Genomic DNA, 72,089 nt, shown 5'->3' on the forward strand with positions numbered 1-72,089 from the left:
CGATCTGGTTTGTGCCTTTCATTTGGCTCATCCTGGTCGGCCTGGGGGCTCTGGTGAGGGTTTGGTGACCCCTCCTCAAGGGGGGGTACTGTTGTGAATTCTGTGGTCAAGCTCCCTCCTGTGGTCATGAGTGGTACTTCGGCTGGTTCTGTCTATGAGCTTCCTCTGGTGGATGTGAGTGGGGCTGCGGCTTCTGAGTTTCCTTCCTCAGGTGACGAGGTTAAGTCGTTAGGTGCTGCTCTATTTAACTCCACCTAGTTCTTTGTTCCTGGCCTCCAGTCAATGTTCCAGTATTGGTCTTGCTCTCTCCTGGATCGTTCTTGTGGCCTGTCTGCCCTGCATAAGCTAAGTTTTGCTTGTGTTACTTTTGTTTGCTATATTTTCTGTCCAGCTTGCTATATTGGTTTTTCTTGCTTGCTGGAAGCTCTGAGACGCAGAGGGAGCACCTCCGTACCGTTAGTCGGTGCGGAGGGTCTTTTTGCCCCCTCTGCGTGGTTGTTTGTAGGTTTTTGTGCTGACCGCAAAGATATCTTTCCTATCCTCGGTCTATTCAGTAAGTCGGGCCTCACTTTGCTAAAATCTATTTCATCTCTGTGTTTGTATTTTCATCTTAACTCACAGTCATTATATGTGGGGGGCTGTCTTTTCCTTTGGGGAATTTCTCTGAGGCAAGGTAGGCTTATTTTTCTATCTTCAGGGCTAGCTAGTTTCTCAGGCTGTGCCGAGTTGCATAGGGAGCGTTAGGCGCAATCCACGGCTACCTCTAGTGTGGTATGATAGGATTAGGGATTGCGGTCAGCAGAGTTCCCACGTCTCAGAGCTCGTCCTATGTTAGTAACTATCAGGTCACTTTGTGTGCTCTTAACCACTAGGTCCATTGTGGTTCTGAATCACCTGTTCATAACAGTAGAGGGGTTACAAGGACACTAAACTTCAGGAGGGCAAATTTCCAACAGATGAGAGATGATCTTGGTGCAATTTACTGGGATGATATCCTGAGACATAGAAATACACAAAGAAAATGGGAGACGTTTATTAGCATCATGGATAGGACCTGTGCACAGTATATACCGTATGGGAATAAACATACAGTACTAAAAATAGGAGGAAACCAATATGGCTAAATAGAGCTGTAAGGGGCGCAATAAGGGACAAAAAAAGCATTTAGAGAATTAAAGGAAGTAGGTAGTGAGGAGGCATTAAATAAATACAAAAAATTTAATAAATTCTGTAAAAAGCAAATCAAGGCAGCAAAGATTGAGACAGAAAGACTCATTGCCAGAGAGAGTAAAAATAATCCCAAAATATTATTTAACTACGAAAATAGTAAGAAACTAAAAAATGATAGTGTTGGCCCTCTTAAAAATAGTCTGGGTGAAATGGTGGATGACGATGAGGAAAAAGCCAATATGCTAAATGACTTTTTTTCATCAGTATTTACACAAGAAAATTCTATGGCAGACAATATGATCAGTGATAACAAAAATTCCCCATTAAATGTCACCTGCTTAACCCACCAGGAAGTACGGCGGCGGCTAAAAATCACTAAAATTGACAAATCTCCGGGCCCGGATGGAATACACCCCCGAGTACTGCAGGAATTAAGTACAGTCATTGATAGACCATTATTTTTAATCTTTAAAGACTCCATAATAACAGTGTCTGTAGCACAGGACTGGCGTATAGCAAATGTGGTGCCAATATTCAAAAAGGGGACAAAAGCTGAACTCGGAAATTATAGGCCAGTAAGCTTAACCTCTACTGTGGGTAAAATCCTGGAGGGCATTCTAAGAGATGCTATACTGGAGTATCTGAAGAGGAATAACCTCATGACCCAGTATCAGCACGGGTTTACTAGGGACTGTTCCTGTCAGACAAATCTGATCAATTTCTATGAAGAGGTAAGTTTTGGACTGGACCAAAGGAATGCAGTGGATGTAGTGTATATGGACTTTTCAAAAGCTTTTTATACGGTGCCACACAAATGGTTGATACATAAAATGAGAATAATGGGGATAGGGAAAAATATGTGTAAGTGGGTTAAGAGCTGGCTCAGGGATAGGAAACCAAGGGTGGTTATTAATGGAGCACACTCGGACTGTGTTGCGGTTAGCAGTGGGGTACCACAGGGGTCAGTATTGGGCCCTCTTCTTTTTATCATATTTATTAATGACCTTGTAGGGGGCATACAGAGCAGAATTTCAATATTTGCAGATGACACTAAACTCTGCAGGGTAATTAATCTTTAATCTAATAATCTTTATTTTTTTATATAGCGCTAACATATTCCGCAGCGCTTTACAGTTTGCACACATTATCATCGCTGTCCCCGACGGGCTCACAATCTAAATTCCCTATCCCCTTTGAGATGTGGGAGGAAACCGGAGTACCCAGAGGAAACCCACGCAAACACGGAGAGAACATACACAATTCTTTGCTGCCCAGTAATACAGAGGAGGACAATTTTATATTACAGGATGATTTATGTAAACTAGAAGCTTGGGCTGACAAATGGCAAATGAGCTTTAATAGGGATAAATGTAAGGTTGTGCACTTGGATAGAAGTAATAAGATGTATAATTATGTGCTTAATTCTAAAACTGTGGGCAAAACCGTCAATGAAAGACCTGGGTGTATGGGTGGATACAGCGTCGGACTGGAGCACCTTGGGCCCACCAGAGAAAATCATTCTTGGGGCCCACTATGTAGCTACATAGAAATAGATACAAGACCACCAATTGTGCGGTAAAAAGCGCTAATATCAGGGTATAATATAAGGTAGTTCACGTATTAATAATGTAGCAAGGGTTGGGGTAGCCCCCACACATAATATAATGTAGCCCCCTCATAAAATATAATGCAGTCCCCTCTCATAGAATATAATGCAGCACCCCACAAAATATAATGCAACCCTCTCAGGTATGACGCAGTCCCCACCATAGAATATAATGTAGCACCTCATAGGGTATAATGCAGCCCCCCCATATAGTATAATGCCACCCACCACAGAATATAATGTAGTCCCCTGAGAGAATGCAGTTCCACCACAGAATATAATGCAGCCCCCCATAGAGTATACTGTAGCCCCTTCATATAGTATGATGTAGCCCCCATAATATTATGTAGTCCCCTGAGAGAATAATGCAGCCCCACCACAGAATATAATGCAGCCCCCCATAGAGTATACTGTAACCCCTCATATAGTATGATGTAGCCCCCCATAATATAATGTAGTACCTTGAGTATAATGCAGTCCCCCCACAGAATATAATGTAGCCCCCCAGGGCTGTATTTAGAGTTTCTGCTGCCCTAGGCACTTTTAGCGCTGCCTCACCTTTTGGTGAGTATGACACTATCGGCAGTGACTTTGGCAAGAATCGCTGATGTGAAAGTCGCCTTTTGCAGCAGATCGGGCAGTTTTTCTGCATCTGCCGCGTAACGGATCACTTATGGCAACACTGTGTTCGGCCTCATTCATTCCCTATGGGATTTGCGGCACTTGCCGTGATCTGGCAAATGTGGTACCATACCTCTCAACTTTTGAAGAAGGGAAGGAGGTATTAAGTTTGCGGCGCGCGTAGTGCAAATTTTAGGCAACGCCTCTGACCAGACCCATTTCACAACTAGTCACACCCATATCAACATCCCAACCGCAGCCATTTAGCACTGCTGATCACACTGTTTTATATACAATAATTATAAGCAAACAAAAATATGGCCACACATGATGCTCAATACTGTATAACGGCCACCACACATGATGCTCCATACTGTATAATGGCCACACATGATGCTGCATACTGTATAATGGCCACACACAGTTCTTCATACTGTATAATGACCACACATGATGCTCCATAGTGTATAATGGCCACACATGATGCTCCATAGTGTATAATGGCCACACATTGCTCCATACTGTATAATGGCCCCACATGATGCTCCATACTGTATAATGGCCCCACATGATGCTCCATACTGTATAATGGCCACACATGATGCTCAATACTGTATAATGGCCACACAGTGCTCCATACTGTATAATGGCCAGACAGTGCTCCATACTGTATAATGACCACCCACACATAGTGCTCCATAGTGTATAACGGCCACACAGTTCTCCATACTGTATAATGATCCCACATAATGCTCAATACTGTATAATGACCACAAATGATGCTACATACTGTATAACGGCCACACATGATGCTCCATACTGTATAATGTCCATTGGCCACACATGATGCTCCATACTGTATAACGGCCACACATGATGCTCAATACTGTATAATAACCCCCCTCCTGTATGCATGGCTCATCTCCCTCCTATCCCATACACATAGCTCATATTACCCCCTCCTGTATGCATGACTCATATCTCCCCATGTATGCATGGCTCATATTCCCCCCCCCCTATGCATGGCTCATATCCCCCCCTGTATGAATGGCTTATATTCCGCTCCTGTATGCATGGCTTATATTCCCCCCTGTATGCAAGGCTCATATTCCGCCCCTGTATGCATGGCTCATAGTCTGCCCCTGTATGCATGGCTTATATTCCCCCCTGTATGCATGGCTCATAGTCCGCCCCTGCATGCATGGCTCATATTCCCCCCGGTATGCATGGCTTATATTCCCCCCGGTATGCATGGCTTATATTCCCCCCTGTATGCATGGCTCATATTCCCCCCTGTATGCATGGCTTACATTCCGCCCTGTATGCATGGCTTATATTCCCCCCTGTATGGCTTATATTCCCCCCTGTATGCATGGCTTATATTCCCCCCTGTATGCATGGGTGTTATTCCATCAGAGACTGTGGACACAGACGGACACTTCCAGTTTGGAATGCCTAGCCACTGCAGGCACCAGACATTATACTGACCTACAATCTCTCTGCCTGTTGGCACTTCTCTCCACAAAGACTCCCCTGATGATTCTCCATGACCGGAGTTGAAACGCGTAGGGAGGAAGAATTTATATTTCAAGAGGATTTGGGACTTTGCCTCCATACACATTGGGTGGATTGGTCCCTCTGAGTTAGGTCCACTTGGGGCCTGTCCTTGTTAGGACAGGAGTTACATAGGGGCTACAGGGTAGATATATTATTTTAGCCCTGCCTCTTTTCATCTACGTGGATCTCTATTGTATCATACGGAATTACACAGTGTCCGGCAGCTTGGGTGAGATCAAACCATTTTTTATATAGAGCACTGGTTCACCTGAGCACTTTTTATGTATATGTTTCTCGTTTGTGTCCTATTGGGTGTGCGTTTTTTAGTATTTATTATTAAAAGTTATGTTTTATTAGTGGATATCCTCCACAGCTGATCTTGTCTTGAGCCAGAGGGTTGATGTATGGTGTGATTTCTACACACCTTTGCTTCTCATGGCTTATATTCCCCCCGGTATGCATGGCTTATATTCCCCCCTGTATGCATGGCTCATATTCCCCCCTGTATGCATGGCTTACATTCCGCCCTGTATGCATGGCTTATATTCCCCCCTGTATGGCTTATATTCCCCCCTGTATGCATGGCTTATATTCCCCCCTGTATGCATGGCTTATATTCCCCCCTGCATGGCTTATATTCCCCCCTGTATGCAGGCTTATCTCTCCGCACCCGCACCCGCACCCGATCCTGCTCCTGCTCCTGCTCGGCGCGCTGGCTTATGTCCTCCTTCATCCCCCCGTCCCCCCGTCCCTCATACTCACCTGTCCCACTGCACGGCCGTGCCGACATCCCTCGCGCTCTGTCCCGACTTCAGGCGGCGGCGGCGCCGGCGCAGCACCTTCTTCCTGCTTGAGCGGTAATGTGACACCTTTCATTAAGATCATGAATATGCGCATATTCATGATCTTAATGAGCAGTGTCATGTGACAGCTCGTTCAGGACGAGCTGCAGTGCAGACGCCGAGACTATCGCTGGAGCAGGGTGAGTATTCAAGGTGGGCGGTGGGGGGGAGGGGGCCCTGGAGCGGGGGGAGGCCCTGCCAGCAGGTGTCAGTGCCAGGGCCCACCGGAGGATCCTCCGGTTCCCCGGTGGGCCAGTCCGAGCCTGGGTGGATGACAAACTCACATTTAGTGGCCTGTGTCAGGCAGCTGCTACAAAGGCAAATAAAATAATAGGATGCATTAAAAGAGGCATAGATGCTCATGAGGAGAACATAATTTTACCTCTATACAAGTCACTAGTTTGACCACACTTAAAATACTGTGTACAGTTCTGGTCTCTGGTATATAAGAAAGACATAGCTGAACTAGAGCGGGTGCAGAGAAGAGCGACCAAGGTTATTAGAGGACTGGGGAGTCTGCAATACCAAGATAGATTATTACACTTGGGGCTATTTAGTTTGGAAAATCGAAGGATAAGGGGTGATCTTATGTTATTGTATAAATATATGAGGGGACAGTACAAAGACCTTTCTGATGATCTTTTTAATCATAGACCTGAGACAGGGACAAGGGAGCATCCTCTATGTCAGGAGGAAAGAAGGTTTAAGCATAATAGCAGATTCTTTACTGTAAGAGCAGTGAGACTATGGAACTCTCTGCCGTACGATGTTGTAATGAGTAGTGTTGAGCGATACCGTCCGATACTTGAAAGTATCGGTATCAGATAGTATCGGCCGATACCCGAAAAGTATCGGATATCGCCGATACCGATATCCGATACCAATACAAGTCAATGGGACACCAAGTATCGGAAGGTATTCTGATGGTTCCCAGGGTCTGAAGTCGAGGAAACTCTCCTTCAGGCCTTGGGATCCATATTAATGTGTAAAATAAAGAATTAAAATAAAAAATATTGATATATTCACCTCTCCGGCGGCCCCTGGACATCACCGCGGGTAACCGGCAGGCTTCTTTGTTTAAAATGAGCGCGTTTAGGACCTGAGGAATGACGTCACGGCTTCTGATTGGTCGCGTGCCGCCCATGTGACCGCGACGCGACCAATCAGAAGCCGCGACGTCATTCCTCAGGTCCTAAATTCCTAGAATGAGGAGTTTAGTGCCTGAGTGTTATGCTGTCAGAGACGATAGCGAGAGTGGACCCTCTGGACCGTGGTAAGGTACTACCTCCGGGCGAGCAGACCAGGTGTTAACCAACCCCTATACAGGGACTGGCTGGGGCAGGCCCGAAGAAGACCCAACCACAGTAGCAGATACCAGAAGGGACGGCTCAGGAGAAATACAAGAGAGGAAAACAAAAAACGGAACACAGGAGCGGAACACACGGAGGCAGGGAAGATGGCGCACAATGGAAGACACGGAGACTGGAAGACGAGCTGTACTGAGGAGAAGCAGAAGACGGAGGCGAAACTGAAAAGAAAAAGAGAGAGATGACGGGATAAGTAAAGGCAAAATAGCGAGAGGCAAGCGAGAGATACCGGGCTAGCACAAGCACAAGACGAGAAAGGGCCAGAGGCAAAAGCAAAAAGCAAATGACACTCAGGCACCTCCTAGCAGGGGAGGTGGCCTGAAATACTGAAGGTCTTACCGGGATTGGTTGGAACTACCGGATCCCAGCTGCCGAGGCAGGAGAAGCTAGACTGGAGCGCAGGCGCCCATCGTAGAACCCTGCGCGCCGGCGCAGATGCCGAACCTCCCCAGCAGGATGTGGAGGAGGAGCCTGCAGAAGGCGAGCGCGCCGCCCCCCGGAAGCAAGACAGCGGGGACGAACAGCGGCGGAAGGAGTCGGCGCCGCTGGAGAAGCAGGAGAGACGACACGCCGGGACCCGAAAGAGGAGCGGCCGAAGCAAGCAGGGACGACGCGCCGGCGACCAGAAGCGGAGCGACGAGGGTAAGTAGCAGCCATAACAGTACCCCCCTCCTTAAAATCCCCTCTCCCAAAACTAGATAGAAATTTGTTTAGAAGACGAGGTGCATTAATATTCTCCAGCGGCTCCCAAGATCTCTCCTCAGGACCGAAACCCTTCCAATCCACCAAGAAAAAAAATTTCCCTCGAACCCTCTTCATAGCCAAAATATCCCTAACCTCAAAAACGTTATCAGCACGAACAGGCTGAGGAGAGGTACAGGGAGATGGATGGAAGCGGTTAAAAATAACAGGTTTGAGCAAAGACACATGAAAGGTATTGGGAATACGGAGCGAGGCGGGCAACTTCAGCTTGTAGGCGACATCGTTGACTCGACTCAGAATCTCAAAAGGACCGATGTAGCGAGGACCAAGTTTACAAGAAGGAATCTTAAGTCTAATGTAACGTGAGGAAAGCCAGACCTTGTCACCGGGTAAAAACGGAGAAGAATCTAAACGTCTCTTGTCAGCATGTCTTTTCATCCTAAGAGATGCCTTACTAAGTGCTTCTTTAACCTCTCCCCATATAGAAGAAAAGTCCAAAACTACAGAATTAGCTGCTGGTACTCCAGACGTTGAGGAGACTGGGAGAGGCATATTCGGATGTTGACCAAACACGATGAAGAAAGGAGACTTTGCAGAGGATTCATGGGAGTGATTATTATACGCAAACTCAGCCCAGGGCAGAAGACTGACCCAATCATCTTGGTGGACATTAGAAAAGTGACATAGGTAGGCAGCCACAATTTGATTCATTCGTTCTGCTTGCCCATTAGTTTGAGGATGGTAGGCCGAAGAAAAATCTAGAGTCACCTTCAAAAGCTTGCATAACGCCCTCCAAAAATGAGATGTAAATTGTACTCCTCTGTCGGACACGATGTTTAGAGGAAAGCCGTGAAGTTTGAAGATTTTCGAAATAAAGATCTTCGCCAACTCTGGAGCCGAAGGTAGACCGGGCAGAGGAACAAAATGAGCCATCTTGGAAAACCGATCCACCACCGTAAGGATAACTGTACAACCTGAGGAATTCGGTAAATCGGTGATGAAGCCCATGGCTATATGCTGCCACGGACTAGAAGGGACGGGAAGAGGAAGCAAGACAGTGGGGACGAACAGCGGCGGAAGGAGTCGGCGCCGCTGGAGAAGCAGGAGAGACGACACGCCGGGACCCAAAAGAGGAGCGGCCGAAGCAAGCAGGGACGACGCGCCGGCGACCAGAAGCGGAGCGACGAGGGTAAGTAGCAGCCGTAACACTGAGAATGATGTCGCGGCTTCTGATTGGTCGCGTCGCGGTCACATGGGCGGCACGCGACCAATCAGAAGCTGCGACGTCATTCCTCAGGTCCTAAACGCATTCATTCTAGGAATTTAGGACCTGAGGAATGACGTCGCGGCTTCTGATTGGTCGCGTCGCGGTCACATGGGCGGCACGCGACCAATCAGAAGCCGCGACGTCATTCCTCAGGTCCTAAACGCGCTCATTTTAAACAAAGAAGCCTGCCGGTTACCCGCGGTGATGTCCAGGGGCCGCCGGAGAGGTGAATATATCAATATTTTTTATTTTAATTCTTTATTTTACACCTCACTATGGATCCGATACCGATACCCGATACCACAAAAGTATCGGATCTCAGTATCGGAATTCCGATACCGCAAGTATCGGCCGATACCCGATATTTGCGGTATTGGAATGCTCAACACTAGTAATGAGTGATTCATTACTTAAATTTAAGAGGGCACTGGATGCCTTTCTTGAAAAGTATAATGTTGCAGGGTATATATACTAGATTCCTTGGTTGGGGCGTTGATACAGGTAACTAGTCTGATTGCCATATGTGGAGTCGGGAAGGAATTTTTTCCCCCAGTGTGGAGCTTACTCTTTGCCGCATGGGATTTTTTTGCCTTCCTCTGGAACAACATGTTAGGGCATGTTAGGTTAGGCTATGGGTTGAACTAGATGGACTTAAAGTCTTCCTTCAACCTTAATAACTATGTTACTATGTTACTATGTAAGATGTTTGCAATCACATGGAGTCACATTTAGTTCTGCTGTATGTGTGGGAAAGTGGAGTTACTCCACACTTGCTGTACTGAGATGAAAGCTGAAGGTGTAATCACACTCAGCTCCGCTGTACTGCCCTCACCTCACACTGTCATAGTTGGAGATCTGGAAGTGATTATAGTCACAATCAGCTCTGCTATACTCTACCCAGAGTATTACAAAGTGCTGTCTGTCATTACATGTCTTACAGGAGAAGGCATGTTCTTCTGACCTTTTAGGGACATGGTTTTTTCTCTGCATCACACCTCTTGCTTATGATTTGTCAAAGTCATAAAGGGGAAAAGGTACACACACCCAGGAAAAATTATCTGGCAATGTCCCCTTGGATTTATTATAAATTATAACCTAAACTTTACAAGCTGATATCTACACAAAGGAGGGGAGAAGTAAAAAACGGTGCTTTACTCAGCTCTGCACTATTTTACGATGTAGACATAACATGCTCCAACTTATGAAAGATCTTCTTTAATTACACGTCTATGGACAGGTTTAGCAATCTATCCCTACTGCAAAGGTGTCAGGTCCTGTTGCTGTTTGTCTTCTGTGGATGTCCTAATGGATTTCTACATATTGTGTTCAGTGCAGTCAGTAAAATTGGCTAATAATGTAGCTGGATCTTTTGCCCAGCTAGGCAAAATAATTACTCTTAACTACCGCTTGAAAAAACGGAAGCAACAACCTCCAATGGTGCTACACAATGGTGTCCAGAGTAGTTGTCCTCTTTCTGAAACAGTAGGACAGGTAACCTTCATCCCGCACCATCTGTAATCTGATCAAAAGTAATTCTGGAAGACAACTCATTATATGAATGTAAGGTCTACATAGCAAGGACATTTATAATTTATATGCAAATTAATGATTCATTGCACTATGCTTTCGAGTGAATACCAGTTAAAAGTTCAGAATGTAACCTTTCCAATATTGGAAGGACTAAAATCCAATAAAAGCAGAAGTATTAGTGATATGAGACAACTGCTAACCTCATTAGAGAAGATGAAGTGTCAAAAACACATAAGCATTCAACTAAGCTATTGTGTGCAATTACAGTACATTTTTCTTTTTAATGTTTGTATATAAGCATGACCAGGGGACAGAAGCAAAAACTAATATGAAGATCACTGTTGTACGAAACCACCCAGAATGATGTCAGTTGACGATGCTGAGGGAGGATTATGTTAAGTACTGTATAAGCATGAATAAAAAAAAATAGATCCCTATATAAATATTCTGCCTGTGTTAATAAAGCATTAAGCTTATAATTCAATTTTAAATCATAAAAGTCTATAAAATTGCACACTTCATATGGCAAGGCATTAAAGAATAAAAAATAAATGAGCCAGGTCAGTACACATTACTTTAAGAGCTCGAAAGAACATATAAAGAGATGATTGCACCACACAGATACTGACAAATGGCAAGAAGATGTAAAAGTACAGACCACTGAGAGCACTATAATCTTCTACAGCGTACACTTTACCCCTACATCTAAGGACGATCTTTGCACTTGTGTCTAGAGCGACTGCTAACTTTTTAGAATGCTATATTTAATGTCCCCTCAAAAAAATGTTTTATAATGCAAATCAGGTTTTGTTGTTGGAATCTAAGTTTTCAAGCAATGTTACAAATCTACACTGCAATGAGGAGTCCAGATAAACTCTAATGAAGTCGGCTCAAGAAGTCCCAATTGCTGTTATTCTAAAAATACTGTAATGTTTTGGCACCTTTGATTGTTTTCTATTAAAAGAAGCCAATAAATAAATGGATATGTACCAGTTGTGTTTCATTAGAATATTTTCGTAGCATGCCCAAATAACTTTAACAAAGATCACCATGTAAGTAATCATTTCATAAAAGAAATAGGGAAGAAACACAGAATATGGCATGAAAAGGGATAAGGCAGCCCTCTCTAACGCTTGGGTGCACAACTTTTAGCAAAAATGACTGCCTTCAAATGCTTAAGACCCCACGCTTTCTCAGGAAGCCAATCCTTGTGGTGATAGATTCTTGGGCCCTCAATCCTGTATGATGCTCTTTTTATTAGCCAATTTACCTGGTTGACTCTGCACATGGTATTTTATTGCACAGTGTTACTGCTGACCTCTTTTATATTCTTTTGATACGGCATTATTTATGCATTATCTGTATTAGTGCATTAAATCTTTTTTTCTTTATGGAATACTATTTGATATCTCTTTAGGATATGTGTCAAATCATACCTATTTACATACCGTATCTATCACATTTACATGGCTCTGTTGGTTATCATGCTGGTCATATTAGTTGCATCCTAGTGCCAGCTTTTGTCCTAGGAAACAGGTCTTGATGTGATGAGCGTATGATTAAATGTTTTTTGTCTTTGTCTTCTTTAGGTTTTTCTGTTTGTTACATAGTAAAATGTTTCTATTGTTTGAATTTAGGAAATGTAACCGATCTTTTGTGCGTGTCTACCCTTTTTTTATTGCAAACGTTTTACAAGTTCTTTGGTTAGCACTCCATAAACATACAGGTGTTGCTCCCTACATTGTTACTTTTTGGTCATCTAAAAACATGACATTGATGAACATTTCCAAAAAAATCTCTGGTTTCTTTTGTCCATAAATCATTGTTAGGGCTGGCGGAACGCACCAAATAAATATAAAGATATCAATGGGGTGCGTTCGCAGACCGGGGTCCACCATGTAGAGATGGAACCTGCTGCTAAGTAATGCTGGAACAAGATGGTGGAAGAACGCTGAACACACACAGGTTAAACGTCACCCGGTATGAATAGAAGCGAACTCCACAGAGTCGCAATAGAAATGCTGTGACCTGTTAGCAGTCACAGGGTGCAGCAGGTGGACGCTAGTGGGATCCCTATAATTCACCCCCACTATACTGATGCTTGGACCTGCTCTGACCCTTGGCGGCCTTTGAGCCCGCACATGACGGTGCCCTGAGCAGATGCTGAGTCCAAGTGGGAATTCCCACCCTATGCTGACATAAGTGTGAACGCAGCTGTGATGCCACTATTAGGCGCTGACTTGTTTGCTCCACTCACCCTAATACCCAAGCAACAACCAGAGGGAAGGAGGATCATTTAGGACCATTCACCAGAGTCAATCTCAACAGCATACACATTCATTGTCAGGTCTATACTAGCTCGGCCATGCAAACCTTTTATAGTCGCAGCCTTCTGGGACCTTCCTGGTGGTCCAATCAGAGCCGCTACAGGACCTGAGCATGTGACCTCCGACCTCCAATGAGAGGTCATCTCACGGCATGCTCAATAGACAAAAAACATGACTTAGTCCCTGGAGCTTCTGCTCACCACTGATCAATGCTGGTTACAAAGGCTGAACCTGGGATGGTAGCTGTAACTAGATGCACAGTATCAGCTGGAGCCAGACGCTGGGACCGACATCTCTGCTGAGCAGACTCCACAGCGACTGGGTGAGAATGGGAGACCGCACAGGACATGGTTCAAAATTCCCCCTGTGCAGCAGCGGGAACTCCACACCTAACAAATCTTTTTCCCAAAAGAATTGCATTTTGTAACTGTTTGCAAAGCTCAGTCTGACTTTTTATGCCATTCTTTAAGCAAGGTTACCATTTATAAGCTAATTAAAATAATGTGAGCAACAACAAGCTTGATGCAGGTGAGACTAATTTCTAATTATTCACAGTCTGATTTTTCCCTTTTTTAAAACTGTCTAAAGGGTGATGGCATTGTTCAATTATATTTGTAATTTCGCTTTTTCGTGCCTTGTGCTTTTCTCTATCGCAAATATATATTTCCAAAGAGTCTCATTTTATTTAATTAGATACTTTATATGGTGCACCTAATACTTAGGGATGCCAATAATGTTTTCCGGCTAGATTGGGTTGGGTTTGTTCAGACAAAAATTGTAGCAGTTTGCACATGGGGCCTGGTGCATAAGGGATGTAAAGCCCACCTATGAAGAAACTTGTATTATACATTGCATATGGTAGGGGGAGGACCTGATACAGATTTTCTATTGAGGTTCAACCTCTGCTTTAAGCTAGAGTGGTCCTCAGGGGAGGAACATCCTGTAATTAATAGGTTAACTGTATGTCCACTTGGATATGTAATCTCTATGCCCGTTTTAAAATTGTGAAAGCACCACCACTAATGAGACTTTCCTGTCCCTAGTATTATTCTTACCAGCCTCTGTCTTCAGCTGTTCCTGGCGTTACTCCATCTACTCCATTCCTGATCCGCCATCTTGTGACCGCAACTTCTGACTGACTGTAAGTCAGAAGTAATGGTCACAAACTCTCATTGTAAGTTTATGAGAGACTTGTTCTGGCCTCGTCCTTGAATAGTGATTTCCAGTTCACCCAGAAGGACACACTGGCGTAATTCCTCAGGTCACAAACAGCAGAAGACAATGAGTCCAAGTGAAAAATTTGTCATTTTAACCTCACTGAATCTCAAATCCGGAGTATAAAGAATATTTCGCCCTGGGGTTCTCTGGAGACAGATATTGTTTATTTGGGTCTGAGATTTTCTAGAAACCATAGCTCCTTGATTCCCAGCAATTTGGATTCTCTTATTGCTTCCATTTCTAAAGAGCTTAGTATTATCGTGGTGGGGAAGGTGCCTTATTGTAAAATCAATAATTCTTCCCAAGATCCTCTATATCTTCAGGCCCCTTCCTTTACTTGTTTCTACTTCCTATTTGACCAGTTTGCAGGCACACCTCAATCTGTTTGTTTGAAACAACAAGAGAGCTCGTATAGCCTCTAGTCAACTGTATAAACATAAATTGCATGGGCGGTATGGGTCTACCTCATGTTTCGGCCTATTATTTCTCTAATTTAATTAAACAGAGTCTATATTGGTGGTCTGCAGATCATACACCTTCATGGGTGGAATTTGAATTATATTTTAATAGAAATTCTCCACCTTGTAATATTATTATCAATTTATTCACCTCTAAGTCTTTGCTTCGGTCTGATCATCCGATATTTGTAGCTGTTCTTGTGGCATGGCAGAAATTTCTCAATATTAAAAGTGGTTTCACTAGGATGGAACTTATGCTGAGACTTCCCCTCTCTTTTTTGGCTACTGTTTTCTTGTTTGATCTGCATTCAAGTTGGGCTGACTGGGGAAACTCTAAACTACATGACATCTTTGATGGTAACAAGTTTGTTTCATTTACCCACCTTAAAGATAGGTTTGGTGTTCCCTCATTGGCTTTTATGCAGTTTACTATTTTAAAGGATTTTTTGAGGCCACTGGTGACTGGTCGCCCTCCTTTATCGGAGCCAGCGATTAATATTTTATGCAACTCCAGTCATAGCATATTTTGGTCTACTCAATATATCTACCAGTGGTTTAATAACAATTTCAAAATGATAAAATCCCCATACATGAGCAAATGGAAATCTACTTTGAATCTTTCTGTAGCTCTAGATGATTGGGAACTGGCCATGTCCTTGACTTGCCCTGCCACCATGTCCATGGCTCTTCATGAGTCTTATTTTAAGCTTATCTCTAGGTGGTATTATTCACCATCTCGCTTAGCATTTATTAATCCTTCCAATTCCCCTCTCTGCTGGAGGGATTGTGGACATTATGGTAGCCTTTCCAATTTGTTTTGGTTTTGTCCATGTATTAGACCTTTTTGGGATGAAATCTCTTCTCTTATTTCTATTATATTAAAACATTCGGATTTTTCTCTGTCTCCTCAGTTGGCCCTGCTTTCGTTGAATGCAGATCAATTGACTCCACCTTTTAGGAAACTTGTTATACATCTGCTTTTAGTTTCTAAGAATGCTATTGCTTTTTTTGGAAATCTTCTAAAATACCCTGTTCACAAGAAATTATTGACAAACTGGCTTTGCATAAATCCTATGAACAAAAATTGGCGTTACTGAATGTCTGCTTTCCTTTCGTATTGAAAAAATGGTCTCGCTGGCTGGAAATATTGCCATAAGAATTGACTGTATTTATTGTTTTGTTATTTCATTTTATTCTATTTTTACTTTTATGCTTCATGAATGTTTCATGCCATTGCATTTATGTTAACCTTGCTCTCTCTATGTTTTGTTTTGGTTGAAAATGTTAATAAAATTGTTTGGAAAAACAAACTGCAGAAGACCAACCAGATTGGAGACAAGAACAGATGAAGACAGCAGCTCATTAGTTTAAAGGGAACCTGTCACCTGAATTTGGCGGGACTGGTTTTGGGTCATATGGGCGGAGTTTTTGGGTGTTTGATTCACCCTTGCCTTTCCCGCTGGCTGCATGCTGGCTGCAATATTGGATTGAAGTTCATTTTCTGTCCTACATAGTACACACCTGCACAAGGCAAGATTGCTTTGCGCAGGCGTGTACTATGGAGGACAGAGAATGAACTTCAATCCAATATTGCAGCCAGCATGCAGCCAGCGGGTAAGGAAAGGGTGAATCAAACACCCAAAAACTCCGCCCATATGACCCAAAACCAGTCCCGCCAAATTCAGGTGACAGAGTCCCTTTAATACTAGGGGCAGAAAATTTACATTAGTGATACCACTCCAGTCGTAAAATAAACTAAAAAACGCCAGAGTGGGGCTTTAACAGTACCTGAACATAGAGAGGAAACTGCTCTATTCCGCTATGATCTTCAGAGGAATTGCTGGGTTTATCTGGAATTTGTGACAGTCATCTTTCATGATCTTTAAGACTTGTGAACCTGGTCACGCTGTACTACTAGACCTAGCTGAGCCATACTAACTCTCTCTTGAAGAAAAATCCAATTGACTCAGTATGTGACCACAATGGAGTGGGTCCACAGAGGTTTATTTTTACTGGGATCAAAGGATTCAGTATATCATAGATTATATTGAAGCTTTGAGCTAGATTTAATCTGTCACAGCACTATACATTTCTGCCTTTTTATGAACCGCAGCTCGGATATTTATTTGCCTTTCCTTTATATTTTTTCATATATAGGGAAATATACACAACAATAACAATTCTGAAACTCAGGAATGGTAAAATGTAAATCTACATCACAACTACAATATATTTCATACTATTATTATTTTCATTCTTTGCATATTTTCCCTCATAAATTACACTACAGCAGAGATGAATGTCAATATCAGAGCCAGAGCTGTTGCTAAAGTCTCCTTCACTTGAGGCTAGGACTGGGGAATGTTGCCGAAAAATAAAATCTCAATTTTTTTTTTAAATGGAAGATGATTTTTTATTTTAATCTCTATCTTCTTTTCGTTTAGCAAAACTTCAGCCCTGATTCAACATTTGTCACGGGTTTTTAAGTCACTTTCCTTTATTGTCTTGTGATATTTGTTGCAGTTTTTGGTGCCAAATTCACCAGAATGACACATGCAATTAATTCATTTGACCCAAAGTAAAAAAAAAAAAAAATAATGATGTTTTCTTCTGTCTTAAACTGCTTTTGTGACTTTTTGTGCTAATAGTTGAAAAAAATGCACCAAAATACTGGCATAATTGAAAAAAGCAAAGGAGGAGAGAGGAAATGGAATGGTGTTGTGCCAAATTTTGCAACTTTTGAAAAAGTCACAATTGATGAATCAAGCAATCAAACAAGCAAGCACATATAAAATAGACTTCAAAAAAGGTGCAAATAGAATAGCTGCAAACAAAAAAGGCACAAGACACACAAAACTAGACAAAAACTGTCCACATAAGATAAATTTTAAAATTAAAAAAACATCATAATCTACCACTTTGGTGCTCTCCATGATTGTGGAGCATACTGAAACAGACTAAGTGACCTTTTTAAACGCTAAAGGTACCTTCACACTCAGCGACGCTGCAGCGATACCGACAACGATGTCGATCGCTGCAGCGTCGCTGTTTGGTCGCTGGAGAGCTGTCACACAGACAGCTCTCCAGCGACCAACGATCCCGAGGTCCCCGGGTAACCAGGTTACACATCGGGTTACTAAGCGCATGGCCGCGCTTAGTAACCCGATGTTTACCCTGGTTGCCAGCGTAAAAGTAAAAAAAACAAACACTACATACTTACCTTCCGCTGTCTGTCCCCGGCACTGTGCTTCTCTGCACTCCTCCTGTACTGGCTGTGAGCGTCGGTCAGCCGGAAAGCAGAGCGGTGACGTCACCACTCTGCTTTCCGGCCGCTGTGCTCACAGTCAGTACAGGAGGAGTGCAGAGAAGCTGAGCGCCGGGGACAGACAGCGGTAGGTAAGTATGTAGTGTTTGTTTTTTTTACTTTTACACTGGTAACCAGGGTAAACATCGGGTTACTAAGCACGGCCCTGCACTTAGTAACCCAATGTTTACCCTGGTTACCAGTGAAGACATCGCTGGATCGGTGTCACACACGCCGATCCAGCGATGTCTGCAGGGAGTCCAGCGACGAAATAAAGTTCTGGACTTTCCTCAGTGACCAACGATCTCCCAGCAGGGGCCTGATCGTTGGTCGCTGTCACACAGAACGATTTCCTTAACGATATCGTTGCTACGTCACAAAAAGCAACTATATCGTTAACGATATCGTTATGTGTGAAGGTACCTTTAGGATGACTTTGCACTTGTTTTTGTTAATTATTCTAATTTGTTGAGATAATGCCTGTGGGTTTACATTGGCTGTAAGTAAGGATGAGCGAATATACTCGTTACTCGAGATTTCTCGAGCACGCTCGGAGGTCCTCCGAGTATTTTTTTAGTGCTCGGAGATTTAGTTTTTCTTGCCGCAGCTGAATGATTTACATCTGTTAGCCAGCATAAGTACATGTGGGTGTTGCCTGGTTGCTAGGGAATCCCTACATGTACTTATGCTGGCTAACAGATGTAAATCATTCAGCTGCGGCAAGAAAAACTAAATCTCTGAGCACTAAAAAATACTCAGAGGACCCCCGAGCATGCTCGAGAAATCTCGAGTAACGAGAATATTCGCTCATCACTAGTTGTAAGCCATAATCATCAACATTAACAGAAATAAACACTTGAAATAGATCACTCTTTGTGTAATGACTCTATATGATATGAGTTTCACTTTTTGTATTGAAGAACTGAAATAAATTAACTTTTTGATGAAATTCTAATTTAGTGAGAAGCACTTGTAATATGAAGTGCAACAAGCCTGTGTATATTTAGTATCATAATGTAATGACAGGTACATATATAACACCTTAGGCACAGCAGAGTGGCTTCTATGGGACACCATTAGCTTAGTGACTAACCCGGGATACAACTGACAAGAACTAGTTTAGAGGAAACAGAAAATATGTATATAAGCAGCCATTCATTCCATTCCAATCATGCACACTGCTAACTGCACATCCACTGACGTATATCTGAACATTTTAACTGGAAGTAAAAAGTATGCGATCTTTGAAATATCTTTCATATTATGGAGTATATCTATGTGGAACAATCTACTTGAAGAAATGGCTCCCAGTAATATTATGCTTTCTCTGTATAACAGGGTAATTTTTTGTTTCAGACAATCAAACAATGCAAAAGAGATTTCTGATAGCTCATTTCATAAGGAAGATTTCCATTGCAATAATGCTGACTTGACAAGCGTTTTTTTCAGTCTACATAAAGGGATAAAGTTCTGGCATTAAAATATGTATAGAAAATAATAATTTGGTATATTAAAATACTCCTCTTTATTGTCTAGTACAGGTTTGGGCAATTAATTTTCCCAAAGGGCCACATAAGAGACCATAACTATTGTGAAGGGCTGAAGTAACATTTTGAACTTAATTTTGATAATTCTTAATTATTATTATTATTGTACATTTTTATCACTTAATATTGAGCAGAATTACATCTGTTAACTAGCTGCTACTGCTAATATCTATTCTTACCTGTAGCCGCTAATCAAAATCATATAATTAACAGCTTTTTATAAAGCTTATAAAATACAGTAAATCATACTGCTCCTGTTATTTAGTCTTAAAGGGAGTCTATCACCCCCAAAACTGAAAATTAAGTAGTTAGACGTTCATAAAGGAGACTTAGCCCATATACAGTATAAGTCATATTGGTATTGTAAATTTTAGTAAACATGTATTATAGAAAAACAGTTTATTATATTTATAAATAAAGGGGGCTCTTGTGCAACTTTCCACCCCTCAATTACAACACTCAGCCCCTCTCCCCATGGTGATTGGCAGTGCTCGTTTTGCTGCACTGTCTGAACTTACTCCCTAGACCTGAACGTATTGACACTAGAGCGGGCGAGTGCCTGCATATACAGTGTTGGTGTGTGCAGGGGCTGAGATTTCATCCCTCCTCTGTGTATAGCAGCCGTTCGCTGCACACAGGGTAACACAGCAGCGTGCGGCCACTATACACAAAAAGTGAGATGACAGTATGCCTACATCAATATTATGCATGTTCTCATCTCCCACTCCTGTCAGCATTGGCCTCTGCTGCCAATGTCCATGAGGGGAGACATGGAATATTGCAACTGAGGGGGCAAAAAGTTGCTTGGAGTCCTTGACAACACCAGGGGCACACCAAAACCCCCTCATGAACTTTTTTGCTATAAATAGGTTTTTCTATCATAGACATTTACTAAAATCTACCCTACATGTATGATTTTTTAAAGGGTGTAAGTCTCCTATATAAGGGTCTAAATAGTTCAATTTCAGTTCTGTGGTTGACAGACTCCCATAAATACATGTTTAGAAATGAGCAGCAAATTCTTTACCTTAACCTTAGAGAAAGAATCAGCTCTGATCCCCTGCTGTAATGTTTGTATGCTCTTTTGCTTCCTCCCCTCCCCAGGAGATGTGGTATGATCAGACCATTGTTCCTGTACGGTCAGACACGGCCATTACATACTACACAGCAGGGGCACATTTATAAGATTATCTCAGCACATTGGATGTGGATACCATTGAAATTAAGATGCCAAGGGCAGTGGGGGTGGCAGTGTGGTGCAGTATGTCACTGTTCTTAGCCTTTTGGCTGTCTCAGGCTACTTTCACACTAGCGTTAACTGCAATCCGTCACAATGCGTCGTTTTGCAGAAAAAACGCATCCTGCAAAAGTGCTTGCAGGATGCGTTTTTTCCCGATAGACTTGTATTGACGACGCATTGCGACGGATTGCCACACGTCGCATCCGTCGTGCGACGGATGCGTTGTGCTTTGGCGGACCGTCGGGAGCAAAAAATGCTACATGTAACGTTTTTTGCTCCTGACGGACCGCTTTTTCTGACCGTGCATGCGCGGCCGGAACTCCGCCCCCACCTCCCCGCACCTCACAATGGGGCAGCGGATGCGCCGGAGAAATGCATCCGCTGCCTCCGTTGTGCAGTGCATTAAACGCTAGCGTCGGAATCTATGCCCAACGCATTGCGACGGTGAGATTCCGTCGCTAGTGTGAAAGTAGCCTTAGTTCACATGCTGGACAGAAACAGCCAAAGAACTGGATTTGGTTTGCAGCATGCCCAGGTCAAGTCTTGTAGCAGAATCATTGTATTAGCTGGCACCTGTTCACACTAGTTGGCATGTGCTGGTCAGTTTTTTTGTTTGTATTCTAGTAGCATGTCTAAATAACTATTTTAACTGTATGTTCAGACAAAAAAAAAATGTTTCTATGGCTATCCCAAATTGTTTTATCTTTATTATTTTTATTTTTATTATCTTTATTATTTTAATTTTATTTAATTGAGAGCACATTTGGATTTTTACTTATTAAAATATATAGCAAATATCATCAACTTTGTAAGCCTTTTAAGGAAGAAGTGTGTATGTCTAGCAGAATGTAAAAAAAATGTGTGCACATGAGTTTGGGGAATGAGCCCTTTTGCTGACGGAGGGCTTTTCTTTTTTTTTACATTTCACTGTATTAATTATTAATTTTGTGGGATCACATTCCGAGTTCACTGCTGCCGCAGTGGGACTCCCACAGACTCCTAAAAAGAGGGCTCTACAGAATGAAGCCACTGACATGAATCCAAGATTTACCTCCTTTGATGTTGGACATGATGACCGTTGAGGTCCCTTCCAACTCTATTATTCTATGATTCTATGATTCTATGTGGCTGGAGAAGAATGGTAAATACAGAGCCCGCCGGCACACAGGCAGTCCCATAGACATTGCATGGAGCAGGGGGGAGCATGCATTGGCATAACTCCATTCTAAAGAGGCATTTCAGAGCCCTGTTCTTGGGATCAGTAGAGGTCCCACTGGTCAAACGCTTAGCAATCAGTAAGTTGTCACCAAAGTGTAGTTAGGTTATAACTTGCCAATATGATAATAACCCATAGTGGTCTATTTTCTGTGTATGCTTCCTCTTTGGACCGGGAGGGCATGTGGTGTCACCAAATACAGTATGTTAAGGATTGGGCTTTTGTCACTTACAATTAGCCCATTAAATTACATAGAACAGATGGGAAGGGGTTAAAAAAGCGCTGGTTTTATAAGTGTTGAAAAAGGGTCAGAGCAAAGTTTAAATTAATATGGTAATATAATTCTTACAAACCATGTAATAGCAGAGAAAATGAAAGCTTTTATTATTTATACTATTTCAATATGGCACCCATTGTGTTCACATTTGTCAGAATGGCCGCAGAGTAAAAGTGAACTTCTTGTCTTTCAATTCATATAATAGTAGAATTTGAGTTCTTATTAATATTGCTACGAATACATTTTTTTTAATACATCGGCGATTAGTCCAGCACTTCCATCACTGGCTGCCTAAAACTTCACAATCATGTAAAACGGTGCGAGATACCTAAGTGATAAACTAAAATTAACGTTGATATTATTTTTTGTTTTTTATACTAGGAGTAGACTGTGAGATGCAAAATTAATAATTCAGATTGGTTGGGGTATGACACCTCTTATCCTTCCCTCCTCTCTCCCTTCACCTCCGCCAATCAATGACTTTTAGATTCGGCAGCACATGAATCTACCTGTAAATATTATTGGTGTCAGCACAGCACAGCTCTCTCATACCGTGTAACGGTCAATGGTGAGACCCATAGGCAGCTCATCTCCTATTTAAGCATATAGTGATTACCGTGTCTTTATTATTTTTTTAGTTTCTCATAGACTCTCAAATGGTAGACTGGTAAATGCTCAAACAAACTTTATTACGTCACTTGAAGACTAATCCACCAAACATAGATATAATTCCCCAGAGTCTGTAACACAGCAACAGGTATAAATCCGGGGCGTCATCCAGTAATCTGATGTTAAAAATAAAATACAAAACTGGTCCTTAGAATAGTGCTTCAAATCCAGCAGGCTGAGCAAGAAACCAATAATATGTGACAAATGATCCCTAGTCTCTAGTAGTCCAAGTAGTGGCACAAGGATCTGGCTGCAGCAACAGGTCCTAGCCATTCCAAGACTCAACACCAACAGCAACCCCCCAAACGTATGTTTTTCCCTTTCAACCTGACTCTTGGGATCAGACCCTTGGTTGAGCAAAGGTCTTCACACCACCCCATTACACATCTGGTACATTTGATTCAAAGAGTGGAAGAACATCACTGAAGTTCTGACTCCATACAGTTTTCAAAGTTGTGTTTCAGGGAGGCCCCCTGTAGAGAGGAACAAAGACACACATTTGTCTTTAGGAATAGGGAATGCTAATGGAGGCCTAATTACATTATGGGCCATGATCTTTGTAGGCATGAGCTACAGAAATAGTTAGAAAGTCCTAAATTGGAGTGGGTAGGTGCCAAGCTACCATTCTGCCCTGCCTAGGTTACTTACATACAGGACTAGAGCAACAAACTGACTCTCTGTTACAGGTAAAGAAAAGTCAAGTTACATGTCTGCAAAAGACAATCTTATATAAGACAGCTTTTCTCATTTGCTTTAGTCAAATGCACAGACCAAGGGAATATTTAAGAAAATAAAATGACCTCAAGAATTCTCCTAGGATTGGGGAAGAAGAATATAGTTATAGTCAGTGGCACACAAAATCTTTGGGACATGGCCAAATTAAATAACTGATCTTTTCTCTGTATTTCACATTGGTATGTCTGATCTCAGATAAAAGCAAACAGAAGCTACTTCCAAATGTTAGAAAATGTTAAAGATAAAAAAAAATTAGAAAACTCAGGATATATTTCCAAAAAAGGCACACAAATGAAATATAGTGAGTCAGCCTCTTATAGCTAAAACAAAATGAATGTCTGAAGTAACCCACAATAAGTATGCTGTAATTAGAGCAGGAAATGGGTAGAATGTTATACAGCTGACATAACAAACCTAGTTCTGAGGTTAAAAGAAAAGAACCTAGGACATTATATAAGGCCTTTGTATTCCGTTGGTCCAAGAATTTATTCTGTTGGTAGTTAATTTTCTGCATGACATACAGTATTGTGCCAAAGATTTAGGCAGGTGTAAATTAAAGTCTGTCTGGTATTACATGAAGAGATTAAAAGATTTGCACAAATTACATCCACACAAGATCTGGGGTTTATTCACCAAGATGTTTGGAACAACTTCCCTGCTAAATTCAATAACAAAAACTGTGTGCTAGTGCACCTATCAGAATCAATGTGGTTTTGAAGGCAAAGAGTGATCACTTGGGATGAGCAAAAGTGCTTGATGATACTCAGTTATCACTCGAGTATCACGGTGCTCAGATGTGCTCATTACTCGGCATGCAATGGGTGGTGCTCAATGTAAAACTCAAATCTCTGCCCCGCATCTTTGGGACATGTTACACAGCCAACAAGCATGTGCGAATTGCCTGTGAGTCACTGTAATGATGCAGCCATCTTGGCTGTGGCATTACTGTGAATGGCTGGTGGACTGACCTCATCAGGGATCATAAAAGAACAGGCGTGCCTGGCTCGGCACACTGACCTGTCCCACCTTTCAGGGAGGCATGGTACACCACTTCTGAAGCCAAAGCAGTGTAATCATGTGATCGGTTGGATAGCAGATAGTACTTCCAGCAGGCTGGATGGCACCACCCAGTCTTCCACATGGTCCAGCCACACCAGTCTAAAGTCTGGATCACTTAATCCTTACCATGATGTTCCTTCCTCCCACCATGTTGAGTCTCAGAAGACTAGTGATTCCGCACTAGGACACGCTGATGAGCTCTTTACAAAATAATTTCTTGATTTAGGCCTCTCAACCTGCATGCTCCAAGAGAGACAGAAGGACATGCTATTTAGTGATGCACAAAACTTAGAGCAGCCATGGTCACAAGAACATGATGGCGGGGAATGACAAATTTGGGATAAGGAGGAAGATGATAATGATACACAGTAGCTGCTAAGTCTTGTTACTAAGTCTCGAAGTCAGGAGGACCAGGGTGCACTAGTGGAAGACGAGGTGGTGGATAACAAAGTCACCGACCCAACTTGGGAAGCTAGCATGCAGAGCAAGGCCAGTAGCACAAAAATTGTTTTGTTGGAAGGTAAACCTTCGGCCAAGTCTGAGGTCCAGAGCACTCTGGAAAAGGTTTACATCCAGGATATCTCTGTACTTGGCCGCATTCATGTTTCCTTCAATGACAAGAAGTCATCCTGTCCCTGCAGCTGAAAAACACCCCCTGTTGTGAATTCTGTGGCTGAGTTCACTTCTGTGGTCACAAGTGGTATTGCAGTCTCTGGGCTTCCTCCCTCAGGTGTTTTGGTGAGCTCGTTGGCTGCCTTGCTATTTAGCTCCACCTGAGTCTGTCTTCCTTGCTCCTTGTCAATGTTCCAGTGTTGGATCTGAGCTTCTGCATCTTTCCTTGGGCCTGCTGCTCTGCTAGATAAGTGCTTCTAGTTTGTTTTCTGTTTTTTCTGTCCAGCTTGCTATTAACTTTTGCTGGAAGCTCTGAGAAGCAAAGGGGTGCACCGCCGTGCTGTTAGTTCGGCACGGTGGGTCTTTTTGCCCCTTTGCGTGGTTTTCGTTTTAGGGTTTTTTGTAGACTGCATAGTTCTCTTTGCTATCCTCGCTCTGTCTAGAATATCGGGCCTCACTTTGCTGAATCTATTTCATTCCTACGTTTGTCTTTTCATCTTGCTAACAGTCATTATATGTGGGGGGCTGCCTATTCCTTTGGGGTATTTCTCTGAGGTAAGTCAGGCTTGTATTTCTATCTTCAGGCTAGTCAGCTCCTCAGGCAGTGTCGAGTTGCATAGGTAGTGATAGGCGCAATCCACTGCTGCTTATAGTTGTGTGAGGATAGATCAGGTACTGCAGTCTACAGAGATTCCACGTCTCAGGGCTCGTCCTATTGTTTTTGGTTATTGCCAGATCTCTGTATGTGCGCTGATTACTGCACGCTGTGTTGCCTGATTGCCAGCCATAACAGTACAAGGAGCCACACCAATGATTCCCAATAGAGGGAAAAAAGAAATCCTGACATCATTTTTTTTTTCTTAGCTCTGTCTTCAGTCTTTTTTTTCCCCTAGACATTAGAGTGCTTCAGGACACAGCTGTGGACATGGATATTCAGGCTCTGTGCTCCTCAATGGATAATCTCGTTGTAAATGTACAAAAGATTCAAGATACTATTGATCAGAAATCGATGCTAGAACCAAGAATTCCGATTCCTGATTTGTTTTTTGGTGACAGAACTAAGTTCCTGAGCTTCAGAAATAATTGTAAGCTATTTTTGGCCTTGAAACCTCATTCTTCTGGTAATCCTATTCAACAGGTTTTGATTATTATTTCTTTTTTGCGCGGCGACCCACAGGACTGGGCGTTTTCTCTTGCACCAGGAGATTCTGCATTGAGTAATGTTGATGCATTTTTCCAGGCGCTGGGATTGCTTTACGATGAGCCTAATTCAGTGGATCAGGCTGAGAAAAATCTGCTGGCTTTATGCCACGGTCAGGATGATGTAGAAGTATATTGTCAGAAATTTAGGAAGTGGTCAGTACTCACTCTGTGGAATGAATCTGCACTAGCGGCTTTGTTCAGAAAGGGTCTCTCTGAAGCTCTTAAGGATGTAATGGTGGGATTTCCTATGCCTGCTGGTTTGAATGAGTCTATGTCCTTGGCCATTCAGATCGGTCGTCGCTTGCGCGAGCGTAAATCTGTGCACCATCTGGCGGTATTGTCTGAGAGTAAACCTGAGCCTATGCAGTGCGACAGGACTATGACTAAAGTAGAACGGCAAGAACACAGACGTCTGAACAGACTGTGTTTCTATTGTGGTGATTCTACTCATGCTATTTCTAATTGTCCTAAACGCACTAGGCGGTTCGATAGCTCTGCCGTTATTGGTACTGTACAGTCCAAATTCCTTTTGTCCATTACCTTAATGTGCTCTTTGTCATCGTATTCTGTCATGGCGTTTGTGGATTCAGGCGCTGCCCTGAATCTGATGGATTTGGATTATGCTAAACGTTGTGGATTTTTCTTGGAGCCTTTGCGGTGTCCTATTCCGTTGAGAGGAATTGATGCTACACCTTTGGCCAAGAATAAGCCTCAGTACTGGGCCCAGCTGACCATGTGCATGGCTCCTGCACATCAGGAAGTTATTCGCTTTCTGGTACTGCATAATTTGCATGATGTGGTCGTGTTGGGGTTGCCATGGCTACAAACCCATAATCCAGTATTGGATTGGAACTCTATGTCGGTTTCCAGCTGGGGTTGTCAGGGAGTACATGGTGATGTTCCATTTTTGTCTATTTCGTCATCCATTCCTTCTGACATCCCAGAGTTCTTGTCGGACTTTCAGGATGTATTTGAGGAGTCCAAGTCTGATGCCCTACCTCCGCATAGGAATTGTGATTGTGCTATCGATTTGGTTCCTGGTAGTAAATTTCCTAAGGGTCGTTTATTTAATTTGTCCGTACCTGAACACACCGCTATGCGCAGTTATGTGAAGGAGTCCCTGGAGAAGGGACATATTCGCCCATCGTCGTCACCATTGGGAGCAGGGTTCTTTTTTGTAGCCAAGAAGGATGGTTCGCTAAGACCGTGTATTGATTACCGCCTTCTTAATAAGATCACTGTTAAGTTTCAGTATCCCTTGCCATTGATTTCTGACTTGTTTGCTCGGATTAAGGGGGCTAGTTGGTTTACTAAGATTGATCTTCGTGGTGCGTATAATCTGGTGAGAATCAGGCAGGGAGATGAATGGAAAACGGCATTTAATACGCCCGAGGGTCATTTTGAGTATCTGGTGATGCCGTTCGGACTTGCCAATGCTCCATCTGTTTTTCAGTCTTTTATGCATGACATTTTCCGTGAGTATCTGGATAAATTCTTGATTGTTTACTTGGATGACATTTTGATCTTCTCAGATGATTGGGAGTCTCATGTGAAGCAAGTCAGAATGGTTTTCCAGGTACTGCGTGCTAATTCCTTGTTCGTGAAGGGATCAAAGTGTCTCTTCGGTGTGCAGAAAGTTTCATTTTTGGGGTTCATCTTTTCCCCTTCAACTATCGAGATGGATCCGGTTAAGGTTCAGGCCATCCAGGATTGGACTCAGCCGACATCTCTAAAAAGTCTGCAGAAATTCCTGGGCTTTGCTAATTTTTATCGTCGCTTCATCTGTAATTTTTCTAGCATTGCCAGACCATTGACCGATTTGACCAAGAAGGGTGCTGATTTGGTTAATTGGTCTTCTGCTGCCGTGGAAGCTTTTCAGGAGTTGAAGCGTCGTTTTTGCTGTGCCCCTGTGTTGTGTCAACCTGATGTTTCTCTTCCGTTCCAGGTCGAGGTTGATGCTTCTGAGATTGGTGCAGGGGCGGTTTTGTCACAGAGAGGTTCTGGTTGCTCAGTGTTCAAACCATGTGCTTTCTTTTCCAGGAAATTTTCTGCTGCTGAGCGTAATTATGATGTGGGCAACCGAGAGTTGCTGGCCATGAAGTGGGCATTCGAGGAGTGGCGTCATTGGCTTGAGGGTGCTAAGCATCGCGTGGTGGTTTTGACTGATCATAAGAACCTTACTTATCTTGAGTCTGCCAAGCGCTTGAATCCTAGACAGGCCCGTTGGTCGTTATTTTTTGCTCGTTTTGATTTTGTGATTTCATACCTTCCGGGCTCTAAAAATGTGAAGGCGGATGCTCTGTCTAGGAGTTTTGTGCCCGACTCTCCGGGGTTATCTGAGCCGGCGAGTATCCTCAAGGAAGGAGTCATTGTGTCTGCCATCTCCCCTGATTTGCGGAGAGTGTTGCAGAAATTTCAGGCTAATAAACCTGATCGTTGTCCGGCCGAGAAACTGTTCGTCCCTGATAGGTGGACTAGTAAAGTTATCTCTGAACTTCATTGTTCGGTGCTGGCCGGTCATCCAGGAATCTTTGGTACCAGGGAGTTGGTTGCTAGATCCTTCTGGTGGCCATCTCTGTCACGGGATGTGCGTGCTTTTGTGCAGTCCTGTGGAATTTGTGCTAGGGCTAAGCCCTGCTGTTCACGTGCCAGTGGGTTGCTTTTGCCCTTGCCGGTCCCGAAGAGGCCTTGGACACATATTTCGATGGATTTCATTTCTGACCTTCCCGTTTCTCAAAAAAAGTCGGTCATTTGGGTGGTCTGTGATCGCTTTTCTAAAATGGTCCATCTGGTGCCCTTGGTTAAATTGCCTTCCTCCTCTGATTTGGTGCCTTTGTTCTTCCAGCATGTGGTTCGTTTACATGGCATTCCTGAGAATATTGTTTCTGACAGAGGTTCCCAGTTTGTCTCGAGGTTCTGGCGAGCCTTTTGTGGTAGGATGGGCATTGACCTATCTTTCTCCTCGGCCTTCCATCCTCAGACTAATGGCCAGACCGAACGAACCAATCAGACCTTGGAAACATATCTGAGATGTTTTGTTTCCGCTGACCAGGATGATTGGGTGTCATTTTTGCCGTTGGCTGAGTTCGCCCATAATAATCGGGCCAGCTCGGCTACCTTGGTCTCTCCATTTTTCTGCAATTCTGGGTTCCATCCTCGTTTCTCTTCAGGACAGGTTGAGTCTTCGGACTGTCCTGGTGTGGATTCTGTGGTGGACAGGTTGCAGCAGATCTGGACTCAGGTAGTGGACAATTTGACCTTGTCCCAGGAGAAGGCTCAGCTTTTCGCTAATCGCAGACGCCGTGTGGGACCCCGACTTCGTGTTGGGGATCTGGTTTGGTTATCTTCTCGTCATATTCCTATGAAGGTTTCCTCTCCTAAATTTAAACCTCGTTTTATTGGTCCGTATAGGATTTCTGAGATTCTCAATCCGGTGTCTTTTCGTCTGATCCTCCCAGACTCCTTTTCCATACATAATGTATTCCATAGGTCGTTGTTGAGGAGATACGTGGCACCTATGGTTCCATCTGTGGAGCCTCCTGCCCCTGTTTTGGTGGAGGGGGAATTGGAGTATATTGTGGAGAAGATTTTGGATTCTCGTGTCTCTAGACGGAAACTCCAGTATCTGGTCAAATGGAAGGGTTATGCTCAGGAAGATAATTCCTGGGTTTTGCCTCTGATGTCCATGCCCCAGATCTTGTTCGTGCCTTTCATGTGGCTCATCCTGGTCGGCCTGGGGGTTCTGGTGAGGGTTCGGTGACCCCTCCTCAAGGGGGGGGTACTGTTGTGAATTCTGTGGCTGAGTTCACTTCTGTGGTCACAAGTGGTATTGCAGTCTCTGGGCTTCCTCCCTCCGGTGTTTTGGTGAGCTCGTTGGCTGCCTTGCTATTTAGCTCCACCTGAGTCTGTCTTCCTTGCTCCTTGTCAATGTTCCAGTGTTGGATCTGAGCTTCTGCATCTTTCCTTGGGCCTGCTGCTCTGCTAGATAAGTGCTTCTAGTTTGTTTTCTGTTTTTTCTGTCCAGCTTGCTATTAACTTTTGCTGGAAGCTCTGAGAAGCAAAGGGGTGCACCGCCGTGCTGTTAGTTCGGCACGGTGGGTCTTTTTGCCCCTTTGCGTGGTTTTCGTTTTAGGGTTTTTTGTAGACTGCATAGTTCTCTTTGCTATCCTCGCTCTGTCTAGAATATCGGGCCTCACTTTGCTGAATCTATTTCATTCCTACGTTTGTCTTTTCATCTTGCTAACAGTCATTATATGTGGGGGGCTGCCTATTCCTTTGGGGTATTTCTCTGAGGTAAGTCAGGCTTGTATTTCTATCTTCAGGCTAGTCAGCTCCTCAGGCAGTGTCGAGTTGCATAGGTAGTGATAGGCGCAATCCACTGCTGCTTATAGTTGTGTGAGGATAGATCAGGTACTGCAGTCTACAGAGATTCCACATCTCAGGGCTCGTCCTATTGTTTTTGGTTATTGCCAGATCTCTGTATGTGCGCTGATTACTGCACGCTGTGTTGCCTGATTGCCAGCCATAACAACCCCCATAGCATGATGCTGCCACCACCATATTTCCCTGTTGGGATTGTATTGGGCAGGTGATGAGCAGTGCCTGGTTTTCTCCACTCATACTCCATAGAATTATCACCGAAAAGGTCTATCTTCATCTCATCAGACCAGAGAATCTTAATTCTCATAGTCTGGGAGTCCTTCATGTGTTTTTTAGCAAACTCTATGCTGGATTTCATATGTCTTGCACTGAGGAGAGGCTTTCGTCAGGCCACTCTGCCGTAAAGGCCTGACAGGTGGAGGGCTGAAGTGATAGTTGACTTATATATTTTACTCTGATGTTTAATACCTTACAGACTGGTAAAGAGGAGAAAAAAGAGCAATGAAGTTTGCTATCCCATGAATTTGCGAGTGCCTACTGACCACGTCAACAACTGCTTCTTCTGTATAGTAGACCCATCCAAACGTCGAACTGGTAAGCGTGCACGTCCTATCACCTATCCAGACATTCCTTCCTCAATTGTGCCAGTTTCACACTGCTGCGGGCTGCCCGTACCCATTTTTCCAGAAGGAAGTCAGCCATCTTCAGAATGTAGACATTCAGAGTGAGGAAGACAATGCTGATCCAGAATACAGTTTTGAAAAAGGAAGCACGCCTTACTACCCTAACCAGAAAGACCTTAATGATCTCATCAGAGACCTGAGTTTCGCCAAGTCAAATGCTGAGCTTCTCACGTCCAGGCTCAAAGAGTGGAACTTGTTAGATGAAAGTATCAAAGTAGCTGATCAGAAAGAGTCATCAAACTTTTGCCAGCAAGATGTCAGCAAGATGGACTATGCTTCTGCAACAATGTGGCTGGTCTATTTGAAGCTATAGGAATCTATAACAATCTGTAATAGATAGTTCAGTGTGCACAGGTTGCCACTGTCATCGGCAGCACAAATCTTTTTAACACAGAACGATGTGCTGCCAAGAACCATGATCTTTTGTGCTGCACAAAAAATAACATTACCCACTGAATGACTGGCAGCCTATTTACACACAAAGATTATTGCCTATAGAATTCTTAAGAACATTCATTCATTCATGATAATCTTTCAATGTAAATGCATTGTAAGTCTCATTGTTCCAACTACTATAGATGGATTTCAGATAAGTGACAGCAGACTGTAGGATGGAAAAGGTGTCTTAAAAGTTGAGACGAAGGCATTTTGGTCTAGTAAGAAACATTAAGCTCTTCATGCTTGTTTCTACCGTTAATGAAAATAAAACACTTTCTCCTTACTGTTTAAGTGACATATAGCACATTGTTAAACTAGAAAAAAGAGACAACTCCTCTTCAAAGAAAAGCCACAGACAGCCAAATATATATTTTTACAGACCCTTTTTTAAAGCGACCTGTCAGTAGGATTTTGCACAGTAACCTACAGACACTGTCAAGTTGGCACTGTTAGACTGATTGCGCTACAGCATAATCGCATGTTCAGTGTCATAGTAATAACTGTACTTGATGTTATTGAGCAAGTACAACAAAAATTGATTTCAAAATGTCACCCACCGCACCTAGGCAGTAGCATTTATCGGTGTGTATAGAGATCCAGTAGCTGCTAATGTGCAGGCCACAGCAGCACCTTCTTGCTGGAAAAGAAAAAACATTTCCTCCACCAAAATAGCGCTGCCCGCACCTACACAGTAGCAGCTCTCGGAGATTTCGGAGCCTCCATGAGTATTGATATGGTATGTGTACAGCGGCTGTAATGGTAAGATAACACCACTAACAATTGGGATATGACCTGTGACTTTAAAAGTGAAGCAATAAATGTAAGAAACAGTGTGAAATAGAAAAAATATCACAGGGTGCTTAACCCTGCTGTTCTGTTGGTCAAAAATGACCGACTTTGAACTTCAATATTCTTTAAAATATTCAAGATGCGGCTCTGAAACCCGTGGCCGACCGACCCATCCTCATTTAAGTCAATCAACCACAAGTTTCAGAACCGCATCTTGAACACCCCAAAAAATACCAAAGTTCAAAATAGGTCTCCCCAGACCGAACAGAACAGCAGGGTTAAGAAAGACAGTTACTCTTGTTAAAAATGTATTTAAATAGTAGGCACACATAAGAAAATGTGGTTAAAACACTAATTTGCATTGGAAAAACAAGTTATATCAGTAATTAGAATTCAGCACAGCAATCTTCCATAACGGGTTTGTGCAAATATAATTAAGTACAGATGTCAAAAAACATTTAATGGAACATTAAATTATTCTTACCTGAGATAAATATAACTTCGGAGGAATAGTCATAAATTAAAGTAACATACACCAATCATTGTATAAACATGATCTGGACTGATTATTACCACTAAGAACAACAAGCACTTATTTGGAAATTTAAAGAGGTAGACTACCCGTTTTTTTAAATAAATGGCTAATAGGGAGGGTGACCAGCATAACTTCCAAATGACTTACTATGTCGCAAAATAGGTGTTGCCTTTAACAGACAATCCCTTTGAATTAAAGGGACACTGTCACCTGAATTTGGAGGGAACAATCTTCAGCCATGGAGGCGGGGTTTTGGGGTTTTTGATTCACCCTTTCCTTACCCGCTGGCTGCATGCTGGCTGCAATATTGGATTGAAGTTAATTCTCTGTCCTCCATAGTACACGCCTGCGCAGGGCAAGATTGACTTATGCAGCCATGTACTACGGAGGACAGAGAATGAACTTCAATCCAATATTGCAGCCAGCATGCAGCCAGCGGGTAAGGAAAGGGTGAATCAAAAACCCCAAAACCCCGCCTCCATGACTGAAGATTGTTCCCTCCAAATTCAGGTGACAGTGTCCCTTTAAATTTGCTCTCACATGGCATTCTGTGTCCCCATTGGGGCATACATCTGAAATCCCCCGTAAAACGGTGCCCAGATGCATGCGCCGACTGGGCCAATAGACTGTTATGGTGATGGCAGAGTGAACGTGTGCTCTGCTGTGCACTTTTTCGAGAGTGTACGCCTACAGGAGGCAGACACTCAGACATAGTAGACTGCATGGTTTTGGTCAGTTCTGGATTGCGTCCACTGTATTGGGGTTTGATTTCTCTTCTACCAACTACATATCCAAAAACCCCACATTACTGAGTGCATCAAGCACTGCCTGGACCTTTTCCAGATTACTTCCCCAATCCGGACAGAAAATTATGATATCGTCCATGTATATCGCAGGGTAATTCTTGTGGGGTGTAAGGATCCTGTCCATGGCCCTCTAGGAGGTGGCAGGAGCTCCCTGCATTCCAAAAGGCATCTGGACATAAACAAACATGAAGTTTCAACAGGATCCCTGTCTTGCCATGCCTTGGTGGGTAACGGCACAAGAAGATATCAGAAGTGAGAAGTGGGCGCGGTTAACTGGCAGATGTGACAGTACTTGCAATACCTTAAGATTTCCAGGTGACATCCGAGCTATTAGAACCTGTGCCTGGCCCGTTCTTGAGTTTTGTCCATCCTCAAATGGCCACCCAACACTTGTAAATGGACCATGTCCAACACCCTCCATCTGTATGGTCCTGGTACCAACAATTGTCCCACTATCTTCTCCCTCATGTTAGTAACCCGGTACAATAAGTCCCCACCCAACATGAAATAGGGTAACCTGGTGTCAGGCCCCGACTCCTGCACTATGCCATTTAAAATGGTTACCTTATTGAACGCTTTTTTATAGAGATAGGTCCCTCTGTTGGGTGAACCCAACATTTTCTCTCATAACCCCTAACTACTGCTTCCTCATCTTCCTCCATCATGCAGATGAGAAATCCATCAGACTCAGGGGTTTGTGAGACTTTATTAGAGCCAACCCATTTCTTACCTGAGCAATCGAGGTCTTCTCCCCTGGAAAATGCTGACCTCATGGGATTCAGTACCTCAGACTGTCCTGTCTCAATGTCCACTTTGGCTATTCGATAGACTTTAGCATCCCAATGAATGCAGCAGACACCCACCTTCTTCCCAGGGATCAAATAGAGAGGGAGTGTGGCCCTCACGAGGGTCACCAAACTCCTCCTGCCTAGTAGTCCAGTCATTTGCAGACCATTCACTTTTACTGGGCAAGCTTGAGGCCCTTGCCGGGTGGACAGTCATCAATGGAGTCCATTTATGCGTAGAATGAACACCTGCATCTCATGCTGCAGTCTAATGGGACAATGGGCAGCTATGTGACTTGGGCCGTGACATTTCCAGCAAATTACATTCCCCGATGAGACCCTCAGCATGATCTTTGTCACCCCCTTAGACATTAAATGCCCCACTACTTTTTTAACCTCCACCCCCCCAGTATGGAGTGGGTCAGCTCCCCAAGGAGCCGGCGACCCCTTGATCCCTTTTGACCAGTATGACCAAGTCATCGATGTTCTGGGGATTTCCCTGGGCAACCCGAGTCTGCATCTGCTCGGAAGGGAATGCACAAACCAGTCCATTACAACTCGCTCCACATTGTGAGCTAGGGTAGATAACTCCAGCTGCAGCCACTTTTGGACTAGGTGCAGCAAATCAAAGATTTGGGAGCGAGGGGGTTTGTCATGGTGATATGCAGTTTGTCATGGTGATATGCCCAGCAGTGGACCCGTTGTGCCCTGATAGATATTGTCACCCCCCAAGTGCACCAAAATATCCATTTTCAATTTTGTAAATTCTGTGTAAGGCTAAATCATAGTAGGTCTTTTGTGGCTCCCCCATTAAGTATGGTGTCAGGACCACTGCCCACTGCTCTGGCAGGAGTTTCTTCCAGCGACGCTTTCAGAAACAGCTAAACAGGCCTCTATATTGTCTCCCGGGATCATTTTCTGCATCACTCTACTCACCACGTTCTGGATAGAAAAATCATCAACTGACCTTGGAATTGGAGTGGCCGCGGTGCCATGAACCATATCTATAAGTAAATCAATGTGCTGCTGTTGTTGTTGCTGTTGCTAGTGCTGCTTACTTGTCTCCTGTTATGCCAGCTGTTGCTGCTGAAGTTGATGCTGGTGCTGCTGTGCTTGCACAAGGAGTATAATCAGGAATTTATAGTTAATACCCACAAACAAAAAATAAGACCACGGGGGTCAAGCTCATGGATGGACGTGCGCCCACTCCGACATGCAAAGTCTTCATCTGGGGGCAGCACATAAATAGAGAGGAGAGTATAAAAAGGGAACGCCAACCAATAGAATCATGACACAGACTCGACTGGAAGCTTGCGTCACTATGGTAACCGGAGTGTCAGACAGCATCAGCATCATGTGAAGATTGACATCAGAATCACATGAGGTATCACGTGATTCAATGTCAGTCAGCACATGAAGATGCTGAAGGCCGGTAGGGAATGCAGTGACCATGGTGCGCATGCATGCAGGTCCTCAAAGTCATATCAAGTCATCCTCATATCGCATATCACCATTATGTATATGACCAACCATAGCAAACCAAATACAAAAATAGCACTATGCTAAGTACATAATCAATGTGGAAGGTTGGCTTACTTAGCTGCTACCCGAGTTAGACAGAGGAACACTTTAGGTTAAAATCTCTGAGTGGTTTATTACTTCATAAACCATAAAGCCCAAAATAGTTACAAAAACAGCCTTTCTGGCACAAATGAAAATTAAAAGTTCATACAAAGTCCTTCCCAGTATGGCTCTAGCCTTCGGGAACAAACAACTTGGCAACTCTCACTGGAGCTGGAGGCTTTCTTCCTTCAAAACAGCACAGACCAAAAAAGAACACTGGCTGGATATTTATCTCCCGCCAACCACACCCTTGAGGGGGAGATATGGTGAGTAGGCATCCCGCCATCTCTTTCCTACTCACCAAAATACAAACCCTGGAAATGACAGATTTACTCTCAGTACATATCATGCTCAGGGCCGCCATCAGGGCATTACAGCCATCACTACAGTATGGGGCCCGATGAGCTGAAGCAAAAAGGGGGGCCCGCACACGCTGGCAGCCCGGTCTGGGCGGGCCCCCCTCTCTTTGCTAAAGCTCATCGGGCCCCTGGGATATTTTGTTTAAAGCTGCCGCAGACCAGATACATAACAACACTGTGGTGATTTAAAGTTACACCTACAGTGTTGTTAATGTATCCGGCAGAGAGAAATGGGCACTATACCTTTAATTTGCGGGCCCTGGTGCATCATGGTCCCGACGTCACGTTACACACTGAGCACTTCCTCATTCTGGAGGAGTGTGGCGTGTGTTGTCGTCGGGCGGGCTGAGGCAGAGAGCAGGAGAAGTGAGGAGACTGCAGCCAGTGAGAAGAGGCTTCGGGTGGCTGCATCTGCTGGCGGTAATTCAGGTCTCTCCTCCTCCCCCCTGTCTGGCAGTTGTGCAGCTCTGTGCTCTTAGTCACGGAGAACTGTCACTCCAGTCCTGTTGGACACAGTGGGGGCAGAAAGCTGGACACAGTGGGGGCAGAATGCTGGACACAGTGGGGGCAGAAAGCTGGACACAGTGGGGGCAGAAAGCTGGACACAGGGGGGCAGAAAGCTGGACACAGGGGGGCAGAAAGCTGGACGCAGTGGGGGCAGAAAGCTGGACACAGTGGGGGCAGAAAGCTGGACACAGTGGGGGCAGAAAGCTGGACACAGGGGGGCAGAAAGCTGGACACAGGGGGGCAGAAAGCTGGACACAGTGGGGCAGAAAGCTGGACACAGTGGGGGCAGAAAGCTGGACACAGTGGGGGCAGAAAGCTGGACACAGTGGGGGCAGAAAGCTGGACACAGTGGGGGCAGAAAGCTGGACACAGTGGGGGCAGAAAGCTGGACACAGGGAGGGCAGTAAAGCTGGACACAGTGGGGGCAGAAAGCTGGACACAGTGGGGGCAGAATGTTGGACACAGTGGGGGCAGAATGTTGGACACAGTGGGGGCAGAATGTTGGACACAGTGGGGGCAGAAAGCTGGACACAGTGGGGGCAGAAAGCTGGACACAGTGGGGGCAGAAAGCTGGACACAGGGAGGGCAGAATGCTGGACACAGTGGGGGCAGAAAGCTGGACACAGTGGGGGCAGAATGTTGGACACTGGGGGCAGAAAGCTGGACACAGGGAGGGCAGTAAAGCTGGACACAGCGGGGGCAGAATGTTGGACACAGTGGGGGCAGAATGCTGGACACAGTGGGGGCAGAAAGCTGGACACAGTGGGGGCAGAAAGCTGGACACAGTGGGGGCAGAAAGCTGGACACAGTGGGGGCAGAAAGCTGGACACAGTGGGGGCAGAAAGCTGGACACAGTGGGGCAGAAAGCTGGACACAGTGGGGCAGAAAGCTGGACACAGTGGGGGCAGAAAGCTGGACACAGTGGGGGCAGAAAGCTGGATACAGGGGGGCAGAAAGCTGGACACAGGGGGGCAGAAAGCTGGACGCAGTGGGGGCAGAAAGCTGGACACAGTGGGGGCAGAAAGCTGGACACAGTGGGGGCAGAAAGCTGGACACAGGGGGGCAGAAAGCTGGACACAGGGGGGCAGAAAGCTGGACACAGTGGGGCAGAAAGCTGGACACAGTGGGGGCAGAAAGCTGGACACAGTGGGGGCAGAAAGCTGGACACAGTGGGGGCAGAAAGCTGGACACAGTGGGGGCAGAAAGCTGGACACAGTGGGGGCAGAAAGCTGGACACAGTGGGGGCAGAATGTTGGACACAGTGGGGGCAGAAAGCTGGACACAGGGAGGGCAGTAAAGCTGGACACAGTGGGGGCAGAAAGCTGGACACAGTGGGGGCAGAATGTTGGACACAGTGGGGGCAGAATGTTGGACACAGTGGGGGCAGAATGTTGGACACAGTGGGGGCAGAAAGCTGGACACAGTGGGGGCAGAAAGCTGGACACAGTGGGGGCAGAAAGCTGGACACAGGGAGGGCAGAATGCTGGACACAGTGGGGGCAGAAAGCTGGACACAGTGGGGGCAGAATGTTGGACACTGGGGGCAGAAAGCTGGACACAGGGAGGGCAGTAAAGCTGGACACAGTGGGGGCAGAATGTTGGACACAGTGGGGGCAGAATGCTGGACACAGTGGGGGCAGAAAGCTGGACACAGTGGGGGCAGAAAGCTGGACACAGTGGGGGCAGAAAGCTGGACACAGTGGGGGCAGAAAGCTGGACACAGTGGGGGCAGAAAGCTGGACACAGTGGGGGCAGAAAGCTGGACACAGTGGGGCAGAAAGCTGGACACAGTGGGGCAGAAAGCTGGACACAGTGGGGGCAGAAAGCTGGACACAGTGGGGGCAGAAAGCTGGACACAGGGGGGCAGAAAGCTGGACACAGGGGGGCAGAAAGCTGGACGCAGTGGGGGCAGAAAGCTGGACACAGTGGGGGCAGAAAGCTGGACACAGTGGGGGCAGAAAGCTGGACACAGGGGGGCAGAAAGCTGGACACAGGGGGGCAGAAAGCTGGACACAGTGGGGCAGAAAGCTGGACACAGTGGGGGCAGAAAGCTGGACACAGTGGGGGCAGAAAGCTGGACACAGTGGGGGCAGAAAGCTGGACACAGGGAGGGCAGTAAAGCTGGACACAGTGGGGGCAGAAAGCTGGACACAGTGGGGGCAGAATGTTGGACACAGTGGGGGCAGAATGTTGGACACAGTGGGGGCAGAATGTTGGACACAGTGGGGGCAGAAAGCTGGACACAGTGGGGGCAGAAAGCTGGACACAGTGGGGGCAGAAAGCTGGACACAGTGGGGGCAGAAAGCTGGACACAGTGGGGGCAGAAAGCTGGACACAGTGGGGGCAGAAAGCTGGACACAGTGGGGGCAGAATGCTGGACACAGTGGGGGCAGAATGCTGGACACAGTGGGGGCAGAATGCTGGACACAGTGGGGGCAGACTGTTGGACACAGTGGGGGCAGAATGCTGGACACAGTGGGGGCAGAATGCTGGACACAGTGGGGCAGAATGCTGGACAGAGTGGGGGCAGAATGCTGGACACAGGGGCAGACTGTGAGACCCGGGGGCAGAATGCTGGACATGGGGGCATGGTTGGAGACATAGGGGGCAGAATGGAGACATGGGGCATGATTGGAGACAAGTGGCAGGATTTCAGACATGGGGGCATGGTTGGAGACATAGGGGGCAGAATGGAGACATGGGGCATGATTGGAGACATTGGGGGCAGAATTGGAGACAGATCGTGCAGGATCATGGGGCAGGATGGATACGATGGAGACAGATGGGGCAGGATGGAGAGATCACATGGGGCGATCATATGGGGCAGGATGGGGAGATCATATGGGACAGAATGGATACTCATGAGGGCAGGATGGGAGAACATATGGCTGACGCCAGGAATGAGACACACGGTGGCCAGGATGTGGAATATTATTACCATAGGGGCTAATTTAGGGATATTATTACTGCAGTGATGTATTTATTTTATTTTTTAAAGACACGGTTTTAAATGGGGGGGTGGTCCTGTTACTGTGTAGAGTGACACTATGTCGCCTCTTTTTCTTCATGTGGTGTAATGTAGAAGTTGGGAAAAATTAAGTAATGTATTCTACAAGCAGAGCTCGAGATAACTGTGTTATTTCCTGCAGAGACGAGTCCTGGCTGGATGAAGTGATGGCGGTCTGGGCTGGATGAAAGATGAAGGACTTCACCTAGAGACGTCACTGGTGAGTCAATGTGTTACCTATACACTGACACTATACACTGTATACAGAGCTCCTGTGTATAATTTACTAGTGATCACTGTATTATCTGTACACAGACACTGCATACTAAGTACAGATTTCCTGTGTATAATGGCACTTATGGTGATAGTATGGTGCTTTTTTTTAATTACTGATCAGAATTGTAGTATTCAGTCACTATGTGGTGGTAATATGTGGTCTGGACATGGTGTTGCGGTATTTGTTCCTTGTATGTGATATTATTCGATCACTGTGGTGGTAATATGCGGTCTGTACATGGTGTTGTGGTATTTGTTCTTTGTATGTGATATTATTCGATCACTGTGGTGGTAATATGTCATCTGGTCATGGTGTAGCGGTATTTGTTCCTTGTATGTGATATTATTGGTCATTTTAAAAATTGAAAAATAAATAAAAATATACCTAAATTGTATTGCATATTTTAACAAATATTTAATAGGTTACAGCAGAGTAGGGCCCGGCCAAAAGTGTCTACCGTGTTATGGTGGCGGCTTAAAAAATCTTTTGGCCAAAACAAAAGCTATATGTGTTATCTGGTGATGGGAACTGTCAATGTGTGATAGGTGAGAAGTGGAGTTTTTCCAAGAGAGAGCGGTGGGACTGTGGACAGTTCGAGGGGTGGAGCATAGAGGCGGGGCTGGGGTGGAGCCTGGGCGGAGTCTCAAGGGGGCCCCGAAAATTTTGCCAGTATGGGGCCCCGAAATTTCTAGTGGCAGCCCTGATCATGCTGGAGGGGAACTTATGAGTTTCACATCACGTAGAATAACAACCTTTGCGACACATATCTCCCCTCACATACGGTGCTAGTGACTCTGTCACACCAATTAGCATCATCAGTGTAAGGCTGCCGTCACACTAGCAGTATTTGGTCAGTATTTTACATCAGTATTTGTAAGCCAAAACCAGGAGTGGGTGATAAATGCAGAAGTGGTGCATATGTTTCTATTATACTTTTTCTCTAATTGATCCACTCCTGGTTTTGGCTTACAAATACTGAGGTAAAATACTGACCAAATACTGCTAGTGTGACGGCAGCCTTACACATGATCTTAAGCGGTAGATATAAATTATAACCATAATAGCAGTCTACAATAAGGTTTAATAGAAATATCGGGACAACCAAGCAAAAAATAAGCTAAGGTATGTGCATCTATTACCTATTATGTAAACGTGGCAAAAAAACACATAATACTTAAGTCAAATGCTGTTCCTGAATAGAAATGCTATATATGTACAGTGGGGCAAAAAAGTATTTAGTCAGTCAGCAATAGTGCAAGTTCCACCACTTAAAAAGATGAGAGGCGTCTGTAATTTACATCATAGGTAGACCTCAACTATGGGAGACAAACTGAGAAAAAAAATCCAGAAAATCACATTGTCTGTTTTTTTTAACATTTTATTTGCATATTATGGTGGAAAATAAGTATTTGGTCAGAAACAAAATTTCATCTCAATACTTTGTAATATATCCTTTGTTGGCAATGACAGAGGTCAAACGTTTTCTGTAAGTCTTCACAAGGTTGCCACACACTGTTGTTGGTATGTTGGCCCATTCCTCCATGCAGATCTCCTCTAGAGCAGTGATGTTTTTTGGCTTTTCGCTTGGCAACACGGACTTTCAACTCCCTCCAAAGGTTTTCTATAGGGTTGAGATCTGGAGACTGGCTAGGCCACTCCAGGACCTTGAAATGCTTCTTACGAAGCCACTCCTTCGTTGCCCTGGCGGTGTGCTTGGATCATTGTCATGTTGAAAGACCCAGCCACGTTTCATCTTCAATGCCCTTGCTGATGGAAGGAGGTTTGCATTCAAAATCTCACGATACATGGCCCCATTCATTCTTTCATGTACCCGGATCAGTCGTCCTGGCCCCTTTGCAGAGAAACAGCCCCAAAGCATGATGTTTCCACCACCATGCTTTACAGTAGGTATGGTGTTTGATGGATGCAACTCAGTATTCTTTTTCCTCCAAACACGACAAGTTGTGTTTCTACCAAACAGTTCCAGTTTGGTTTCATCAGACCATAGGACATTCTCCCAAAACTCCTCTGGATCATCCAAATGCTCTCTAGCAAACTTCAGACGGGCCCGGACATGTACTGGCTTAAGCAGTGGGACACGTCTGGCACTTCAGGATCTAAGTCCATGGTGGCGTAGTGTGTTACTTATGGTAGGCCTTGTTACATTGGTCCCAGCTCTCTGCAGTTCATTCACTAGGTCCCCCCGCGTGGTTCTGGGATTTTTGCTCACCGTTCTTGTGATCATTCTGACCCCACGGGGTGGGATTTTGCGTGGAGCCCCAGATCGAGGGAGATTATCAGTGGTCTTGTATGTCTTCCATTTTCTAATTATTGCTCCCACTGTTGATTTCTTCACTCCAAGCTGGTTGGCTATTGCAGATTCAGTCTTCCCAGCCTGGTGCAGGGCTACAATTTTGTTTCTGGTGTCCTTTGACAGCTCTTTTGTCTTCACCATAGTGAAGTTTGGAGTCAGACTGTTTGAGGGTGTGCACAGGTGTCTTTTTATACTGATAACAAGTTTAAACAGGTGCCATTACTACAGGTAATGAGTGGAGGAAAGAGGAGACTCTTAAAGAAGAAGTTACAGGTCTGTGAGAGCCAGAAATCTTGATTGTTTGTTTAGACCAAATACTTATTTTCCACCATAATATGCAAATAAAATGTTAAAAATCCAGACAATGTGATTTTCTGGATTTTTTTTTCTCAGTTTGTCTCCCATAGTTGAGGTCTACCTATGATGTAAATTACAGATGCCTCTCATCTTTTTAACCCCTTTACCCCCAAGGGTGGTTTGCACGTCAATGACCAGGCCAATTTTTACAATTCTGACCACTGTCCCTTTATGAGGTTATAACTCCGAAACGCTTCTACGGATCCTGGTGATTCTGACATTGTTTTCTCGTGACATATTGTACTTCATGATAGTGGTAAAATTTCTTTGATAGTACCTGCGTTTATTTGTGAAAAAAACGGAAATTTGGCGAAAATTTTGAAAATTTCGCAATTTTCAAACTTTGAATTTTTATGCAATTAAATCACAGAGATATGTCACACAAAATACTTAATAAGTAACATTTCCCACATGTCTCCTTTACATCAGCATAATTTTGGAACCAATTTTTTTTTTTGTTAGGGAGTTATAAGGGTTAAAAGTTGACCAGCAATTTCTCATTTTTACAACACCATTTTTTTTTAGGGACCACGTCTCATTTGAAGTCATTTTGAGGGGTCTATATGATAGAAAATGCCCAAGTGTGACACCATTCTAAAAACTGCACCCCTCAAGGTGCTCAAAACCACATTCAAGAAGTTTATTAACCCTTCAGGTGTTTAATAGGAATTTTTGGAATGTTTAAATAAAAATGAACATTTAACTTTTTTACACAAAAAATTTACTTCAGCTCCAATTTGTTTTATTTTACCAAGGGTAACAGGAGAAAATGGACCCCAAAAGTTGTTGTCCAATTTGTCCTGAGTACGCTGATACCCCATATGTGGCAGTAAACCACTGTTTGGGCGCATGGGAGAGCTCGGAAGGGAAGGATCGCCGTTTGACTTTTCAATGCAAAATTGACAGGAATTGAGATGGGACGCCATGTTGCGTTTGGAGAGCCCCTGATCTGCCTAAACATTGAAACCCCCCACAAGTGACACCATTTTGGAAAGTAGACCCCCTAAGGAACTTATCTGGATGTGTGGTGAGCACTTTGACCCACCAAGTGCTTCACAGAAGTTTATAATGCAGAACCGTAAAAATAAAAAATCATATTTTTTCACAAAAATTATATTTTTGCCCCCAATTTTTTATTTTTCCAAGGGTAAGAGAAGAAATTGGACCTCAAAAGTTGTTGTCCAATTTGTCCTGAGTACGCTGATACCCCATATGTGGCAGTAAACCACTGTTTGGGCGCATGGGAGAGCTCGGAAGGGAAGGAGCGCCGTTTGACTTTTCAATGCAAAATTGACAGAAATTGAGATGGGACGCCATGTTGCGTTTGGAGAGCCACTGATGTGCCTAAACATTGAAACCCCCCACAAGTGACACCATTTTGGAAAGTAGACCCCCTAAGGAACTTATCTAGAGGTGTGGTGAGCACTTTGACCCACCAAGTGCTTCACAGAAGTTTATAATGCAGAACCGTAAAAATAAAAAATCATATTTTTTCACAAAAATTATATTTTTGCCCCCAATTTTTTATTTTTCCAAGGGTAAGAGAAGAAATTGGACCTCAAAAGTTGTTGTCCAATTTGTCCTGAGTACGCTGATACCCCATATGTGGGGGGGAACCACCGTTTGGGGTGAGCACTTTGACCCACCAAGGGCTTCACAGAAGTTTATAATGCAGAGCCATAAAAATAAAACAAAATTTTTTTCCCACAAAAATTATTTTTTAGCCCCCAGTTTTGTATTTTCCCTAGGGTAACAGGAGAAATTGGACCCCAAAAGTTGTTGTCCAATTTGTCCTGAGTACGCTGATACCCCATATGTGGGGGGGAACCACCGTTTGGGCGCATGGGAGGGCTCGGAAGGGAAGGAGCGCCATTTGGAATGCAGACTTAGATGGAATGGTCTGCAGGCGTCACATTGCGTTTGCAGAGCCCCTAATGTACCTAAACAGTAGAAACCCCCCACAAGTGACACAATTTTGGAAAGTAGACCCCCTAAGGAACTCATCTTGATGTGTTGTGAGAGCTTTGAACCCCCAAGTATTTCACTACAGTTTATAACGCAGAGCCGTGCAAATAAAAAATATTTTTTTTCCACAAAAATTATATTTTAGCCCCCAGTTTTGTATTTTTCCAAGGTTAGCAGGAGAAATTGGACCCTAAATGTTGTTGTCCAATTTGTCCTGAGTACGCTGATACCCGATATGTGGGGGGGGAACCACCGTTTGGGCGCATGGGAGGGCTCGGAAGGGAAGGAGCATCATTTGGAATGCAGACTTAGATGGATTGGTCTGCAGGCGTCACATTGCGTTTGCAGAGCCCCAAATGTACCTAAACAGTAGAAACCCCCACAAGTGACCCCATATTGGAAACTAGACCCCTCAATGAACTTATTTAGATGTGTTGTGAGAACTTTGAACCCCCAAGTGTTTCACTACAGTTTATAACGCAGAGCCGTGAAAATAAAAAATCTTTTTGTTTTCCCACAAAAATTATTTTTTAGCCCCCAGTTTTGTATTTTCCCAAGGGTAACAGGAGAAATTGGTCCACAAAAGTTGTTGTCCAATTTGTCCTGAGTACGCTGATACCCCATATGTGAGGGTAAACCCCTGTTTGGGCACACAGGAGAGCTCGGAAGGGAAGGAGCACTGTTTTACTTTTTCAACGCAGAATTGGCTGGAATTGAGATCGGACGCCATGTCGTGTTTGGAGAGCCCCTGATGTGCCGAAACAGTGGAAACCCCCCAATTATAACTGAAACCCTAATCTAAACACACCCCTAACCCTAATTCCAACGGTAACCCTAACCACACCTCTAACCCTGACACACCCCTAACCCTAATCCCAACCCTATTCCCAACTGTAAATGTAATCTAAACCCTAACCCTAACTTTAGCCCCAACCCTAACTGTAGCCCCAACCCTAACCCTAGCCCTAACCCTAGCCCTAACCCTAGCCCTAGCCCTAGCCCTAACCCTAACCCTAGCCCTAACCCTAACCCTAACCCTAACCCTAGCCCTAACCCTAGCCCTAACCCTAGCCCTAACCCTAGCCCTAACCCTAACCCTAGCCCTAACCCTAGCCCTAGCCCTAACCCTAGCCCTAACCCTAGCCCTAGCCCTAACCCTAGCCCTAATGGGAAAATGGAAATAAATACATTTTTTTTATTTTTCCCTAACTAAGGGGGTGATGAAGGGGGGTTTGATTTACTTTTATAGCGAGTTTTTTAGCGGATTTTTATGATTGGCAGCCGTCACACACTGAAAGACCCTTTTTATTGCAAAAAATATTTTTTGCAATACCACATTTTGAGAGCTATAATTTTTCCATATTTTGGTCCACAAAGTCATGTGAGGTCTTGTTTTTTGCGGGACGAGTTGACATTTTTATTGAAAACATTTTCGGGCACGTGACATTTTTTGATCGCTTTTTATTCCGATTTTTGTGAGGAAGAATGACCAAAAACCAGCTATTCATGAATTTCTATTGTGGGAGGCGTTTATACCGTTCCGCGTTTGGTAAAATTGATAAATCAGTTTTATTCTTCAGGTCAGTACGATTACAGCGACACCTCATTTATATCATTTTTTTATGGTTTGGCGCTTTTATACGATAAAAACTATTTTACAGAAAAAATAATTATTTTTGCATCGCTTTATTCTCAGGACTATAACTTTTTTATTTTTTTGCTGATGATGCTGTATGGCGGCTCGTTTTTTGCGGGACAATACGACGCTTTCAGTGGTACCATGGTTATTTATATCTGTCCTTTTGATCGCGTGTTATTCCACTTTTTGTTCGGCGGTATGATAATAAAGCGTTGTTTTTTGCCTCGTTTTTTTTTTTTTTTTTCTTACGGTGTTTACTGAAGGGGTTAACTAGTGGGACAGTTTTATAGGTCGGGTCGTTACGGACGCGGCGATACTAAATATGTGTACTTTTATTGGGTTTTTTTTTTTATTTAGATGAAGAAATGTATTTATGGGAATAATATTTTTTTTTTTTTTCATTATTTTGGAATATTTTTTTTTATTTTTTTTACACATTTGGAATTTTTTTTTTTTACTTTTTTACTTTGTCCCAGGGGGGGACATCACAAATCAGTGATCTGACAGTTTGCATAGCACTCTGTCACATCACTGATCTGACATGCAGCGCTGCAGCCTTCACAGTGCCTGCTCTGAGCAGGCTCTGTGAAGCCACCTCCCTCCCTGCAGGACCCGGATCCGCGGCCATCTTGGATCCGGGGCTGGAGGGAGCAGGGAGGGAGGTGAGACCCTCGCAGCAACGCGATCACATCGCGTTGCTCCGGGGGTCTCAGGGAAGCCCGCAGGGAGCCCCCTCCCTGCGCGGTGCTTCCCTGCACCGCCGGCACATCGCGATCATCTTTGATCGCGGTGTGCCAGGGGTTAATGTGCCGGGGGCGGTCCGTGACCGCTCCTGGCACATAGTGCCGGATGTCAGCTGCGATAAGCAGCTGACACCCGGCCGCGATCGGCCGCGCTCCCCCCGTGAGCGCGGCCGATCGGCTATGACGTACTATCCCGTCCAGGGTCAGATAAGCCCAGGGCACCTCGACGGGATAGTACGTCTAAGGTCACAGAGGGGTTAAGTGGTGGAACTTGCACTATTGCTGACTGACTAAATACTTTTTTGCCCCACTGTAACTGCACCAATTAATCTTGCATATTTACAGATGGTGTATGAATGTGTATAGATACTAACATGTAAAATATCACACATGAAAAAAAATGTTATAATAGAATGCTTCTTTGAATAAATCTTTTTGTAAACATTCTTGGGTGTCAAATATATAAGACCAGCACATCAATAGCACATATCGTAGCTATAAAAATATTAATAACCATTGTTAATATATAGTATAGTGAGTTATCAATATCACTCTCAGTTGCCAGCAAAGTATCAATAACCATATTAGTATTAATTATAATGAATACTCAATGGTAAATATAATTATGGCCATAGGCGTGTGATAGAGATGAAACCACATACATTGTAAAAGCCAATGTCTGCACATTGCCGGTTATATCAAACACCGCAAATATACAAAAATAAATAGGAGTATAAAGGCCAATCGAAGTAATATACATGTATATATTTTTTTACTTTATTTTAAAAGAATTTTTAAAAAGGACAAAAGCCTGACAAGTATGGAGATTTCTTTCAATGTCAAAAATGTGTCACATCTCATTTGATGAATACCCGCATTCCCCCAATTACTTACAAAAAATATATCATTTTTCATTTCACATTAAAAAAAATTCTAGGGAGTTAATTTGCTGAAACCAGAAGTCTATTTTAATAGAGGATTTGCTTCCAAAGCCTGACAAGGGAGGGTTATTAGATGTCATTATATTCACACAGCAATTGACCAAAACTAATATCATCATCGTACAGTCACACTCATAGCAGGGCTGCTATGATACAATATATGGTATGATCCATATTTTTTGGATTCTGAACATTCTGTAAAGTGGCTGAATGGAAACTATTCAAAGTTTCCCCATTATACAGTAGCTGTAGGTCAGACCTAGCAGCAAGTTTAACTATGACTTATTGAACATAATATATCAGGCAGTAATTAAGGTTAAGACGGATTTCGGTATAGACAGGCTACGTACGAGGTAGCATACTAATGTCTCATTACAATCCAATTTGCATGTTGTTATCACTGGACTCCGTTACTCTACTGTTAAACCTGGAAAGTCGACTTAACGCAGTGTGAAGAGAAGACAAATATATGAAAAGTACCTAATAGATTAGTAAAACTTAAAACTTGGTAGATAATATAGTTAAACAACAAGACCAGTTTAATGCAAGGGGCAGAATTACCATATGTGCAGCTACCCGGAGGGCCAATGGAAATGGAGTCCACTACTCTTAAATAAAAACCAATGCTCCCTACCATTAGATCACATATGAAGGACTAAGTTTAATGTGCTTAAAAACCTTAGATAACAGATGACCAATTGCTTGATTGACCAACAACCATATATCTTGACTTCCCTATGCACAAGAAAGCTGGGGTCACTGGAACGTTCATGTGATCTCTATGGGAAGAGTGGAGTAAGCTGCTGTCAGATGTGTCCATCATAGAGTCCACACAGTGACATTATGATGGACATTGGACCATTCACTTCGCCTGTAAACTTAGCACTTTGATATGGGATTTGGTGATATTATAAGTTCAACTGGATCTTCAAATTTTTACACTTTATATATTTATTGCCTATCTTCTCTATAGGGCTTTTAAAAGTGTATCTACTTTGGCTCTGATAATATTATTTATTTTAGGTACAAGTATGATATGCTGCCTATTGTACACTGTGAAGGGTGATCTTGTTATTGTACCAAATCAGATCTCATACTTTGCACTGACAAGGTGCAACACCCCAAAACATTGCCTTCAAGTTGAGATTCTGGTTTGTATTTATCCTTCGTTATGTGGCAAGGATTGTTAAAGGGTTGATATTGACTTTTAGGATTGCTAATTCCAATAGATGGCACTAGAGTTCAAGGTCTCTTTCTCACTCAAGTAACAATTTGCATATTTAATCTCCCAGAGGAGCATTGCATGGCTTTAAGTCTCCTTACAATGGAACGCCAGGCAAGGCACTCTCCACAAAGAGAAACAATAGCACTTACAAGTGCTTCTCACAAAATTAGGATATCATCAAAAAGTTAATTTATTTCAGTTCTTCAATACAAAAAGTGAAACTTATATATTATATAGAGTCATTACATACAGAGTGATCTATTTCAAGTGTTTATTTCTGTTAATGTTGATGATTATGGCTTACAGCCAATGAAAACCCAAAAGTCATTATCTCAGTAAATTAGAATACTTTATGACACCAGCTTGAAAAATCATTTTAAAATCTGAAATATTGGTTTACTGAAATGTATGTTCAGTAATTGCACTCAATACTTGGTCGGCGCTCCTTTTGCATCAATTACTGCATCAATGTGGCATGGCATGGAGGCAGGGCTGCCACTAGCAAATTCAGGGCCCCATAATGGCAAAATTTTCGGGGCACCATTGAGCCTCTGCCCTGGCTCCACCCTAGCCCCGCCTCCACCCCTCAAACTGTCCACAGTCCCACCGCTCTCTCTTGGAGAAACTCCACTTCTCACCAATCACACATTAACAGTTCCCATCACCAGATCACAAACATAGCCTGCAGCTTTTGTTTTGGCCAAAAGATTTTTTAATCTGCAACCACGACAAGGTGGACTCTTTTGGCTGGGGCCTACTCTACTCTAACCATTTAAACTTTTTTTTAAAAATATCCAATACAATTTAGGCATATTTTTATTTATTTTTCAATTTTTTAAATGACCAATAATATCACATACAAGGGACAAATACCACCGGACCATGACCACACCACATATTACCACCACATAGTGACCTATAATACCACATTCAAGGAAAAAATACAGCCACACCATGGCCGGATGACATATTACCACCACATAGTGACCAAATACTACAATACTGATCATTAATAAAAAAACAATGCTAATATCACCATAAGTGCCATTATACACAGGAGATCTGTACTTAGACAGTATGAGAAAAGAGTAAAAAAGTGGAGCGCACTCACCGGAGTAGAAGTGTCATACTTTTATTCGGACATACAATATTGCGGCAGGGAGGGATGTGGAAACAAACGGATGACGGCCATTTCGTGCACACAGCACTTCAACGGGTCTTGACATATTGTATGTCCAAATAAAAGTATGACACTTCTACTCCGGTGAGTGCGCTCCACGTTTTTACTCTTTTCTCATACTGTTGTGGATCTCTTGTTTGGATGCAGCACCCAGGATATACATGGGGAAAAATTATTACGGCTAACACAGCAAAGAAGGGTTAGAGGTATCAGGGTCTAAAAGATTACAGCAGTGCGGAGGTGTTTTGTTTCAGATCTGTACTTAGTATGCCGTGTCTGTGTACAGGTAATACAGGGATCACTGGTGACACTATACACAAGAGCTCTGTATACAGTTTCAGTGTACAGGTAATACAGTGATTACCAGTGACATTGTACACACAAGCACTGTATATATACACAGGTTATACAGTGATCAATGACATACACAGGAGCTCTGTATACATTGTCAGTTTACAGGTAATACAGTGATCATTGGTGACATTATACACAGGAGCTCTGTATATAGTGTCAGTGTACAGGTAATACAGTGATCACTAGTGACATTGTACACAGGACCTCTATATAAAGTATACATTGCATAGTGTCAGTGTACAGGTAACACACTGACTCACCAGTGACGTCTCTAGGTGAAGTCCTTCATCTTTGCTTTCAATCCTTATCCAGCACAGACCGCCATCCCTCCCTCCAGCCATGTCTTGTCTCTGCAGGATATAACAGATATCTAGAGCACTGCTTGCAGAGCACATTACTTAACTTTTTACCAACTTCTACACTACACCAGATGAAGAAAAAAAAGACAGTATAGTGTCCCTCTGCACAGTAACAGGACCCCCCCCATTTAAAACAATATCCTCAAAAATTGCAGTAATAATATCCCTTTATTAGACCCTATGGCAATAATATCCCCCATACTGGCCCCAATGTGTCTCATTCTTGGCTCCAGCCATATGTTCTCATATCCTGCCCTCATGAGTATTCATTCTGCCCTCATGTTATGTCCCATCCTGCCCCATCTGTCTCATGATCCTGCCCCATCTGTCTCATAATCCTGCCCCATCTGACTCGTGATCCAGCCACATCTGCCCCATGATCCTGCCCCATCTGTCTTCATCGTATCCATCCTGCCCCATGATCCTGCACCATGTGTCTCCATCCTGCCCCATGATCCTGCACATCTCTCTCCATTCTGCCTCATGATCCTGCCCCATCTGTCTCCATCCTGCCCCATGATCCTGCACCATCTGTCTCTATCCTGTTCCATGTTCCTGCCCCATCAGTCTCCATCCTGTCCCATGTTTCCATCCTGCCCCATAATCCTACACCATTTCTCTCCATCCTTCCCCATGTCTCCATCCTGCACCGTGTCTCCATCCTGCACTTGTCTCTACCCTGCACTATGATCTTGCCCCATCTGTCTCCATCCTGCACTATCTGTCTCCATCCTGCCCCATTTGTCGCCATCCTGCACCATGTTTCCATCCAGCACCATGTTTTTCCATCCTGTCCCATGATCCTGCGCCATCTGTTTCCATCCTTCCCCATCTGTCTCCATCCTGCCCTATGTTCCTGCCCCATCTGTCTCCATCATGTCCCATTTGTCTCCATCCTGCCCCATGTGTCTCCATCCTGCCCCGTGATCCTGCACCATCTGTCTCCATTCTCCCGATCTGTCTCCATCCTGCCCCATGGTCCTGCCCATCTGTCTCCATCCTTCCCCATCTGTCACCATCCTGCACCATGTCTCCATCCTGCACCATGTGTTTCTATCTTGCCCCATGATCCTGCACCATCTGTCTCCATTCTCCCCATCTGTCTCCATCCTGCCCATGCTCTTGCCCCATCTGTCACCATCCTGTTCCATCTGTCTCCATCCTGCCCCATGATACTGCCCATCTGTCTCAATCCTGCCCCATCTGTCTCCATCCTTCCCCATCTGTCACCATCCTGCACCATGTCTCCATCCTGCACCGTGTGTTTCTATATTGCCCCATGCTCCTGCCACATCTGTCTCTATCCTGCCCCATATTCCTGCCCCATCTGTCTCCATCCTGCTCCATGTCTCCATCCTGCTCCATGTCCTGCCCCATCTGTCACCATCCTGCCCCTTGTTCCTGCCCCATCTGTCTCCATCCTGCCCCATGTTCCTGCCCACCTGTCTCCATCTTGCCCCATGTCTCCATCCTGCACCATGTGTTTCCATCCTGAACCATGTGTTTCCATTCTGCCCCATGTGTTTCCATTCTGCCCCATGTGTTTCCATCTTGCCCCATGTCTCCATCCTGACCCATGTCTCCATCCTGACCCTTGTCTCCATGCTGCACCATGAATGATCCTGCACATGTGTCTACATCCTGCCCCATGTCACATGGTGCAGGATCATGGGGCAGGATGGAGACAGATGGGGCAGAACGGAGACTCATGGTCCCTGTGTCTCCGTCCTGCCATCGAAACACATTGTAGCTTGCTGCTTTCAATAAAAATATAAAAAAATCTGTCACAGACGCAGGTTCAGTTACTGCACCAGCAGAATCCTGCTGCTGGGGCCCGGTGAGCAGAAGAGATGGGACCTGCCGCGGGACCCCTCTGCTCATTGGGCTCCATACGCCAGTTAGGGCAGAAATGCCCTGATGGCAGCCCTACATGGAGGCGATCAGCCTGTGGCACTGCTGAGGTGTTATGGAAGCCGAGATTACTTTGATAGCACCCTTCAGCTCATCTGCATTGTTGGGTCTGGTGTTTCTCATCTTCCTCTTGACAATACCACATATATTCTCTATGGAGTTGAGGTCAGGCGAGTTTGCTGGCCAATCAAGCACAATGATACTGTTCTTTTTAAACCAGATATTGGTACTTTTGGCAGTGTGGACAGGTGCCAAGTCCAGCTGGAGAATGACATTTCCATCTCCAAAAAGTTTGTTGGCAGAGGGAAGCATGAAGTGCTCTAAAATTTCCTTGTAGAAGGCTGCGCTGATATTGGTCTTCATAAAACACAGTGGACCTACACTAGCAGATGACATGGCTCCCCAAACCATCTCTGATTGTGGAAACTTCACACTAGACCTCAAGCAGCTTGGTTTGTGGACTCTCCACTCTTCCTCAAGACTCTGGGACCTTGACTTCCAAATGAAATACATAATTTACTTTCATCTGAAACAGACTAAGAGACCTTTTTAAACGCCTTTGCAGGTGTTTTTTTGTTACTTATTCTAATTTGCTGAAATAATATCTTTTGGGTTTTCATTAGCTGTAAGCCATCATCATCAACATTAACAGAAATAAACACTTACAATAGATCACTCTGTTTGTAATGACTCTATATAATATATGAATTTCACTTTTTGTATTGAAGAACAGAAATAAATTTACTTTTTGATGATATTCTAATTTTGTGAGAAGCACTTTGATATCCCAATCAGAATCCTCTCATAAAGACTAATTAGATCTCATACTTTGCACAGAGGCGGGGCAACACCCAAAACACAGTGTCTACAAAATGAGATTATGGTTTGGCCTTTATCCTAAGTCTTATGCCAAGGCTCATTAAAGGGTTAATTTTGATTTTTAGGATTGCTACTTATAATAGATGGCACTAGCGTTCCAGTCTTCTTCCGCTCTAAAGAGGCAATTTGCATACTGTATCATAGGCAGAGACAATGGGGCTCTTGTTTTGTTGTATAACGATTTTTGTATACATTTAATCCCCTACCAACATTGGACGTACTTCTGGCTTTGCCAGAAAAAGAAGTCTGTGTCATTCAGACATCATCTGCAGCTAACTTTATTCATGGAGCAGAGCTATTAACCTGTTATCTGTTACATGCCTCTGTCTATCTGCAACAGCGTGTCCCAGGGACACGCTGTACTAACTGCCCATCAGCCCCCAACGTGATACATTCACGGGATACAGATGGATTGCCATGCAGAAGACCCCTGTGCATGGTAAAATATGAAGAAGATCTTGAGAAAAACAATATCCAATTTTAAGAAGTCCTTGCAGTTATTGATGCAAACACAATGTTATATTTCACTATTATGGCAAATAAATTTTTATTAATTACTAAAGCCGATAGGGCGACTGCTTTTATTTTAACGTCAGTCAATCAAGAAGCAGCTGACCGCACCACCAAGACGCTGAACTCATGAACCCACAGGCTGTCAGCATGAGTTGGCCACTAGATCTCGGGTGCTGGACCGAGAAAACATCACAATGCAGCTACGAGTAAGGAAGGAGACGGCAGCACTCACCAATCTTCAGTGCAGGTAAAACTTTATTGCAGCAAAATCTTCACGGCTCGGGGGAGCATATACAGCAGAGTGTACAGGTCAAACGACGGCCGTTTCGCGCTGCTCAAGCGCTTCAACAGGTTTGTTTTATTTTAACTCCTTCTGTGTTGACCACTATAATTTGTAGGTCTCTGAGTACCGTGATATCACAACCCTCTCACTCGTTAGTCAGACATTTCTCACCACAGTTTTCTATTGTGGTTTAGCATTGTCAGTAGTATGCTCACAAGACATCACTGTCCAACCACACTGAACTTCAAAGCATTGGCTGCATTGTAGACAGTGACATACCATCATGGGGGCATTACTATTGATGACACTGTACAGGGAGGGCATGCAAAGCTGGTGTCACCACAAAACAACAATAGAGATGTTCTTGACATGTAGATGCCAGGAGACCTTGCTTGTAGGCATCATTGCACACAAAAGAAATAGAAGAGGCATAACGTTTTTCAGTATTACGGTATATTTTCCTGGTCTTTTTTTGCACCTATGTGAGAGATCTCTGCTAAGGGGAAAGACCTGATGTCAGAGTGAAATTAAATATCGCAATGAGAAGTAATCACAGTTGAGGCTAAATTCACACAAGAGACTAAAAAGTCACTTTCCTTTTCATCCAGAAAAAGTGGAAGCATTTTCTTCCATATTGTCATTCTTTATGGCATCCATTTTAATACATCAACAGTTATTAAAATTTACTAGATCAAATACAATTTCCTATGTTAAAGATTTGCAATGTGTCCAATAAAATCTGATTCTATATGGTTGTTTGTTTTTTTTTTTGCACTCATAGGACAGGTGCAGACAGGCGTAGGTAGATTCTCTCATCAGAGAAAATTTTGGCCGATTTTGCAAATAACACTGATCAAACTCCAATAAAAGTTTGATAACAATGTAATCATAGTGTGATCCGGTTCGCTCAGACAGGAAAAGATGGAGAAAAAACAATTCTCCATTCTGCAAGGTGGTGGAATTCAGATTTCCCTCAAATATCATCTGAGTGCAGACAGATATTTTCCATGCACTCATTGACTTGCATGGCTGAGTGAAAGCCGAATGTCAGATCAAACTCGGGCATGCAGCGATTACTTTCCTAAGATGGACTCTGTCCAAGGGAAAAATAAGTCATGTGCTCGGTCCCATAGACTAACATTGGTCAGAGTCCGATCTGATGTTTTATCAGATCGCACTTGGACCGATGCAGTCGATTTCATCTGCCCATAGACTTGAATACACGAGTCTCATCTGAAATAAGGAAGAAACAAGTGCATGCTGCAATTTTATTTTCCAATTCTTGGGTCAGAGAGTAAATTTTATTAATGGACAGCACTCAGACTCAAAACAGGGTCGTGTGAACTTAGCCTAAGGAATGGATAGCTGATGGAAAAGTCCAAAGTCAGGGTGAAACATCTAGACAGCAAGGTCCTTGGTATAATGGCAAAGCAATTAGCTGGATGAAGAATAGAGCTTTTACTATAGAAATGCTGCTGGTTTCCATTAAAAGTAAACTAAGTTGAGGTCGTCTTTACAGACAGATGAATGATACATAATCCACGCGTTTCTCTAACCCTTTAAGATTGGAGAGATACTGCTGGAGCAATCAATTTCTGTATCTCATGCTCTTTAGTGTTATTGGATCGCACTCTGCACAGGCCACCTGGAGGCTTTGATTTGTATTATCACAGCCATTGTAACCACAGCTCCGTCTGGCATTTCCTTCATATTATTTGGAGCTTAAAAAAAAAGTATGGTAGTGCTCAAGGGGTTGAATTTTTTTTTTTCAAGTGGCTAAGTGGCTCGTCTTCTAACTGTATAATTGTTTAAGAAAAATATCTGAATAGTATAGAAAATGTTCAGGGCTTGAAAAGATCACCGAATCATTGGAAAGAATTTGCAGAGTTACATCCGTTTAGAGGATTTGATGAGATTTTATGCTTGCAATGTGGTTCCTATGTGCTGAGCGCTTTAAAGCTCGCAGTGTCCAATTAAGTGTAATTGTTTGCACATTGATAATACAAAACAATTACATTGCACTTAATTAACGACGTGATAACCGAAGCGTCTCATTTGTCGCCACTTTGTTACAATAATGAATTGCACCTGGTTAGTGACATTAACTCTCTTGGGTGTGAAACTGTTATAAAGTCAGCTGTCAGCAGTTCAGCCCTTCTTGTGCATAGCTATGGCTCCATAATAGTCCTCCATACAATTCTGAAGGGAGATCTTGACAACCAGATGCATTTGACTCTTATGCCCCAGTAAGCAGGAACTTGCTACTGTCCCTCATACGCTAAAGGGTTTCCCAACATGGCAAGTTATCAAATATTCACAAGATTAGTAATATCGTGATGATTGCTGATCGTCCAACGTCTGGGATCCCCACCATTGTCAGGAAGAGGACTTTGAACTCCCCCATTAGAATTAAACGATGGGCAAGTATTTTGCACCCCAATAAATTCATTGTCTATAAGACTGTCAGAGATAGCCAAGTGTGTACTCAGCTATCCTCAGCAGTACCAATAAATGGGGCAGTGGTCCAACTCTGAATTTGTAGGAGTCCTTGATGATTGACTTCCATTGATTTCTGAGTTGTGAATAATAATTTAATGGGACTGTACATATTTAGAAAATAATAGCTGCTTTGTTTAAAGAGAACCACATAGATCGGGGAGCATGCACCAGGCATTGGCTGTATAATCTCTGACATACCTAGCTGAATTCATACAGCCACTGTCTGATACATGCTGTGTGGCCTTTAAAAAAATAGTGCCATGTATATTCACAAGTTGTAGATGGTATTACCCTTTACTCACATTGAGTTCAATGGAGTTGAACTTCAACATTAAACACAACTAGAGATAATTAATTTGATGCACATTGCCCCAGTGGGCCTCCAGTCTCGTTCTACATGATAGCTGCTCTTTGACACTGGCATCCTCGGCTTATCATTCTGAGCGCCGCCTAGTGCCTACTATACCCGGTGACATCATGACATCTTGATGTAATGTACAGTTGCTTCTCACAAAATTAGAATATCATAAAAAAGTTGATTTATTTCATTTCTTCAATACAAAAAGTGAAACTCGTATATTATATGGAGTCATTACAAAAAGAGTGATCTATTTCAAGTATTTACTTCTGTTAATGTTGATGATTATGGCTTACAGCCAATGAAAACCCAAAAGTCATTATCTCAGTAAATTAGAATACTTTATAACAGCAGCTTGAAAAATGATTTTAAAATCCGAAATGTTGGCCTACTGAAATGTAAGTTCAGTAAATGCACTCAATACTTGGTCAGGGCTCCTTTTGCATCAATTACTGCATCAATGTGGCGTGGCATGGAGACGATCAGCCTGTGGCACTGCTGAGGTGTTATGGAGGTTCAGGTTGCTTTGATAGCAGCCTTCAGCTCGTCTGCATTGTTGGGTCTGGTGTCTCTCATCTTCCTCTTGACAATACCCCATGGATTTTCTATGGGGTTAAAGTCAAGAGAGTTTGCTGGCCGATCAAGCACAATGATACTGTTCTTTTTAAAACCAGGTATTGGTTCTTTTGGCAGTGTGGACAGATGCCAAGTCCTGCTGGAGAATGACATTTCCATCTCCAAAAAGTTTGTTGGCAGAGGGAAGCATGAATTGCTCTAAAAATTTCCTTGTAGATGGCTGTGTTGATATTGGTCTTCATAAAACACAGTGGACCTACACTAGGAGATGACATGGCTCCACAAACCATCACTGATTGTGGAAACTTCACACTTGACCTCAAACAGCTTGGATTGTGGCCTCTCCACTCTTCCTCCCAACTCTGGGACCTTGATTTCCAAATGAAATGCAAATTTACTTTCATCTGAAAACAACACCTTGCACCACTGAGCAACAGTTCAGTTCTTTTTCTGCTTGGCCCAGATAAGAGGCTTCTGGCGTTGTCAATTGGTCATGAGTGGCTTGACGCAAATAATGCGACACTTGTAGCCCATGTCCTAGATACATCTGTGTGTGGTGGCTCTTGAAGCAATGATTCCAGCAGCAGTCCACTGCTTGTGATTCACCCCAAAATTTTTGAATGGCCTCTTCTTAACAATCCTTTAAAGGCTGCGGTTATCCCAGTTGCTTGTGCACCTTTGTCTACCACACTTTTTCCTTCCTCTCAACTTTTCATTAATATGCTTGGATACAGCACTCCGTGACGAGCCAGCTTATTTACAATGACCTTTTGTGGCTTACCCTCCTTGAGGAGTGTGTCAATGACTACCTTCTGGACATCTGTCAAGTCAGCAGTCTCCCCCATGATTGTGGATCCTACTGAAACAGACTAAGGGATCTTTTTAAATGCTTAGGAAGCCTTTGTAGGTGTTTTTGTTATAATAATAATAATCTTTATTTTTATATAGCTCTAACATATTCCGCAGCGCTTCACAGTTTTGCACACTTTATCACCCCTGTCCACGATGGGGCTAGAAAATCTAAATTCCCTATCAGTATGTCTTTGGAGTGTGGGAGGAAACTGGAGCACCCGGAGGAAGCCCACCAAACACAGGAAGAACATACAAAGTCCTTGCAGATGTTGTCCAAGGTGGGATTAGAACTCAGGACCCCAACGATGCAAGGCTACAGTGCTATCCACTGAGCCACATTATTCTAATTTACAGAGATAATGACTTTTGGATTTTCATTGGCTGTAAGCCATAATCATCAACATTAACAGAAATAAACACTTGAAATAGATCACTCTTTTTTGTCATGACTCTCTATATATAATATATATATTATACAGTATATAATATATAAGTTTCACTTTTTATATTGAAGAACTGAAATAAATTAACTTTTTCATGATATTCTAATTCTGTGATAAGCACCTGTATATCATAACATTGCATAAAATCAAGTGGCTTGGCCTCACATGACATATGACATCATGGGGCCTAGTGAGCCCATGATGCTGGCCGATGGATGCCAGGTGCTGAAGCGAAGCCTGACTGCTATTTAGGACTGGATGCTGGACTGGGCAGCATGAATTGAATTGTATATCCTTAGACAACCCATGGAAGGTGTGGTGTTTTTTGAAGAATAAAAAAAATTGTTTTTTAACAATGTATTTTAGGTGAAATGAAAGATTTTAATTTTTGCCATGAATGGGTCATTATTAAGTTAGTCTACAATGCAAAATAATTTAGGATTTTTTCTAATCATCATTAAAGTACCACTCCAATGCTTTTTTTATTGCAGCGTTGGAGTAGTGCTACTAATCTAAGTTCCCAGTCAATAGTCTTATACTTACCAGCTACCATCTTCAGCTGTTTCCAGCGCCGCTCCGGTCAGTCTCCAGAAGTTTGTCACCTACCCGACTGATCCAGAGGATGCTGGATGAAACAGAAGTCACAACACAATGTCAACCTATGAGAGTGATAAAGGACGAGTTTCCCTCCAAAAAATGCTAAATTATAGTTATTAAAGGGGGGAACTCTCCCTGCATCTCTATTGAGGTTCGATATAAACTATTAACATCAAACTATTAATAATTATTATCCACTTAATAATGCCTCAACGTTATATTTTCCTTATATTACATATTTATTGAGACAAAGCAGTGTATTAATGAAGGATATTAATTACACACACAAGTCTACAGTCAATTACATGCATATATATTTATACCCAAGCTGGTGACTATAAATATATATCTATATATACATATATTGATACTACAACTCTAATACAGTAATATCACAACAATATCACACATTTAAAACTCACAATTAACTGCCCGAATTACCCAAATCACAAATGCCATATTAGCCCTCCCGCCTATGGCTCACTATCCCTAAGGAGCTAGGGTGGTTAAAGGGAATCTGTATAAACTAAGGCCACCGGCATCAGGGGCTTATCTACAGCATTCTGTAATGCTGTAGATAAGCCCCGATGTATCCTGAAAGATAAGAAAAACAGGTTATAGTATACTCACCCAGGGGCGGTCCAGTCCGATGGGCTTCACGGTCCGGGTCCAGTGCCTCCCATCTTCAAACAATGTCATCATCTATTCTTCCTGCTGTGGCTTCTGCACAGGCATACTTTGTCTGCTCTATTGAGGGCAGAGCAAAGTACTGCAGTGCGCAGGCGCCGGGAAAGGTCAGAGAGGGCTGGCGCATGCGTACTACAGTACTTTGCTCTGCCCTCAACAGTGCAGACAAAATACGCCTGCGCCGGAGCCGCGGCAGGAAGAAAAGAAGAGGACGACATCATGTGAAGATGGGAGGCACTGGACCTTATCTTTCAGGATACATCAGGGGCTTATCTACAACATTACAGAATGCTGTAGATAAGCCCCTGATGCCGGTGGCCTTAGTTTATAGGCCAATTTTGGGGTGACAAATTCCCTTTAATGCTGGAGTACAGGGCCTAGTAAGAAAAGGGGTAACAGAGTATACTCAGCCATGTAATCGTCATGTTGTCCCAGAAGAAAGAGAGAGAGACAGAAGCACACCTCCTGTATATTTACGTCCAGCTAAAAGAGGTGTGTCCAGCCCCAGGTGTGGGCGGATGAGGTCACCAGTGTATTGTCCACTAGCTGAGGTACATCCCCTCAATATTAAACCTGTTCTACTATCACATGTCTGGACCTTTCTTTGTCTTAAGGGAATGAAGATAGCAAGCTGGAGGAGGGGGTTTCTGCTCCATGTGGAATACATGTTAGGGAATTTGTATATAGATGTGTATATACTGTATATATATATCTTGCCCTTGCAAGATGGTGTCACGGAACCGGAGCGGCGTAGGGAAGAGTTGAAGACAGGGTCTGGTAAGTATAAGACTAGGCTCAGGGAACTTAAATTAGTAGCACCACTTCAGTGCTGAAATGAAAAAAAAAACACTGCATCAAAAGCTAATGTCTTGTACTATGCAAAGCATGCAGCTATTAATAAACCTATTAATTTCCCTCTTTATAAAGCAAAGGTGCCTTAGCAAAAGCATGTAGCACTACAGAATTTATCCTGCGATTCACCAACAGTTGTCATGTGATTAAAGAGTTGGAAGAAAGAATCTTGCCTTGCGCAGGCGTGTACTATGGAGGACAGAGAATGAACTTAAATCCAATATTGCAGCCAGCGGGTAAGGAAAGGGTGAATCAAACACCAGAAAACCCCGCCCCTATAGCTGAAGATTGTTCCCTCCAAATTCAGGTGACAGAGTCCCTTTAAGCTCCATTTACACTGGCCGACAGTACCTCAGATTCTAAGGTTAACTACCCATCATTATAGATAATTGAACAATGTGAATGGGCTCAAGTAACTAACCAATGTGTCCAAACCAAACAAGCTCTTTTATTGTGCATGAAATCATTTAGGTGAGCATAAAATTCAAGTTTTGAAAATTGTGCAATGGAAATAAAGAGATTGTTCAACAATTTAACCAACAAACTCAAGCTCTAAACAGGGATGATCATGTTCCAAGTCATTAGATCAGTAGCTGTTGGAGCTTCGGAATGAATACAAATTTGTTATTAACAAAAACAAAATTGCTGCACTAATTTGATTAAACTTTCTTTACACAATATCAATGAAAATGTTTGTACTGTACAATACTTTATGAATTAATGTATTGGAATTTGAAAATGCAAAACTAAACAGATTGACACACAATGGACAAATGACATAATACAGCTTAGTAACATGATAATGGTAAATTCCTACAAGATATCAAAAGATGTGCAATACGTCAAAAGTTATTAGCAGCAAACTAAATAATACATGTAATATTCTCAGCCCCATAATAATAATAATAATAATTTTTATTTATATAGCGCCAACATATTCCGCAGCGCTTTACAAATTATAGACGGGAATTGTACAGACAATAGACATTACAGCATAACAGAAATACAGTTCAAAACAGATACCAGGAGGAATGAGGGCCCTGCTCGCAAGCTTACAGACTATGAGGAAAAGGGGAGTCCAACCTCCACTATCCAGGTGCGGCTCAGATGGATATGAGGCTAGTTTTTCCATCCTACAGTTCTTTGTCTTATCCTAACTTTTATATCCCCTTCATAACCCACTGATGTTTATGGGTAGAATATTACCAGATAGGAATTTTTACCTTTTATCTAGCATTAGTTTGGCCCTTCACAAAGGCAAAGGTGAAACCAAGAGTACACAGGTCTGCAAAAAAAAATTTTTCAAGAGCTGTTTTGGTTATTCCATGTAATCTTCATGTTTTTAGGTGCGCTGAATCCGAAAATGACCTCCGTTTTGTCATAGGACATCACGTTTTCTGACAATTTAAGTAACTATGGGAATGGAGGAAATGCACTTTCAAACTCACCAGTCAACCTAAAGCTTGAAATGCTTTCAGCATTCGTCCGACGATTTTTTTGTAGTCAGGGTCTTGTATATCTTCAATGCATTGATGTGAATTAATTAATAGTAATTTTGACTTTCAAAACCCTAAGATAAAAAAATACCAAAAATTGAGAAAAATATACTAAATTTGAAGAGAATTTCGCATTTTGTGGCAAATCCTGACTTCCAGGATTTTTTTCAATATTTTGTTCGTTTTCAGCACACCAAAATACATGGAAATTAGATGAAAATAATCAAACAGCTTTTTAGTCGCAGACCTGTGGTATTAAAGCAGTACAATCAAGCCGAACCATTGAATTAACCTTTTACAATACTGCTAGAAATGAGTGCATATATTTTGGAGCATTATTTTATGCACAGTTTCACATTAGACCTCATCATTTCCCGATAAACCTTCCCTTTTCACTGAGGCCACAACACTTTATCAGAAGTCATAAAAATGTCTAAAACACATAATAAATATGATGCAAGTCATAAAGGGCAGGGTTTTTTGCTCAAATTATAGCAGAATTCTGTCAAATTTAGATTGATAAATATTCTCATTTTTTGTATGCACCTATTAAGCTATGTTTACATCATGATTTATGGACTATATTTAATGTATACATCAGTCATAATGTAAAACAGCTTAGCTCTGCCGTGCTCTGCTGTTTATATACCCAAACACATGTGCCCGGCGCTTGGACACTGCTTTTTCCAGCTTAAAGGGATTATACAAGACTATTTAATTGTTTTTACTACAGGCCTAAGAACTAATAGGTAGGTAGTTGCTAACTAGCTGCCTATTATGCCCGGTGCCGATATCTGCCAGCACAGAGCGGTTGTAGACTGCTAGTGCTGGTGATTAAGAGGCTTCAGCTGACATCATCAGGTCAACCGAGCAATAGCGTCACTGACTCTCTGTTGCATAACTACGGGAAGGCAGCTGTCAATCAGCATGACATAGGCAGTTCAGTCACGACAGAAGCGCCTGGAAGAAGAGCTGTTCTGTTGACATGGAGCAGCTAAATCGCCAGTAGAAGCAATCAATGAACACTCTGAATCAGTGCTGAGTAGAACAGGCAGGTAGTTGCTTCTGTCAGCATCTACCTGCTTGTTAATTTTTAGGTCCATAGTTAAAAGTAATATATATATATATATATATATATATATATATAATATATAAAGCTGAATGTGTGTGTGTATGTGTGTGTGTGTGTGTGTGTATGTATGTCCGGGATTGGCATCTGCACCGTCGCAGTTACAGCCACAAAATTTTGCACAGTCACACGTCTGGACCCCGAGAGCGTCATAGGCTATGTTGTGAGGCGAAATTTTAACCCCGCGCGTTCCAATTCACCAAACAATTTTGCCCCTATCTACATAATGGGGAAAAAAGTGAAAAGAAAAGTGTTGGAGGCGTCGCAGCTACAGCCACAAAATTTTGCACAGTCACACGTCTGGACCCCGAGAGCGTCATAGGCTATGTTGTGAGGTGAAATTTTAACCCCGCGCTTTCCAATTCACCAAACAATTTTGCCCCTATCTACATAATGGGAAAAAATGAAAGGAAAAGTGTAGGAGGCAAATTGACAGCTGCCAGATGTGAACAAGGGGGACTTAAAGAATGAGAGCGATGGCGCCAAAGAGTATATACCGTACAGTTGCTAAGGTGGGGCCCCGACATGAGATACTCACCACACACGGGGATATGAACACACACACAAAATGCGCCACACACTACCACGTGCTTGAACACATATTACCCTCAGCACACATTTCACCACAAATACACCAACCTCGCCACATAAAAGTCAAAACACAAAAGTCGCCACTCAAAACTCGCCACGCACAGAACTCGCCACATGCAAAAACTAGGCTCTTGCAAAACTCGCCACAAGTGCAAAACTCACCTCATGGAAAACTCGCCACACGCAAAACTTGCACACGCGGAAAAATTGCCACATGCACAAAAGTTGCAACACATGCAAAAGTTGCCTCACACAAAACTTGCACATACTCAAAAGGCACCACACATAAAACTCGCCACGCGCAAAACTCGCCATGCGCAAAACTTGCTGCACACAACTTGCTACACTAACCTGTCACATGCAACTCGACACACAAAAAGTTGCTACACGCATGTTGCCACACAAAACTCATCTCACAAAAGTCGCTACATGCATGTCGCCACACGCAACTCAACACACACAACTTGACAAACGAAACTCGCCCTAAAACACACACAAGTCTGGTATTATCCTTCAAAAAAAAAAATCTGATTAATAAGCAGACAAACTACAACAAATGTACCATATAGGAAATACGGCAGCTGTCAGTCACATGACCTGTCTATTATTTGTATGTGTGAGCTAATATATACTGCCAGGGGGAGGGCTTCCTGTTGGCTGGGGATTTATCAGGCTGCCAATTTAGCTTACAAATACTGAGGTAAAAATACTGAGCAAATAACGTGTGAACGAGGTCTAATACAGGAGGAGATGACACACAGGTATATACTATATACAGTGGAGATGACACACAGATATATACTATATACAGGAGAGATGACACACAGGTATATACTATATAGAGGAGGAGATGGCATACAGGTACATATATATACAGGAGGAGATGACATACAGGTATATACTATATACAGGAGGAGATGACACACAGGTATATACTATATACAGGAGCAGATGACCTACAGGTATATACTATATACAGGAGGAGATGACATACAGGTATATGCTATATATAGAAGATGACATGCAGGTATATACTATATACAGGAGGAGATGACACACAGATATATACTATATACAGGGGAGATGACACACAGATATATACTATATACAGGAGAGATGACACACAGGTATATACTATATAGAGGAGGAGATGACATACAGGTACATATATATACAGGAGGAGATGACATACAGGTATATACTATATATAGGAGGAGATGACACACAGGTATATACTATATACAGGAGCAGATGACCTACAGGTATATACTATATACAGGAGGAGATGACATACAGGTATATGCTATATATAGAAGATGACATGCAGGTATATACTATATACAGGAGGAGATGACATACAGGTATATACTATATATATAGAAGGAGATGACATTCAGGTATATACTATATATAGGGGAGATGACACACAGCAGGTATATACTATATACAGGGGAGATGACATACAGGCATATACTATATACAGGAGATGACATACAGATGGATACTATATATAAGGGAGATGACAAACATGTATATACTGAGGTGATGAGGTGAAAATGAGAGGTGTGAGGTGAAAATGAAAAGGTATGAGTGCAAAATGAGAGGAGTGAGGAAAAATAGTGGAGTGATCAGAAAATGACAGATGTGAGGTTGAAATGACAAGTGTTAGGGGGGAATGAGAGGAGTGAGGGAGAAAATGAGGTGTGAGGGAGAAAATGAGAGATGTGAGGGGGAAAATGAAAGATGTGATTGGGAAAATGAGAGGCGTGATGGGAAAATAAGAGAAGTGAGGTGCTATAACTAACCACAGATATTTACGATACCCAGGCAACGCCGGGCTCTTCAGCTAGTATATATATACAGTGGGGCAAAAAAGTATTTAGTCAGTCAGCAATAGTGCAAGTTACACCATTTAAAAAGATGAGAGGTGTCTGTAATTTACATCATAGGTAGACCTCAACTATGGGAGACAAACTGAGAAAAAAATCCAGAAAATCACATTGTCTGTTTTTTTAACATTTTTTTTGCATATTATGGTGGAAAATAAGTATTTGGTCAGAAACAAACAATCAAGATTTCTGGCTCTCACAGACCTGTAACTTCTTCTTTAAGAGTCTCCTCTTTCCTCCACTCATTACCTGTAGTAATGGCACCTGTTTAAACTTGTTATCAGTATAAAAAGACACCTGTGCACACCCTCAAACAGTCTGACTCCAAACTCAACTATGGTGAAGACCAAAGAGCTGTCAAAGGACACCAGAAACAAAATTGTAGCCCTGCACCAGGCTGGGAAGACTGAATCTGCAATAGCCAACCAGCTTGGAGTGAAGAAATCAACAGTGGGAGCAATAATTAGAAAATGGAAGACATACAAGACCACTGATAATCTCCCTCGATCTGGGGCTCCACGCTAAATCCCACCCCGTGGGGTCAGAATGATCACAAGAACGGTGAGCAAAAATCCCAGAACCACGCGATGGGACCTAGTGAATGAACTGCAGAGAGCTGGGACCAATGTAACAAGGCCTACCATAAGTAACACACTACGCCACCATGGACTCAGATCCTGCAGTGCCAGACGTGTCCCACTGCTTAAGCCAGTACATGTCCGGGCCCGTCTGAAGTTTGCTAGAGAGCATTTGGATGATCCAGAGGAGTTTTGGGAGAATGTCCTATGGTCTGATGAAACCAAACTGGAACTGTTTGGTAGAAACACAACTTGTCGTGTTTGGAGGAAAAAGAATACTGAGTTGCATCCATCAAACACCATACCTACTGTAAAGCATGGTGGTGGAAACATCATGCTTTGGGGCTGTTTCTCTGCAAAGGGGCCAGGACGACTGATCCGGGTACATGAAAGAATGAATGGGGCCATGTATTGTGAGATTTTGAGTGCAAACCTCCTTCCATCAGCAAGGGCATTGAAGATGAAACGTGGCAGGGTCTTTCAACATGACAATGATCCAAAGCACACCGCCAGGGCATCGAAGGAGTGGCTTCGTAAGAAGCATTTCAAGGTCCTGGAGTGGCCTAGCCAGTCTCCAGATCTCAACCCTATAGAAAACCTTTGGAGGGAGTTGAAAGTCCGTGTTGCCAAGCGAAAAGCCAAAACATCACTGCTCTAGAGGAGATCTGCATGGAGGAATGGGCCAACATAACAACAACAGTGTGTGGCAACCTTGTGAAGACTTACAGAAAACGTTTGACCTCTGTCATTGCCAACAAAGGATATATTACAAAGTATTGAGATGAAATTTTGTTTCTGACCAAATACTTATTTTCCACCATATTATGCAAATAAATTGTTAAAAAAACAGACAATGTGATTTTCTGGATTTTTTTTTCTCAGTTTGTCTCCCATAGTTGAGGTCTACCTATGATGTAAATTACAGACGCCTCTCATTTTTTTAAGTGGTGGAACTTGCACTATTGCTGACTGACTAAATACTTTTTTGCCCCACTGTATATATAAATATATATATATATATATATACACACAGTATATACAGTGGGTACGGAAAGTATTCAGACCCATCTTTGCTTCACTGTAGCCATTTGGTAAATTCAAAAAAGTTCATTTTTTTCTCATTAATGTACACTCCACACCCCATCTTAACTGGAAAAAAAACAGAATATTAGAAATTTTTGAAAATTTATTAAGAAAAACTGAAATATCACATGGTCATAAGTATTCAGACCCTTTGCTCAGTATTGAGTAGAATCACCCTTTTGAGCTAGTACAGCCATGAGCCTTCTTGGGAATGAATGATGCAACATGTTTTTCACACAGGGATTTGGAGATCCTATGCCATTCCTCCGTGCAGATCCTCTCCAGTTCCATCAGGTTGGATGGTGAACGTTGGTGGACAGCCATTTTCAGGTCTCTCCAGAGATGCTCAATTGGGTTTAGGTCAGTGCTCTGGCTGGGCCAATCAAGAATGGTCACAGATTTGTTGTGAAGCCACTCCATTGCTATTTTAGTTGTGTGTTTAGGGTGATTGTTTTGTTGGAAGGTGAACCTTCGGCCAAGTCTGAGGTCCAGAGCACTCTGGAAGAGGTTTTCACCCAGGATATCTCTGTACTTGGCCGCATTCATGTTTCCTTCAATATCAACCAGTCATCCTGTCCCTGCAGCTGAAACACCCCCCATAGCATGATGCTGTCACCACCATGTTTCACTGTTGGGATTGTATTGGGCAGGTGATGAGCAGTGCCTGGTTTTCTCAATACATACTGCTTAGAATTATCACCAAAAGGTCTATCTTCTTCTCATCAGACCAGAGAATCTTATTTTTCATAGTCTGGGAGTCCTTCATGTGTTTTTTAGCAAACTCTATGCGGGCTTTCATATCTCTTACACTGAGGAGAGACTTCGGTCGAGCCACTCTGCCACAAAGGCAGAACTTGTGGAACTTTTTCCCATCTCCCTACTGCATCTCTACAGCTCAGCCACAGTGATCTTGGGGTTCTTCTTTACCTCTCTCACCAAGTCTCTTCTCCCACGATTACTCAGTTTGGTTGGACAGCCAGGTCTAGGAAGACTTCTGGTGGTCCCAAACTTCTTCCATTAAAGGATTATGGAGGCCACTGTGATCTTAGGAACCTTGAGTACTGCCGAAATTCTGTTGTAACCTTAGCCAGATATGTGCCTTGCCACAATTCTGTCTATGAGCTCCTTGGCCAGTTCCTTTGACCTCATGATTTTCATTTGATATGACATGCACTGTGAGCTATGAGGTCTTATATAGACAGGTGTGTGCCTTACCAAATTAAGTCCTATCAGTTTAATTAAACACAGCTGGACTCCAATGAAGGAGTAGATCCATCTCAAGTAGGATCACAAAGAAATGGACAGCATATGACTTAAATATGAGTGTCTGAGCACAGGGTCTGAATACTTATGACCATGTGATATTTCAGTTTTTCTTTTTTAATAAATTTGCAAACATTACTATATTTCTGTTTTTTTTCTGTCAATATGTAGTGCAGAGTGTACATTAATGAGAAAAAAATGAACTTTTTTGAATTTACCAAATGGCTGCAATGAAACAAAGAGTGAAAAATGTAACGGGAACCTGTCAGCAGATGTTGCCACTATAAGAGTCGGCCACCGCCTTTCAGGGCTTATCTACAGCATTCTATAATGCTGTAGATAAGCCCCCGGTCCGACCTGCAAGTGAAGAAAAATAGGTTATATTATACTCACCCGGAGGGCGGTCCAGTCTAGGGTGTCGCAGGTCCAGGTCCAGCACCTCCCATCTTCTTGCGACGATGCCCTCCTGCTTCTTCCTAGCTCCCCAGCATCACGCTTCTGTGCAGGCATACTTACTGCAAACTACTGCAGTGCACAGGTGCCGGGAAAGGTCAGAGAGGCCCAACGCCTGTGCACTGAAGTACGCCTGCGCAGGAGTGCCAACACTGGGGAGCGATGAAGAAGCAGGAGGGTGGCATCGCAGGAAGATGGGAGGTGCTTGACCCAGACCTGCAACACCCAACGGACGGGACCGCACAGGACCCCCCCAGGTGAGTATAATAAAACTTATTTTTCTTATCTTCCAGGTCCGACCAGGGCTTATCTATAGCATTATAGAATGCTGTAGATAAGCCCTGACAGGTTCCCTTTAAAGGGATCTGAATACTTTCCTTACCCACTATATATATATATATATATTTATATACAGTATATACTGTATATATATATTGTACTGGTGGCGTAATCGATGGGAGGTATGTGTCACAGAGGTGGCTGCTCTCTGTGATGTAACCTAGAGTATTTTCTTTAGTGCACCCAAGCTTTAAGATGTTGTTTGGTGTACCCAGGTCTATATTGTGGGTAGCTATGAGAGATGGGTGTTTCTGGCTACCCACATACATCACCCAAGCTTTAAGATGTTGTTTGGTGTACCCAGGGGGTATATGTTGTGGGTAGCTATGAGAGATGGGTGTTTCTGGCTACCCACATACATCACCCAAGCTTTAAGATGTTGTTTGGTGTACCCAGGTCTATGTTGTGGGTAGCTATGAGAGATGGGTGTTTCTGGCTACCCACATAAATCACCTCTGGGTGTGGTTATAGCCTATATAATGGAGGCTGTTGTTTGGCACATGGTCTCTGTGTTGGGAGGGAGAATGCCTCCTGGGTGTGTGGCTCCAGACCGAGCCTGAGTGCTGGACATTACCCCAGCCTGTGCACTCACAGGCCTGGCACAGCAGAGCCCTGCTATGGACAGTTATGCTTTGTTTTTTTGCTTAATGTAAAGGCTGTTTACCGTTTGTTTGTGCTTCTGGGTTTATGAAGCAATATACCCACATGAACTTTTAAAGGAACGTGCCTCCTCTTTTCCTCCTGTCGCACCCGAGTGAGTACAACCCCTACTATATATAAATATATATTACTGGAAAACCTCCTCACCTGTGAATTCCAGAAATGGGAATAACTTTTTTTTTAAATACAACAGCAAAAATGAGCATATACATGATGGTTGGGTAATAATAAGGCACGTAATAGCTCCATCACAACAAAGATGAAGGGTTGGCTTATACTGCATGATCATGGCCATTAAACAACCACTAATCACCTACCTGTAAGCCAATTTGTGGTCATGTAACAGCTTGTTAGGTACACCGACTG

The sequence above is a fragment of the Ranitomeya imitator genome, chromosome 2 (assembly GCF_032444005.1).
Source record: "Ranitomeya imitator isolate aRanImi1 chromosome 2, aRanImi1.pri, whole genome shotgun sequence".
Lineage (NCBI taxonomy): Eukaryota > Metazoa > Chordata > Amphibia > Anura > Dendrobatidae > Ranitomeya > Ranitomeya imitator.